Source organism: Pelodiscus sinensis, chromosome 1 (assembly GCF_052426305.1).
Source record: "Pelodiscus sinensis isolate ZL-2025 chromosome 1, ASM5242630v1, whole genome shotgun sequence".
Lineage (NCBI taxonomy): Eukaryota > Metazoa > Chordata > Testudines > Trionychidae > Pelodiscus > Pelodiscus sinensis.
This window is the reverse complement of record NC_143052.1, coordinates 59,463,599-59,535,687: the sequence shown is the minus strand read 5'-3', so window position 1 is coordinate 59,535,687 and position 72,089 is coordinate 59,463,599. Positions and strand designations below refer to the sequence as shown.

The 72,089-nt window shown below is 40.4% G+C and overlaps 1 long non-coding RNA gene across 1 annotated transcript; it reads left to right on the top strand.

Moving 5' to 3' along the window:
- Positions 1-27,345: 27,345 nt before the first annotated feature.
- Positions 27,346-65,322, top strand: LOC142826551 (uncharacterized). The gene is made up of 3 exons (XR_012900755.2): positions 27,346-27,496; positions 54,893-55,039; positions 65,060-65,322. It is a non-coding gene; the product is annotated as an uncharacterized LOC142826551 (long non-coding RNA).
- The last annotated feature ends 6,767 nt before the right edge of the window (positions 65,323-72,089 follow it).

The window sequence follows — 72,089 nt, the reverse complement described above, 5'->3', positions numbered from 1 at the left end:
TTACAGCTGGGTAAGAAATGATATTTTTTCCACATGTAAAATATTTTGATTGGCTTTGCCAGTCATAGACTGAAACACTTTCAGTTGTTTGATCAAAAAAATAGTGAAAACTGATTTTCTTTCATCAAAATAGCCAGTTAGACAAAAAATCTGTATGCATTCAAAACACTGAGGAGAGATTTTCAGTGCCTCATAGTGATAATGATATTTTTGGAAAGGGTTGGTATTCTTCCCTTAGTGCCCTCAACTCAGTTACATGCATCTGAATCTTCATGTCCAGGAATGTACCGCTTTTATGCATTTTCAATAGAAAATATAAATTACATTCATTTGAGTCTGATATTACTATATATGAAGAGTGATACATTCTACAGGTCCCTGGAGTCATCCAAGAATCAAAGACTTACACTGGCACCAGTGTCTGCTGTTTCAAAGATGGATCGGCAAAGGTGCAACATAAAGCTGCTTGAACTAACTCTCTCACTCTCTCTCTTTTGATTAAACAGGATCAAACTGGATTATCAATTTGGCCTAAACTATAAATGAACTAGCCACTTCAATCAATGACAAGGCAGACTTTTTTTTTTCTTTTTGATTTAACTGATCTTTTACTGATTAAAAATAACTCGTATCCATGAATTGGACAAGGTATCAAATAGCTTATCTTCTGTAAATTTTCAGTGTGGATAGTAAGAATTTTTCATTGTTCTCTTTTAACAATACATTTTAGTTGGAGTAGTTCATTGTGGTTCCAAATTACTGTGCTGATTAATTGGGGAAGCCTATTGGGAAGAATGACCCCAGGCAAACTTGAGCTCTGGTATATTTTATTCATAGCAGTTGTAAGAGAAAGAGGTGCATATTTCCCCTTTACTAAGGCTGGAAATCTTATTGTGCCTGACTTGTGGTCATGGGATGGCAAACATTTGACCACGGCTGCCCTGAGATTCATTAGCTTTCCAGCAAATTCAGATAATGTTACTGGAACAAAGCTTAATGGAAGAGAGTTGAAGTATCTGAGGAAAAATAATGAATTTGTTGTGAATATTCCTTTTGTTTAGACAGAGTTCAGCAGACAGAGCATTTCACTTTTTAAATGCATGACCTTGTTATTGCTCCTGTGGTGTCACATGCCACCCTGTGCCTGTTGAAAGATGCATAATGAAAAGGATCAGCTCTTCTATCCGTTCTACTGAATCTGTTACATATTTCCTTTATTTTCCACATTCAATTCACTCATGTACAGTACAGAGGCCATACAGCTCCTTTAAGGTGTTACTGGTCCCTAATGTTCCATAAGGAAGTACCTAAAGTAAGGTGGGTTAAAGCTTATTTTGGTATCTGAAAGCAGGAAAGTACCATAATTTAGCTAATATACCCCACACCCGAATATACCCTGCAGCCGAATATACCCAGTGGTTTTTTTCTATTTGAGTAAAAAAAAATCTTGTATACCCAGTGCATGAATATAACCCGTGGGGTATATAAGACTTTTCTGTGCCGGGGGTATATTTGCTGGAGGTATATTTATGGTGCGGGGCGGGGGGGAGGGATTAGTCACTCACCGCCCCAGGTTCCATCGCAGCCGCCAGCCTCCGGGTGGGGGAGCGCTCATCGCACAGGTTCCTCTGCAGCTGTAGAAAGGGGCGGGGGGGCAGGACCCACCAACCTCTGGGCGGGGGAGCACTTACTGCCTGGTTCCTGCACAGCTGCAGGAAGGGGCAGAGAGATGAGCACTCCCCTACCCCTTCCTGTGGCTGCGCAGGAACCGGGGAGTAAGTGCTCCCCCACCCGGAGGCTGGAGGCTGGTATCTTTGCAGTCACAGGGAGAGGCAACTTGCCTCCGGGTGAGTAAAAAAAACTCTGTATACCCTGCACCCGAGTATACCCTGCGGTGGGGGTGCAGGTTTTGTAAAAACGAATATAACCCGCGGGTTATATTCGCTAAATTAAGGTAGTTTAAAGCCGCTTTTGAAGATCAGTGTTTCTAAAAATGAGGCATCAAAGATACTGTAAATCAACACCTCACAACTTTGTCAAATCAGGGACCGCTTCTTAAGGTATAGCATCTGTCTAGAAGCATCTCTTCTTCCCTGTTGCCACTATATTGCATACATCAAAGCAGAATATTAGAACAGAATATCAAAAAGACAACATGAAAATAAACCCAGCTTAATGGATGGATGCAGCTGCATGGTTATCACTGACCCCTAGTTTTGTGCATCTGTTGTTTATTTCCTTTCTTTGTAGAAGCAGGATTTTATATATTTATTAACACCTGATTTTCTTCCATTATCTACAGATTCCACAGCTCTGATTTTTCCAAGCCAGTAGTTTGGTTCATGCCTCCCTTATTACTGCTATGTTTATAGTGTTGTCAACAAATCTGATTATGGTTGAAATTTTGTCTGTCATTGAGAGAGGGACTTGTTCCATAGACTTCAGCACCAGGACAGCAATCCAAGCTGGTGAATGCTTTCAGGGGACACCATCATAAATAAAAGAGAGTTCTGCTTGAAGACTGAATGCACAACTGGAAGTTTCTGGGATGATGACTGTACCCTATTCTATTTCAAAGGCTTAGAGGGGTAGCTGTGTTAGTCTGTAACTTAAAAAAAAAGAGTGGTCTTGTAGCATATTAGAGACTAACAAAAAATATAGATGGTGTCATGAGCTTTCGTGGGCACAGCCCTCTTCTTCAGATCATGAGTGAAACAAGAGGCACAGAGGGGCACAGAAACCCAAAAAATTTAAAGCAGAAAAAGAGGGGAGACGGGGAAGAGAAAAAAAACCTGTTGATTATAGCGACCGTAGTAAATGAGGCTAGTAGAGTGGGCTGTAAATGTCTGATACTTAGCTTTTGATTTCATCTGGGTGTTGAATATAATAGCACATCAAGGTAATGTCTTTGTTCAGTCCTGGGTAAACATGTTAAGTTTGCATATGAAGATCAGTTCCGCAGTCTCTCTCTCTAGTTGGTTCCTGAAATGACGTTGCAAGAAAACGGCTGCTTTTAAATCCATTCATGCAGTGTTTCTCAAACTGTGGATTGTGAACCCCCTGGGGGTTGCAGCTGGATCCATTTTTTTTATGCAAAAATTTGTCTCTTCCTGGCATCTCAGTTGCCAGGTGTCCGGTTTTCACCTGGACCCCTACCACATCTGATGGGAGCAGGGAAGTGAGAAGCACCGCAGAGTCTAGAGAAGGGAAGTAGGAGGGGGCAGTTGCCGGGCACCACGCTAGGGGGGTGCTGGGCTGGGTGGGAGTGGAGCTCACACTGCTCTGGCCCACGTGACCAGCAGAGACTGGCAGATGGCCACATGATGCCTCCCCTACAAGCTGTGAGCTGAGGCAGCCGGGCCAGGTGGCAGGAGCAGCCACTTTAAAAGTAAGATTGTTCCTCTGTGCCTTGCTCGGGGGGGGAAGGGAGAGATTTGATTGGAGTAGGGCTCCTGACGCAGGGAGGTGGGAGTGCTAGGGGGGCCTGGCTCTGAGGCAGGGGTGAGTGCATTGGGATGGGGACACTGGGAAGCATGGCTCAGGGGAAACAGTGGGTGCATTGGCAGTTAGTGCGCAGTCCCAAACTGGATAACGTGGTGCAACTTTTGCTTAACAACTGGGGGTTATATTCATGTGCGGGGTATACAACTTTGGTGCAGTGAAGGTGGGAGGTGACACAAATTCATTTAGCATTTTAGGGGGTTGCAGTATCACAAAGTTTGAGAACCCCTACATTGAGTGCCCGGGTAGTTAAAATGTTTCCCAACAGGTTTCTTCATGTTATCATTTCAAATATCTGATTTGTGTCCACTAATCCTTTGTCATAGAGACTGTCCAATTTGGTCAATATACATGGCAGAGAGGCACTGCTGGCACTTTAGAAGGTGCAGTTGTATGAGCCTCTGATATGGTGGTTTATGTGGTTAGGTCCTATGATGATGTCACTTGTATAGATGTGTGGACGGAGTTGACAATGGAGCTTTTTTCAGGGGTAGGTTCCTGGGTGAGTATGTTTGAGGTGTGATGTGTGGTTGCTGGATAGATTTGTCAGGTTAGGGGATTGTCTGTAGGTGAGGATTAGTCTGTCTCCTGAGGCTTGTAAGCGTGAGCGATTATTTTTCCAGGATAGGTTGCAGATTGTAAATGATGCGCAAGAGGGGGTTTAAGTTGGGGAATGTAGGTGATGACTAGTGGTGTTCTGTTATTTTGTTTGTTGGGCGTGTCTTGAAGCTGATGCCTGGGTACTCATCCGTTCCTGTCAATCTGACAGATTCTTCTGCTGGGCTAAGGGTGTGGTTGGATATGTTGACAAAGTTGAGAGTTGAGGGTGAGTTGAAGGTACTAGAGTTGAAATATCTTGAGGCATGTAGGAGTTTACATTAACATGTTTACCCAGGGACTGAACAAAGACATTCAACACTCATATGACATCAAAAGCTAAGTATCAGACACTTATAGTCCACTCTATTAGCCTCATTTAGCAAAGATACTATAATTGATCTATTTTTTTCTTTCTCCTCTCCCTCTCCCCTCTTTTCCTGTTTTAAATTTTTGCGGTTTCTGTACCTCTTGCTCAACTTGACATCTGAAGAAGTGGGTTGTCCCCATGAAATCTCATACTATCAATATATTTTGATAGTCTCTAAAGGCATGTGTACATTAGGAAATTATTTCAAAATAACTTAGGGTACGTCTAGACTACATGCCTCTGTCGCCAGAGGCATTTAGGTTAGGCTACCAGACATAGGAAAATGAAGTGGCGATTTAAATAATCGCCGCTTCATTTAAATTTACATGGCTGCCGCGCTGAGCCGACAAACAGCTGATCAGCTGTTTGTCGACTAAGCGCGATAGTCTGGACGCACGGGTGTCGACATCAAAGGTATTTGTTGACCACCCAGCTATGCCTCCTGGGATGAGGTATACCTGGGTGGTCGACAAATACCTTTGATGTTGACACCCGTGTGTCCAAACTATCGCGCTGAGCCGACAAACAGCTGATCAGCTGTTTGTCGGCTCAGCGCGGCAGCCATGTAAATTTAAATGAAGCGGTGATTATTTTAATTGCCGCTTCATTTCCTATGTCTGGTAGCCTAATCTACATGCCTCTGACGACAGAGGCATGTAGTCTAGACATACCCTTATTTCAAAATAGCATGTCCACAGTATAGGGAAGCCTTGAAATTAGTATGAAGTGGGCTCCTGTAATGTGGATGTGCTACCTCAACTTGGAGGCACTGGGGTGTAATTACTTTGAATGACTGTGGGAAGTAGTTATTTCAAAATAGCAGCAGTGGAGCATCCACATACCGCTATTTCAAAATAATCATAGGATCATGGGTTTGCGCCCCTGTTGGACTGATTCGAGCAGCGTCTTCCGTGGCTGTGCAATCCAATCCAGGAATGGCAGTCCTTTCCGCACTGTGAGCAGCAGTAGGCAGATGTCGCTCTGGTATCACGGGCATGGATCTTCCTGAGGGCTCTCTTGTCTTCCTCTTCCTTCACCAAGGTAGTTTCATACATAGCAAGAGCTTCCTTCACGCCCTGTTTCCAGGCATGCTCATCTAAGGTGAGCAAATGCCAGGTGTTCGCACTGATAGAGAGAGCACCGAGGTCACACTTGCATGTGTCCTTATAGCGCAATTTAGGTCACCCTTTCGGCCTCTTTCTAGACGCCAGTTCGCCAAAGAGAAGGTCCTTCGGTATTCGGCCATCCAACATACGTGAGACATGGCCAAGCCAGTGCATACGCCTCTGTTTGAGAAGGGAGAACTTGGAGACAGTGCCCACCCTCTCAAGCACTGTGCTATTGGGGATCTTGTCCTGCCATGAGATACCGAGTCTACGCCTAAGACAGCGCATATGGAATGTATTGAGCCACTGCTCTTGTTTTGAGCACAAAGTCCATGTTTCACTGGCATACAACAGTGTGCTCAAAACACAGGCTGTGTAGACCTGCACCTTGGTGTGTACAGTGAGCTTATTATTGGCCCATACTCTCTTCATCAGCCTGGAGAACGTTGTGGCGGCTTTTCCAATGCGCTTGTTAATTTCGCTATCAAATGACAAGTTGTCTGTGATCGTAGAGCCTAGGTACACAAACTCATGGATGACTTCCAGTTCATAATCTAACACACTGATAAATGGCTCATTACCCACACTTTGGCCCATCACCTGGGTCTTCTTTAAGCTGATTGTGAGGCCAAATTCCATACATGCGTCCGCAAAGCGAGTTATGAGTGACTGCAGTTCCTATTGAGTGTAAGCAGCAATAGCTGCATCGTCAGCAAAAAGGAACTCTCTTAGTCGCTTCGTAAGCACCCTGGTCTTTGCTCTAAGCCTCGACAGTTTGAAGAGGTTGCCATCCGTTCTCGTACGGAGAAAGATGCCCTCTGTAGCAGTTCTAAAGGCATATTTGAGCAAAACTGCAAAGAAGATGCCAAACAGTGTTGGAGCCAGCACGCATCCTTGCTTCACTCCGCTGAGAATCTCGAAAGGTTCGGATGTGGATCCATCGTATACGATGGTCCCCCTCATGCCATCATGGAAGACCATAACAATGCTGAGCAGAGTTGGAGGACAGCCGATCTTAGCCAGAATCGCGAACAGACCTTTTCTACTGACAAGGTCAAATGCTTTGGTCAGATCGATGAAAGCAATATACAAAGGTTTGTTCTGTTCCCCGCACTTTACTTGTAGTTGCCTAACAGAGAAAACCATGTCTATGGTGGACCGTTCAGCTCTGAACCCACACTGAGACTCAGGGTAGACTGTCTCTGCAAGAACATGGAGCCTCTTCAGGACAACACGTGCAAATAGCTTCCCCATGGTGCTGAGAAGGGAGATGCCGCGATAGTTGTTGCAATCGCTTTTGTCACCCTTGTTCTTGTAGACAGTAACAATGTTAGCATCCCTCATATCTTGTGGTACGCTGCCTTCTCTCCAACATTGGCAGAGTATTCCATACAGCTCTGAGCCTAGGGTACCATTAGCACATTTAAGGATTTCTGAGGGAATACCATCTTTCCCTGGGGCTTTTCCAGAAGAGAGTGCTTTTAGCACATCGCTAAGTTTTTCCATGGTGGGTTCAGCATCAAGTTCAGTCATGGTGGGCAGAGGTTCAAGGGCATTCAGGGCTCTCTCTGTAACTACAATCCCTCTGGTGTACAGCTGTGAATAGTATTCCACCCAACATTCCATCTGCTTGGTTCTGTCCTTCAAAACCTCTCCTGTGGCTGACGTAAGTGGGATTTTGTGATGGACCAATGACCTGCTCGATCCCATCGTACATTCCTCGCATGTTACCAGTGTCCGTGGCCTGCTGAATCTTGGAGCAGAGTTGGAGCAAGTAATCGTTGGCACACCGCCGAGCAACCTGCTGCACTTGACTCCGAGCAAACCGGAGCGCCTGCAGGCTCTCCTCACTGGGAGAGGACCTGTATGCAGCCAAGGGCTGTCTCTTCTTCTCAATCAGGGGTGTCAGCACTTCAGTGTGGGCTTCAAACCAATCAGCAGACTTGACTGTCTTCTTCCCAAAGATAGATATCGCAGTATCATAGATAGCGTCCCGTAGTTGTTCCCATCTCTTGCTGATATCAGTGTCATCCCGACAGGGCAAGGCCTCTTCAAGTGCTTGGACAAACTTGCATACTTTTGAAGGGTCACGAGTCTAACCAGTGTCAATGCGTGGCCTCCCTACTTTTCTGGAGTGAAAAAATCTTTGTGGATGGATGTACACCTTACTACACACGAGCAAGTGGTCAGTATCACAGTCTGCGCTGTGGTAGCTGCATGTCACCCTAACACTACCTAAACGGCTGCGTTTGGTGAGGACAAGGTCACGCTGGTGCCAATGTTTCGATCTTGGGTGTTGTCACGAAACTTTGTGCTGGGGTTTGATGTTGAAAAAGGTATTGGTTACACAGAGATCATGTTGGGAGCAGAGTTCAAGGAGGCGCTGTCTGTTTTCATTCATCTTCCCTGTTCCAAACTGTCCCAGATAGTATGGCCAGCTGTGATGGTCGCTGCCAACTCTGGCGTTGAAGTCGCCAAGGATGAATAGCAGCTCATGGGAAGATACCTCACTGATGGCAATACTAAGTTCATCATAGAACTTGTCCTTATCTTCCTGGGCAGAAGTTAAAGTAGGCGCATAAACGCTGAAGATGTTGGCCATGCCCACTGATGTTTGAAGCTAGATTTTTCAGCATTCTCTCAGTTTCCACATTTGGTGGTAAGACTGAGCCAACTAGGTTGTTTCTAATTGTGAAGCCAACACCGTGTTCCCTGGTCTCTTCTGGAGGCTTCCCATGCCAGAAAAAGGAAAAATCCTTCTCCCGGAGACATCCAGATGACGATAGCCTTGTTTCCTGCAGGGCTACAATGTCCATCCACAGTCTTCATTATTAATGACTGCTGTCTTCCGGGGGTTACTAATGCTCTGTAGGTCTTCTGTAAGGCCCGGAATCATGGTCCTTACATTCCATGTGCCCAGCCTGAAGGCTGGATTACTTTGTCGCTTGTGTGTTTTGCCTGGTGTAAGGTTAACGATCCACCTGTTGGTGATTCCCTAAGCCCCACACACCCAATGGAGCAAGTGGACCATGGCAAGGCAGCACCTATTTGGCTGGGGGCTGCCCAGCTTGAGGCGGGCGGTAGCTGCCTAATGAGATCCAAAGACTTCTCCCACCATTGGAAGCAACCCCTGGTGCCTCACTCTACGCCAGTCAAGTGCAGTGGCTTAATACAGGTAACTGCTGCTTCCCGTGTTGTGTCACTGCTCAGAAAGCGATGCCGGAGTGTCCTCTCCAGGGCGTAGGCCTGGGCAAGTAAGTTGAGAACCGCTTGATGCCCAGCAGCAGGATCCCCTCTCCATGCCACTGATGTAACCAAAGGGAAAGGTGAAAGCCAGTACAGCTTGGCACTAATGTCGTTGCAGGAGCTGCCAGAGTGAGGTTGAGTACAACCTCAAACTGCCTTAGGGGCTCCATCTCCAGATTTATCCTTGAAGTTTACTCCCAAAGCCTTTCCCATAACTAGTTTCAAAGGTTTGTCATAGTCGGGGGTGGTAGTGGGGTAAGCTCCCACTATCTATAAAATGCTCCCATGGCGTGCGTCTCCAATAGCCTCTGACAACCAAAGTCCAGCTCCTGGCCTTCACGTGTGGCTTAGTTTCCTAAGTCTGGCGAAACTGTTTGTACTGACAGCAGAAGGGGTGAAGGCGCCTTAAAACCAGTTGCTTCGGGCAGGTGGGGCTCGTCAGCCTGGGAAGGCCGCCCACCTAGGAGAAGGGAAACTCTGATTTAAAACCTCTGCTGCCTTGCGGCGATACCTAGTTATTTCAAAATAACTGTTTTGAAATAAACATTATTCCTTGTTATTATTATCATTATGAAATAATGAGCTTGGTAGTGTTGATGCTCTACTTGTTGTTTCAAAATAAGGAATTATTTTGAAATATGGGGAGTGTAGACCAAGGGTAAGGCTCTGCAGGACCACTCTCTATTCTATTTGTTCATGCTTTACCATCATTGATGGACCTTAGTCTCCCTGAGATCCCAGAAATGCTCTGATGACAATCCAAAGTCCCATCTTTGATAATCACTGGATTATTCCAGTAGCAAACCACTTTTTACCTCTCCTTTAGAATGAGACAGAATGTATGGTGGGAAACTATGACGGGGTGAGATTCTGAAAGTCACAATTCCCTCCACAGTCAGCACTTGGAGTGCCACCACTTCTAACTCAGGCTGGAAAGCCTGCCTTACCCATCACCTTTAATTACAACTGATGCAACAGTAATTTGTCTTCCTGTAGTTTATTTGCTTGCTGACCTACAAACACCACTATCAGTCCCAAGCAGAAGATGTCTTTTGGCGTTCATGAATCTTTGTGACCCCAAAGCTTGTGTGAGAGAACAAGAAGGGAAAACTTCACCACTCTCACCTGTCAGTAGACTGTCCATTTGGCATTCAGCCTGGAAACTTGCAAACTCAATTAAATGCACATATGGTCCATAGTCGGCAGAATCAGTCTTTACCAGTGAACATTCCTCTGCTGGCATTTCCAAACTTCACTTGTGCTAGATAGCTTTTCTGGAGAAATGAGAGTACCACTTCTCTAATAGCATTAGCTCAGCATATTGTCTCCTGTGCCCTGCAAGAATATGAGGAATGCTGCCAAGATGAACATCAGTGTGAACTCTATGGGGGTGATTTTGCTATTGAGGAGCTTTTGTTAAGAAAGACAGGTATGGAGACACCTAGTCTTAATGAGCAGTACTGGTAGAATTAATAAATCTTCTCAGTACTCCCTGAAGCAGCTGCTCTCTTTTTGAAATAACGAGCATATGGTTTCATCATATTTCATTGATTTGATCCCCTTCAGCGAAAGAAATATTTCAGTGGAATGCAAACAACTTACAGAAGTTTGGCACATTTCTCAAGCCCTTTTATTTTCCCTGCCTAAACAGAAAGCTGCCTAGCATGTAAAAGGCAGAGCCGCAGGCAGCATTCAGATTCCTTAATAGGGGTTGCAGCAGTGGGTGATAGTATCTCTGACAATAATGAGGACTCAAATGTTCCTTGAAGTTACAGTTCTGGGAATCCCCTTAAAAATTGTAGCTAGTGTGAACAAATTTGAGTGAAGATGTTTGCTCTACATTGAGGATGGATTGGGCACCTACTCTAGTTTGCTCTCATGTTATAGATCCTTATGAAGCAGAGCAAACCAGAATAAGTTTAAGCTAACCTATTTCAAAATTCACCCAAACAAAATGGCAGGAAGATATATATATATATTTTTGTTACTTTCAGTAACCAGGTCTAAACCTGCCATTCTGATCATTAGCAAATAACAAGACTATTTTATATTCCTAGGAGCCAAACCTCTTCCCCTTACTGAAATGAAAGTCATGAAGGTGGATTGTTTGTAGTATTTTAAGATTCACTGAAAATTGGTTTCTTGGCATTGTTTACAAGGTTTAATATTAAAATGGTGTTAATTCTAAATTAGGTACTTTCTAATTCAGATTGTAAGGCCTTCAGTAGTCTTGTGAGTAGTCTCAATGAAATCAAAGAGACCAGTTGTTGAAAAAAGATGCTATTTGACAGGAGAAAGAGTAAAGGGTCATCCTGTCCTTGATGTCTGAAATCCTATTGCTTGTTACTCTCTTCCCATTCATTAAAAATGATAACAAAACACTGAATGTTTTCTGGCTTTTCCAAAAGAAATTGATATTATTTAATACATTTATAAGCTGAAGTATTTGGGGCTATTATATCAAAGTATTATAATATTGTTGAAAGTTATTTTAGATCCCTTCCCTCTGATTCTGTTTCTTAGCTCCTTTTTAAAAATCTGCTTTTAAGAAGCCTTTTTGGGAGCCCTAAACATTTTCAAATAATGACAGCTGGAAAAAAATCCAGTTGTTTTGTGATTAAGTGCTGTGTAACTTTTTATTAATCATGAATGTGCATTATAGCATCTTCTCACCATTGTTATTTGGAAGGTTAACTCCCAAACCTAACAAGGCAGATTAGCTTTTTAAACCCGAGTTATGTAATAGAATCCATACAGCTTGGATAGCAGGATCAGGGCCTTCAATTACCAGTCAAGAGGGACATTTATGGATGCTTTTCTATCCACATATGTATTTCCTAATAAGTGAAATATGCACAGTTTAGCTGCTTTGCAGCAGAATGAGAAATGGTCTATGATTTGATAGATTGCAAATTCCTGCTGGTCCAGCAAAAAGGCCTTTAGTTTCACAGGTTGCAGTGCTCACGTTTTTTTCTGCTTGCTCTAGGACAAAGCAATTGCATCACAACAATCCAATTCTTGAAAAATAAATTAATCTTTTTTCCTCCAAATGTATCAGAAATATTACATTTTAAACAGCCCTAAACAGCAATATTTATTTCAGCCTTTCTGTGATTCCCCCAGAGGTTGCTGTAGCGTGGTGTTTTCTCTCCATTTCTGACATTCAAATAGCAGGCAGACAGATGAATGCAGCACTTTTGCCTTTGTGACACAAGCCATACATTATTAATTTTTGTTGTTGTGGCTTTAACGCTACGAGACAGAAGCCATCCCAAACTAAGAGCTTTCATTCCAATAGGAGAAGCAGCAATCTCTGAACTACCAAGTCAACTAATTAATGCTGCATAATTTAGCAAAGGATGGCAATTACTGATTTTTCCCCATCTCATTCCCCTCCTGCTAATGGCAATATTATCAAACTGTGTGTGTGTGACAGAGAGAGAATGAGAGAGAATAGACAGGTAGGTAGTTTATAATAAAAGGGAATTAATAAATAGATGAAGCAGAGAATGGTGAAATACTGCATAGAAAAAAGAGCTAACATTACTTGTTGTATTTGACACCAAGCAATGGGAAAACTCTTCCAAAATCTTATCTTTAATAATAATAATTAATGCGTTTAATAAAATAGTGAGAACTGTCCATCCTCAATTCAATTATTGATCAAATATTGCTTCATATTTGTTTGTCTTGCAGCCATGCTGCAAATAGCTAAAGAGACACCAAAGTGGAGGGTATTTTTCTCCTCTAACTTGTCAAATATTTATATAAGCAATCGATGAAGTCCACAGTAACAGGATCAGTCTCAGCAGTAAAAATATTTCCTTTAGGCATGTTCAATAGTTCCACAATATGGTGCAATTTTCCTCTATTCGAAGAAAAGTGCCAAAAGAGGATGTACACAGCATTAGACTATGAGAGATTATTAAAGCCCAACCTAGAAAACAATCTCCCTTTTTTACATAAATAGACTACCATCACGGCATTCCACCATAAAGGACTCACAAAAATTTGACAAAATAAGTTTGTTACACTGTGGAAGGGAATATATCTGGATTTTCAGTCTGTGTAATTTACTTCATGTGATCAGTCAGGGCTCAAACACTTTTGTTTACAAGATTCCAAATTCAAAACACTGTTTTAAAAACTTCAGCTACCCTTGACAGCATTGCATCTAGTTACATATTCTTTGCAAAGCTCAATAATTTAATAACAAGAAAATGAATAGATAAGGACATTAATCATATTCAGTGTTAATTGAGAAATACAGGATTTATGTGTTTATGAAGAAATGAACTGTTAATGCTGACCCATGGATTGTTGTGAGTCTTTAACTTGATTTGGTTAATAAATATTTTCTCTTCAGGTGTGCTGCTAAATAAGAATTAGGTAAAATATTTATCAACCGAGAGTATTTTGGCAAGTATTTATAATCGATATTTCAATAATTGTTGTTTTTTGGGACTCAGGTTGCATATGTAATTTAACAGAAAAGTATGTACAATTATTTATGTGAATTTCTTTCAGAGTTGATCAGTTTGTTAATAAGGTGTACATACAGCATTTTTATTTAGATGGATTTGTGGTTAGATTCTGAGATTAGTAATGAAATATTAATGTGAGAGGGGTTAAAGTTTAAGTTGGGATGGTGTGACTGAAATATCAAGAATGGGGAAAAAAAGGCCTCTTCCACTTAATCGAAACAAAGAACTCTATTGGCTGGGAGCTGAAGACGCTCAAGTTTTTTTTTCTTAGCTGCAATCAAGCAACTGAGAACATGCACTCGATTTCACACATACAGATGGCCTGATCCAGCATTCCTTTTACACCAGCTGGTCTGAATCTTGTAGCTCTGCCCCCTCCCTCCTGCCCCAGAATTGTCCATAATCAAGGAATTTAGTAAGCAGAGAAGAGCCAGGATGACAACCCGGTGTCACTCTACTAATAGCCCAGAGCACAGGTGGCATGCTGGGAAATGCTGCTGGTACAAGTGCAGCAATGTCTAGCCTACTGGAAGCTGGGGCAGTCCTTTGGGGCTATAGGCATGAGTTAGAGCAGCTCTGAGATGCAGGGGGGCTGAATTGGCCTCTTCTGGAGTACCTGCATGGGTGGTATGAAGTGCAATGCCTTCAAGGCATGATAAACTTCAGTCACTTGATGCAATAATAAATTTTAACTTGCAACTCCCTCCTCCCTGCCTTTTGTAATTTGAAATCATAATTGCCCCACAGCTCTCTCTAGCAAATCGGGTGATTTGATCAGAACATTCAGGAGAAAGAACACAGCAAGGGTGAATTGAAAATGCTAGACCAGTGTTTCTCAACCTTTTTTTTAATAAAGTACCCCTTTTAAAAAAATTATAAATACCCCCAGTACCTACAGTTTTCAGACACACATTTTTTTTCTACCATTGCAATGCCTTTGTTTAAACAACTTAATCGTAGCCAGGCAAGTGCCAAAATTCTTGGGTGTAAACAGTACAAAAGTAATAAAACGCTGTAAAACTTAAAACAAAAATTCAGTTTTCTCCAAATTTCAGGTGTGTTGACGTGCCCCCAGACTTCTCTCAAGAGTACTCGTATCATTGGTTGAGAAACACCGTGCTAGACTACAACTCTATGGAATTAACCTTACATGTTCAGAGGGGTGAGTGTGGGAGATACTAAACTTCTCCTAAAATACCAGGCATTTAGTTTGGTCTTGTGTTTTATACGACCTTATGCCATAAAAATAATATTCAGGGTTGGTCATCTTCATCTTAATTCCTATGACTCAGTTCACCTCTGAATCCTCTTACCTCCTTCCATGAGGAGAATGAAATTTCAAAGGAAGGGTCCTCCAGTCTGCAAAGAATTCAGGTCTGCCTTCCTCACTACAGGCTAGCAGGGTCCACCAGCCGCTCCTGGCCTCCTCATGTTTTCTTCTGGAAAGCAGTGCCTTGTGAGACCCAAACTTGTACTGGATAAGGGCTGCTAATTATGATGTTAACAAACACATGATTATTTTCTTTTTTAATACTTGCATATTCTTCAGCATTCAACGTACATCCTGGCCCAAGAAAATAGAACAAAGTTCTATGTAGCTCAAGGTTTGATGGCCTAAAATTTTTAATCCTTAAAGCATCCTCCTTCGCTTCCTCTTCTGCCAAAGCAATTGGGCCTCTGAACATGAAGATTTTTTTTTTTTTGAAAAAAATCACAAGCTTCCAATTTCTTAGAAACACGCAATGCTATAGAGAAAAATCAACTCAGAGACAGAATATTTTTTAAATGTGAGAGGGAGCTGTCTTGCTCGAAGCCTGCCAAAGGTTGTGACAGATTCAATCACAGGGGTTGCCTTGAGAGAGTCACCTAGAAAGTTGGTCATGCCACTGCGCCTGTCTGCCTGTTTGCTGGGGGGCCCCATCTCTCTGCCCCACTGTACCACAAACTCAAGTCTCCCATTGCCAAGACACAGAGCTAGGGAAAGAGTCCCCCACCAGAGCAACACATAAGCTGAACCAGCTCAGTTGGGAGAACTCAGCTATAAGGCTGTTGACGACACCCAGGAACACAGGCCCAAAGAGGACCAACATCCCAAATAAATCTATCTTACTCTGTGTAAAGAAAGCTCGTAAGGTCAATCCTCTTTATCAGTGAAAGAAAAAGATGCACAGTGGTTGCTCCCCACCCCACACCCTGTAACAATTATTTACACTGGACTTGATAAAAAACACATATTTATTAAATATAAAAAGTAGGATTTAAGTGATTGCAAAACTCAGAAATGTGCTTTTGTTGCATTATTGGATTTTAATATGAGAAGGCAGATCACTATTGAACCTACTTAATATGAGAAGGCAGATCACTATTGTGTGTTTGACGCAAATTCTGTGCAGAGAGGGCCATATGAGGTGTCAATTGAAAGCTTTTGCTATGCTGCTTTTGTCTATGCTGCTCATGTACTCGTATGATTTTTGTGTGTAAAGTTATGTGTATGGGATCTGTACTTATATGTTTAATGTTTTCTGTCTAGGAGACAGAGGCAGGGATAGACCATCTATTAGGAGGGCTGGTGGCCCAGTGAATAGTGAATGCTGCATGGACAATGGCTCTGAAGTGTTGCCAATTGATGCCAGAGGAGCACTCAATCTCTTTGCTTGAAAAGGACGTACCTGGGTAGCTTGTGGCTCCTTGCCTAAAAGGTACATGGTGATCGTCTGATCAGCCCCATTTTGGGAGCTACCATCACTCAGGAGAACAATGGATTTCCCTCTGCATGGGTAGGATTATAAAAGGATCTTGAAGGTACCTCGATCTTTGTCTTCACTCCTGCCCTCTGCTCCAGAAGCACCTTTGCTAAGGACGGAGAGCCCAAAAGGATTTGTTGACCCATCCTAACATAGGGATGTACTGCAGAGACTTTTCAGCTAGTAGTTTGTTACATGTCTTCTAAGCAGGGCTGGCTTACCAGTTCACCATGAGGTGAACTGAGGCGGCCGCCTCAGGTTCAGACTGTGGAGAGGGGGAGGGGACACCACTAGGACCCAGAGTCTAGAAAATTGTGTCCGCTGCTGGTGCATATGTATTCTCTCTGCTCTAGATGCACAGAGATGGTGGAGTGCTGTACTGGAGGAAAGAGGGCACAAGAGACAAAATAGACAGGCAGGAGAAAAGGTGGCATGGGGGTGTCATTTGAGCTCCTCACCTCAGGTGCTAAAATCTTATGGGCCAGTCCTGCTGCTAAGAGTTGCGTCAATAACTTGGTGACTGATGTATGTAATGTGCTTTAACAGCCCTATTCTCAACCTTTTCTTTCTTTTATTAATAATCCTTAAATTTTAGATTCTAAAGGTTTGGCACAGCGAACTCTTTTGGGTAAGATATGAAGTATATATTGACCTGGGACTGTGGCTGATCCTTTGAGATGGGAAGAACCTGTGTGGAGTTGGTGAGATTGGTTTTCATAACCTTTCCTTTGTGTAAGTTGTGGTGCTGGTTATGGCACAGGTAAACCTGGAGTGTCTAAGAGGATTTGCTGGTGCAACTTTTTGCTGGACAGATTGGCAGCTGAAGTGCTGTACGTGACTGGTTTGGTGCCCTATAGAGGAGGACCCCAGTCTTGAGCTGTAAGTAGCCCTGGTTCTAAGCAATTTGCCCTGATTTGGCCCTCTCAGAGGTGCCCCAGACCACTGGTTATATGATTAAAGTTAAGCTATGCTTAAATGATTTGCTTAAGAGAAGCTCAGAGGATTGAGCTGGTATCAATGTGAAACTGAAAGTATTTCAAAGGCACATAAACCATACCTTCCCTTTCAAATAACAGTAACAATAAAAAAGAAAAAGAATATATGCCTGTAGGTGGGTATTATTAAGCAAAACAACCACTTGAGCTCACTGATGTGTTTTTTTTTGTCTTTCACCACTTGCAATTGTATATTACAAATTGTTAGGGCTTTATATTGGAATACTATCCTAAGCCCATTGACTCTAAAAGTATTTTCTTAGTTTGTAAAATGTTAGGTACAATTTCAGGGCTATATCAATTATTTCTAAAAACTCTACAAAGTGGAATTGTGTAGAGGACAGAAATTCTCTTTCATAGAGGATGTTAATGTAAAAACATAAGAAAGGCCATACCGGGTCAGAACAAAGGTCCATCTAGCCTAGTATCCTGTCATTCAAAAGTGGCCAGTGCCAGGTTCCCCAGACAGAATGAACAAAGCAGGTACTTGTTGAGTGATCCATTCTCTGTTAATATTTCAAAATCTGTCTTTATTTCAATTTGGAATGAAAGCACCAAACTCAAATGTACATGAATTTCCCTCTCATTCTCTCCAAAAATCATCTTGGATTGAGCTAATGTTTTCTTTTGACTGTAGCATGCTGCTTTGTTGTGATTTCAATTTTTTACATTTCATATTAGGATTTTTTAAATACTAGACATGGAAAATTAAAATGTTTCAATCAAAAAGGCTGAAATTGACATTCCAGTTTTTCCTCCGAAACAAAAACAAATTATCAAAATGGATCTATTTTCAAGAAACATCTTGATTTTGATGGAACTGGATTTTGAAATGGAAGTTTTTCTGTCCAATTCTACTGTTACGTTTTATGTAACAGCAAACAGGAGCAGCAAATGGGAGTTTGATGAGTGAGTTTGCCAATGGAGGAGGAATAATTACCCAACCTTGAGGTAAGTTTGCGTCTATAGTGTGTGTATCTGTTTTTGGTGTGCTTATTGCTTGATCAAAATATACTGTGTGGTCTGTTTGGAGGACCAAAAGCTGACCCTATGTGTGCTGAGCCTAGAAGCCAAGGGTGAGATCTGAAAGATTCTTAATAAGTCTTTAAGCCCTAAGCCTTTTAGGACCCAACAACATTTAATGAGGGGGTGAGACGTCTCAGGAAGACCAGGGCTTTAAAAAGCCCATTCCTAAGTGACCAGATAACAGTCGCTAATAGAAGAGTTTTGTGAGGGAGTTGTGAAGGGGGAGAGGCACTAGATACACTTAACATTCTTTAAACTTAAAGCAAAAGAAACCAATAAAACAAGGAATGAGCTTCAGGAATAAAAGATAATGCAAGAAGAAGTCTATCAACAGAGTGCAGCCTATCTAGTTTATTGCACACAATGTGGCAAAGATAAAATGTCTCGACACCTTAGGTGACTGCTTCTTGGAGCAGCTACTCCTGGAACCCACAAGAGGAGAGGCAATTTTTATTTAGTCCTAAGAGGAGCATAGCTGGACTGCTTGGTAACAGTGGCCATAATACAATAAAATTTAACACCCTTGTGGCAGGTAAAACTCCATAGCAGCCCAACACTATAGTATTTAATTTCAGAAAGGGAAAGTACAAAAAATAGAGTTGAGTTAAACAGAAATTAAAAGGTAGAATGCAAAAAATGAAATCTCTGCAAGCTACATGGAAACTTTTGAAAAACACCTTAATAAAGGCTTATCTTAAATGTATATCTGAAATTAAAAAACATAGAAGGAGAATCAAAAATTGTCATTTTGGCTAAGAAAATAAGTAAAAGAAGCAGGTTGAGACAAAAAGGGATGGTTTAGAAAGTGGACACAAAATCTTAGTGCAGAAAATAGAGAGGAGCGTAAACTCTGACAAATGAAGTGTAAATATTTAATTAGGATGGCCAGAAAAGAATGTGAAGAACAGCTAGCCAAAAACTCAAAAAGTAATAGCAAAAAAATGTTTAAGTACATCAGAAGTAGGAAACCTGCTGAACAACCAGTGGTTGGTTGAGATGGAAGATAAGGCCATTGTGGAGAAACTAAATGAATTCTTTGCACTGGGATTCATGGCTGAGGATGTGAGAGAGATTCCCAAACCTGAGCCATTATTTTTCAGTGACAAATTTGAGTAAGTGTCCAGATTGAGGTGTCATTAGAGGAAGCTTTGAACAAACTGATGAATTAATAAGTCACAAGAACAAGCTGTTATTCACTCAAGAGTTCTGAAAGAACACAAATGTGAAATTGCAGAACTACTAACCTATCAATTAAATCAGCTTCTGTCCAAAACGTGATGCCAATTTTTAAAAAGGTTCCACAGATGATGCAGGCACAAACAGGCTGGTAAGGCTGGCTTTAGCACTGGACAAACTAGTTGGAACTATCATTGTCAGACATATAGATTAACTTAATTTGATGGGGAAGAGCCAACATAATTTCTATAAAGGGAAATCATGCCTCACTAGTCTACTAGAATTATTTGAGGGGGGGAAGGGTGAACAAGCATTGAACCAGGGGGATCCAGTGGATAAAGAGTATTTAGATATCCAGAAAATCTTTCACAAGTCTCGTAAGCAAAGTAAGATGCCATGGGATAAGGAAGAAAGTCTTCTTATGGACTGACAACTGATTAAAAGATAGAAAATAAATAATAGAGATAAATCAAGGGTGAGGAACCTTTTTCAGTTGGGTGCCATTGACACACAGAAAACTTAGTTGGAGGCAACACATGAGAAGAAAAAACGAACAAAAAAAACCTCATTGACCTATCTCTGGCCACTGACTGAGAAGCAAAAAAAACAAACAAACAAAGCCCCACTGGCTAAGCCCCACTCACACAAATCAGGGTTGTGGGGGTCCCTTCACACTTCAGCCCACGGGGAGTGCCAAGGCTCAGGGCTTCTCCTAGCTTTGGCGTGAGCCAGGACTTGTGCTCCAGCCCCATGAGAGACCGGAGTGCTGAAGCTCTGAAAGTTGAGGTGTGGGGCTGGAGCACGAGAACTGGCTCATGCCACTATGAGGGAAAACCCAAGCCTCACCACAGGCCAGATTAAGGTAAGTCAGGCATTGGATCCAGTCTGCAGGCTATAAGTTCTCCACCCCTGGTATAAATGGTCAGTTTTCAGAATAGAGAGAGGTAAATAATGGTGCCCCTCAGGGGTCTGTCCTGGGACCAGTTATTTTCAACATATTCATAAGTGATCTGGTAAAAGAGGTAAAGAGTGAGATGGCAAAATTTGCACATGAGACAAAATTACTCAAGACAGTTAGGTCTCAGGCAGACTGTGAAGAGCTAGAAAGGGATCTCTCAAAAGAAGGTGATTGGGCAACAGTTTAGTAGATAAAATTAAATGTTGATAAATGCAAAATAACGCACATTGGAAAATATAATCCCAACTATACATATAATATGATGGAGTCTAAATTAGCTATTATCACACGAGAGAGCTTTTAGAGTCATTGTGGATAGTTCTCTAGAAACATCCACTCAATGTGCAGCGGCAGTCAAAAAAGCAAAAAGAATGTTGGGAATCACTAAGGAAGAGATAGAGAATAAGACAGAAAATACCATATTGCCTTTATGTAGATCCATTGTATGCTCACATCTTGAATACTGTGTGCAGATGTGGTCGCTCCATCTCAATAAAGATATGTTGGAATTGGAAAAGGTTCCAAAAAGGGCAACAAAATGACTAGGGATATTGAATAGCTTCTGAATGAGGAGAGATTAATAAGACTGGGATTTTTCAGCTTGAAAAAGAGATGACTAAAGAGGATATGATTGAGGGCTATAAAATCATGACTGGTGTAGAGAAAGTAGACAAGTAAGTGCTATTTATTCCTTCTCATAGCACAAGAACTAGGGGTCACCAAATGAAATTCAAAGACAGCAGGTTTAAAACAAAAGAAAATATTTCTTCACACAATGCAGTCAACCTGTGGAAGTCTTTGCCGGAGGATGTTGTGAAGGCAAGACTATAAAGATTTAAAAAAAAGAATGTGATAAATTCATGGTGAATGGGTTCATCAATTGCTATTTGGTAGGATGGGCAAGAATGGTGTCCCTAGCCTCTGTTTGCCAGAAGATGAGAATGAGCACAGGGAATAAATATCTTGATTATCATTATTAATGATCTGGATTAAGAGATGGATTGCACTCTCCACAATTTTTCAGGTGACATTAAACTAGCAGGAGAGAAAGACGTGCTAGAGGGTGGGGATGTGGTCCAGAATGACCTTGACAAATTGGAGGATTGGGCCAAAAGAAATCTGATGAGATTCACCAAGGATAAGTGCAGAGTCCTGCACTTGGGACGGAAGAATCCCAAGCATTGTTACAAGCTGGGGATCAAATGGCTAAGCAGCAATTCTGCAGAAAAGGACCTGGGGATAACAGTGGATGAGAAACTGGCTATGAGTCAACATTGTCCCCTTGTATCCAACAAGGCAAATGGGATATTGGGATACATTAGTAGTAATATTGCCTGCAGACCTAGAGAAGTAATTATTCCCCTTTATTTGGCACTGGTGAGGAAACATCTGGAGTATTATGTCCAATTCTGGGTCCCCCCATTTCAGAAAGGATGTGGATGCATTGGAGAGAGTTCAGCAGAGGGCAACAAAAATTAGGGGACTGGAGCATATGATTTATGAGGCCGATGTAAGGGGTTTGGGCTTATTTAGCCTACAGAAGAAAAGAGTGAAGGAGGAGTTGATAGCAGTTTTTACTACCTGTAGGAGGTTCCAAAGACTATGGAAAGAGGCTGTCCTCAGTAGTGACAGATTTCAGAATGAGGAGCAATGCTTTCAAGCTGCAGTGAGGGAAATCTAGGTTGGATATTGTGAAATAGGTTTTTTTCCTTAGGAGGATGGTGAAGCACTGGAATGAGTTATCTAGGGTGGTTAGCTCTGGAATCTCCATCCTTAAATGTTTTTAAGTCCCAGTTTGACAAAGCCTTGGCTGGGATGATTTAGCTGGGATTGGTCCTGCCTGGGACAGGGTTGAACTTGATGGCCTCCTAAGATCGCTTCCAACCCTATGATGCTCTGATTCTGTGACTTGTCCTACAACTTGAACCTTACCAATGACTCACATACTCATGCACAAATGTTATTCCTTTAACATGAAAGGATCAGGGCCTGTCTTGGAAAAAATGGGGCCATGGGCAAAGATGTATTTCAGTACCCCTGATGCCAGCTGCCTCCGAAGGCTCTGCACCCAACCTCCCTGATCATTGCTGTCTCCCTGGGCTCCGCCATGGATGCGTCACCCCCAGACCCCACTGACTTCCCCCACCCCCATTGCCCAAGCTTCCTTCTGTAGCCTCACACTATAGACTTACCCCACTTTTGTCCCTTGACCACAACGCCCCTCCAACTATGGAGCCCACCCATAAGCCCAGCCCTGGAAGGGATCCACTTATATGGGCTGACACTGATGTTAGCTGGGCTCTGCACAGATGCAAGGTGGATTTCCTGCAGGCTCATTGCTTTAGATCTTGACCTCCATAGTACTATTTATTTGTGGGTATAATTAAGCACATGCATTAGTGGTTTGTATTTCTTGATATATTTTTCCCTCTGGCTGACCCAATACATGTAAATAATAAATGCAAAGTATAAACAGTTTTGGGGTGGTTTTCAACAGTGAAGAGTTATCTTTCCTGATAAAACTGGAAGAGCTCCAAGAGACAGAATTGTTTTAATGGGTCTTTTTCCTAAAATGTAGAATTTTTTTCAGCCCATCAAAGGGCATCTTATTGGTCCATGACTTCAGAAGATTCTATCAAGAGAAACAAATGCAGACACCTATAACTAAGCTTCTTTGAAGCTCACTGTGACGGCGGAAGTATTAGTACACTGGAGTAGAGCTTTCATAAACTTCACTCTTGAGTCAGAGGTTTTTTTCTACTTATATTGCAAGTGAATTTTGAATGCTGTTTTAGAAAATCTCAAATGTTATTCCTCCCACCCTTTCCCAGTTCCTTGGGTTCCAGGTTAAAGACACCTAACTTTAGTTCCTCATGGGCTCCATGCTCTACTCCTCTATAGGCTCTGGGTATAATGCCCATTCCCTGTGGACTCACAGCAAACATCCATTTCCTGTGGGCTCAGGGCTCTAAGGAGTCTTATCTGTGGAAGAGCTTTACACTGTAATATCCTTAACATATATTTATTAACAATCACCAGAACAGAATTCACATGCTAAACATAGAATACTCAATCACCTCTTAAGGTTTCTTCCAGCCCTGTTATTCTGCTCACCACTCCCAATAAGACAGATGAAATTTTCTTGAAGGCCAGTCTACAAGGTCACCTAGGAACTTCAGCTTCTTCGTGGTGTGCTTGGCAGGATGTAGAGATCTAATATTGGGGCTGTGTCTTGGCATTGGTTCCAAAGATCTTCCCTTTGGACTTCAGTTTATACAGTGAAATTTGAGACTTGCTTAACTATACCTTAGCTCAAATATTACTAAATATTTTTAACTAATCCTAGGATATTATAAAACAATTCTTTAACCAATTGTACCCCTCCACCATACTTGATTTACACCTAACAAAAGTTAATTTTGCAACTGAAACAAAGTACCAGAGACCATACAGATAAATAATATAGAAATGGGCACCATTAAGACAAAACAATAAAAGAAGTAGGGATTTCACAGCCACAACTGTTACGTGATTTTTTTGCTAGACCGAAAGCTATCAAACAAAAGTTTCTTTAATCATTTTTAAGATCTAGTGGATGGTATTACATCAAGATTGCCTCCTTAACAGCAGCCTGATATTACATTATTTGAAAATAACTTAGATGGAATGTGACAATGTGACTTTCTGCTTTTTAATGCTCTCCTAATATGACTGCAAAAATGTCCTACAATATGGCATGCAATTTACATGTTGCTTCACCATGCAAATTAATATATAATATGTTAATATTCATTTTACATCTTTGAATAGGCAGTAAAATGTTTCCAGGGAAGAAAGTATCCCTATTTCATGTTATGAATCTGAATAACAAAATTTCCCTGTAACAAGGCTAAGAATGTATTAAAGTAATAAATAATGTGTTATCTCACAAATATTCATGAACTAAATCTTGGAGGTATGAACACCATTTAATCTGTGATACCGCAGCAAATGGTAAAATCCTTCTACAGTTTAGGAGACAACAAATATTTTATCATAGATATGTGCATGTATTTATTTGTTTCAGGTTGCAGATCATTTTTATCTGAAATGTTAAAGGAGGGAATCCATTACCATCATATTAATAATAAGGTCTGTTCATTGGGATAGAGCATGATAGTTAGAAGAATTGTTAGTTCTCATAGATATTGCGCAAGGAAAATATATTGACTGTGCTTATAATAATGAGTAAAATCTGATAGACAGTCTAATTGTGCAGCTCAGCTTTCCCCTCCACATCAGAGTCTATTATGATTTGTTATAAATCTGTGTCCTCTACTCTTTTTTACAACCAGCTGCTAAACATTGACTAGGCTGTACACTGGAATTACAAGTTACCATCTTCCTGAAATGAAGCAATCTCCTGGGAATGCCAAAGTAACATCATAGTATGCTGTGATTTTTTAAAAGATCTGTTGAAAAAGTTAGTGAACAATAACAATCTGCCAATCTAGATGCTGCAATTAAGTAACTGGAAGACTTCAAGAGTAGCATGATATATTCTATCCATTAGTTTTGTAACAATTTTACTGTGATCTTGGGTTTTCTTACTGCTTTATGTGCATGACTATTCCCAGTCTCTCTTCCTATTAGTAGACGATTCGCCATTGCTCACTTCATGAAATTCAAGATGATGGGTTATTTCATCTAATTTACTCAAGTATAACTTACTTGGGGGAAAAAAAGTTGTTGTGGACTTTGATCATCTACCAGTGACAAATTACTTCAGAGCCCTTTTGGTACTATTAATAGCCACTGCTGTAATTTCAATTCCTCCCATGTGAAGGGAAAATTTTAAAGGAACTAGTGCAGTGTGTGAAGAAAGAAAGTATTTGGCACCATTCATGCATTTTTCATTATTTCACGCAATATTTATAAATAAAAGCAGTGAAACATAGAAAGTTGTGTTGAATTCCTTAAACTCCATCTGACTAACCTTTAGCTTTCTTATTGCTTACTGTAAACAATCTACATCTCTTCATCTCTTTTTTTTTTTCTGTAGGTTTTGAACATCTGATCTGGAGATTAAAATGTAATAATAACCTGCAGCACAAAGTCACCCTGAGCTTTGTTACAAAAAAATCTATGCTTTCCCTCCTGAGATAACTGAAAACTGATGTAAAATAGAGACTAAACCACAAATGACTGCATGAAAGTTGTTTCACAAAGCTCTAAGAGTTCTGGTCAAACCTTCCTCATTTTATCTTGATTTTTCCTCTTTTCGAAGTTCAGTTTTCACTTGAGGCTAGAGGGGAAACTATAAAAGAAGCCAGGGTGATTGATAGTAAAGCAGAAACCGTATAAGTACTGCTACTCTCTCTAGGAAACACTAGCTATTTATCTATACTATAAAAAATACTTCTCTATGTACACCTTGCTCTTTGTTAGTTTTAACTTCAGGCCAGTTCATATGGCTTATTGACAGTACAATTAAAATAAGGCTAATTACATTGGTGTGGAGGGCCAGATCCTGGCTGGGAATGTGTATGGGAATAAATTGAGAAAACAGTATAAATGTGGTCTTGCTTAAAACATTATCAAGTGGTTTTCTAAGGCAACTGCCATTACTATAGTACTACATAGCTCTCTGTGCGAAGTGTAGGGCACTGTTTCTCAACCTGTGGTATAAGTACCCTTTGGGGTAGTCAAGAGAAGTCTGGGGGGCATGTCAACACAACTGAAATCTGGAAAAATCTGAATTTTTGTATTAAGTTTTACAGCACATTATTATTTTTATACTTTTTTTACACCCAAAAATGTAATCGTCCACACAGCTACAATAAACTTGTTTAAACAAATGTGTTGCAATGGTAAAAAAAATGTGTGCCTGAAAACTGTAGGTACTGAGGGAACTTTAAATTTATTTATTTATTTATTTATTTATTTTATTTATATTTTTAAAGGGGGTATTTTATAAAAAATAAGGTTGAGAAACACTGGTGTAGGGGATACTGCAAATACTGTGATAGTATTGTTCAGTTATGAAAAGCAAAATTGGAAAGTTGTCAAGTAAAAATAACAAATATTAGCTGAGCATGAGAAAGCATTAATCTGGTTTCCTGGCACACTTAAAAGGTCTTGGAAAGTCATTTCCACAGGTGGTGTTTTCATGAGGATGTGTAACTAGCAGGAAAAGATAAAGTTTGTGATACAGACAGGGAGATTGGAGAGAGAGAGAAAGAAAGAGAGAGATTGCTGCATGAGCACACCTAGCTTTGCAGAATCCATCTGAGTAGCTCAGAAGTGGAATAGATCATGCCTATAGTGAGACAGCTATACATCATCCAGGCATATGATTGTATCCCAAACAGGGAAGCCGACAGCCTGCAGGGGCCCCTGGGCATAGTGGGCAGGAGGTGCCGACTCTGCATTCATGGAGGGGGAGAGGCTTTGGGTGTGTGGCATGCCATTCCCATCCCTCAGAGCTGCACTGAGCACATGGCGTGGCACCCCAGTGGTGATTTAAAGGGATGGGACTCCAGCCGCTGCTGCTGCCACAGTAACAGTAGTGGCGGCTGGTAGCCCTGGGCCCCTCTGAATTGTCAAACGCCAGGGCAACTGCCCTCTTTACCCTTCCCTTGTGTTGGTGGGTCTGATCCAAGAACAACTTGGTGGAATGGCATTTCTGCCAGCAGTCACAGCGACAAGTCAGTCGGCACAGCATTGTCATCTCAATAAAACACCCACTGTGTCTATTTCACAACAGTATATTTCTGTGAGGAAGATGCCACCATACACCATTTGTCATAATAAACCATCATACCCACAAGAGAGAGCTGGAACATGGGACATGCCAATTCACCTTACCCAGAAGCATGCATTCTTTATTGCAGTGCATTACTCAATATAAACATGGAATCACAGTGTCATTAGAAGGGAACATATCTCTTTTCTCCTCTGATTCTGAACATAGTTTAAATAGGGTTACTGTGCCTGTGACAGGATATACAAATTACCACATTGGTGAGGAAAGAGTTAACAAGTATCTATGGGCTCAGTCAGCCCCACCCTGCTACACCAACACTAGCTGTCAGCTTGAAGGGAAGGGTTAAAAGGCAAGATCCAATTCAGCTGGGAGCTAACTGGGAAGAAGAGCAGACAGTTGGCAATTGCACTACGTCAGAAGCCTGGCTGGGGTCAAGAACTGAATAGGGGCTACTGCCTACCAGACCATTCCTGAGGGAAGGTAGAGCTGCTGGTTTGGAGTTGCAATCAGTGACTTGTCTACAGGAAGGTCCTGCCTGAGGGGAGGAGGTAATACATGCCAAAGGTTTTTTTCTTTGCCTAACAGGGGATTCAGCAATGGTTTGTTGTAAGCCCACGTGTGGTTTGGTCCCAGGGCTTTTCCTGCTAGTTACACATCCTCATGAAAACACCACCTGTGGAAATGACTTTCCAAGACCTTTTAAGTGTGCCAGGAAACCAGCTTAATGCTTTCTCATGCTCAGCTAAGCCCACGGGTGATTTGGTCCCAGGGTTGTATGTCTAAGTGGGCATCAGACTAGTACTGACAATACAGTAGTCAGTGAGTGGAAGGTGAGAGAGGCTTTTTGTGTACTTCTCATTTACTAGACCTATATGAAGGTCATTCACAATTTGGCCCCTAATTAACAACCTCATTAACCAATTTTGCTACTTTTAGAAAAGGAGAAACATAAGCACCTTTCCTTCCGGCTCTTATAACACAGCCTTTTTGTTTTGCTGTACTCTCCACTGCAGTCATTCCTTCTTCCTAGGGCAATCTCATTAGAAAGATTATTGAATGGTGGCTGATGTAGAAATCTTTATCCAATATCTGGTCCCTGAGGAAAATTCTGTTTACTTCAATGAACACTAACTATCAGGGAGAAAAATCTCAGGCAGTCAGACTAGATACTGTGAATGGAGGCTGCAGTCCAAGAGTCTGCATGCTTCTCCATAAATACAGAATGGTCTATTTTTCACTGAATATGCTTCTTGTTCATGCAAAACTAGTGCTGCTTGTAGTAGCCTGCACTTGCTGAAGCCCATGTTCCATCTACATGCCTTTCTCTAACTCTGAAGTAGGAGATGGTGACTGAAGCTGAGTTGTCCCTCTAGTGGGGCCATTTAGATAAATTATCAAAAACTGGAATTTTGAACCTGGCAGAATATGGCAGGGCTAAGATAGTGCAAATAGGAAGAGGTGTGATTGGTGTGTGCTTTTTGCCTGGCAAAATGATGAGGGTCAAGAAGTAGTGAATATTAGGAGAGGCTTTGCTATAACTACATAGATAGCATCTCACTATATTTTATTTATGAAAAATGATACATGCTAAAAGTTTGTCTGATCTGTGCATTTGACAGCACTCCAGTTTCACCCTTTTGTTGTTTAGTTAATCTTCTGTCTCCTGCATTAGTGTAAGAGCATCCCTCTTATTCACTGATCTGGGAAGGATATCACATAATCTTCCCCAAGCACTGCCAGGGGATACACACCAATAGCAACAGGAGTGAAACTATGGAAGTAGGGCAAAGTCTTTCACATCAGCAAACTTTTTTAATTGAGTAGTTTCTCTTTTAACCCTTGATTTCAGTCACAAGATGCCTATAGAAAATGGAAGTCATTTCATTTTTCATCTGACCATTATTTCTTCTGATTAGTTGCATTCACAGAACAATCTGTAATAGCTGTTCAATTAACTATTGCATGGAATGAGATTTCTGTAACAACTTTGATCTACAAACATAACTGAAAGGCAGTAAACAAAATTAAAAATGTTTCAGAATATCAAGAACGTTGACTGGGTTCACTGAGGGTATATCTACACTACAGAGTTTTGTTGGAAAAACAGATGTTTTTCTGACAAAACGTGAGGAACTTCCACACTGCAATTGCATTCTTCTGCATGAAAATCAAAAGAACAGAGCTGTTTTTCCAGCATTGATAATCCTCATTCTACAAGGAAGAATTCTTTTTGTGAAAGAGCTCTTTCACAAAAAGGCATGTGTGGACGGAGAAGAGGGAGTTTTTCTGAAAAAAGCTCCTTCTGAAAAAAAGCCTGTAGTCTAGACGTAGCCTGAGATTCTTGTTAGTGTCTCATTTCATGTAGTGATTGAGGACAGTGGAGATATGACCAAACTGTTTCCTTCTGCATGGAGAGCTGGAAAAGACAAATATGTAGAAATGTGACAGTTACACTCTTGCCATATCTTCTGCAGTTCCCAGGAAGCCATGCTGTGGTCTAACAGAACTCTTGCCACAGCATGCTTACTGTTGGGAAGGCAGTATTGCCTGTAGTGTCAGACAAAATAAATCCTAGCTAAATGCATCTCTAGCTAAGTGCATCTCTGGGCCTCATAAAGTGGATCATGAAGTGGAGGGGAGTTCCTTTCTCCATTAATCTTAATGCGGCCAGAATTTTAACCTGTAACAAACTCCTTTCTGATATTTTTTGTCCTCAAACTTCCCAGAAAAAAATGCTGCTATGAGAAGAAATGTAAATGACTCTCTTTGGGGTTGGGCAGGAGGGGAGGCAGAAAACTGGACCTGTTAGAAGCTAGCTATCTTCCAAATTTTGGCAACTACTGCTCTATAGTAACTTCCTACAATCACAGAGGCTATTTTACATCTTGCAGTACTCCATGTATTGACAGTAAAGATATTATTATGGCCATAGAGTAAAATATTTTGGTAGAAGAGCTGAATATTTATTATATCATTCTGTACCAGCTTTAGCCTCTTCAGCACATCACAAATCACATATTGCCACTGGGAAACAAAACCTTGCTTATGTTAATTCTCACTTACCTTTCTCTCCCAGCAGAGTACTATAAGAATGCGAAGTGGGACCTTATTTATTGAAAAATAAAGTTAAATCTCTTATAAATGCCAAGAACAGATCAATTTTGGTTTGAAGTTACTGCAGCTATAACAAACCCACAAAACTTCTTGTCCCTAATGTGGTTCCAATGTCCCTTAAGTAATGTAATTAAAATATTAGTTTATGTTCCATGATGTAGGCAGACTAGCAAAGTTGGCACCTATTCAATAAGAGTGCAAATGTTGTTTGTTGCAGTGATGTCACGATCTTATTGGAATTGCAAAGAAGGAGAAGGGCAGGAGAGGTGAGCAAAGTGAGAGTTTTAAATAATCTCTTCATGCAGTATGCAAAATCCCCATAAAGCGTTGTACTTGTCGGGGCTGGCTGAATTACTTGGTGTGAACAAAATATTCGACACATCTTGGAAGCTTTCATTTACTAGCTCATTCATGGATAACTTTTTCATGTCTAAATGCAGTTTAATATCCAACTCCAAAATTTTGTTTGAATGTGAAATTATTCACAATCCTATTTATCCAACAGCTTTAGTGATAAAGAATCTATAAAGTAAGCCATCAAAAATATCACCTTAACAGAAATACTTGAGTACAAAAATAACCTCTTAAAATGCAGCTCTACTACACAAGCGACTCTAAAAAATAGCTTTGTGTGATTTCATGTTCCTTGGCTCTTAACAGGCAACTTAGTGGCTTGGGAAGTAGTACCAATGATACTTAATCTATAAAGTGAATATAGAGAATAGAGCTATATTTTCTTCTATCTAGGAAAACCCACAGAGGTGAGTGAAAACTTTAGTAGGTAAGTCACTAACTTTACATAGACTCTCCCCATCGCCAAGGAGTAGTGTTTGTCACTTCATGGGTGAGGTAAGTAGCTGAGTTCATTGGAGATCTTACATCTGCTAAGGTACTGCTTGCCTCTGTGCGTCCTTGAATAGTACATCTTCTGCAGATGCCATGGTTCCAGACTCTCCTGATTCCTGGCTTCGTTGGGATCCCTTTAGAACAGGCAGAGGTTTCACAGTTTGGAGGGAGAAACATCATAAACTACTGAAGACCCTAGAAGAGACCTGTACCTGCTGCTTCTGCATCCCTCCAAACACTGATCTGCAGGTGCAGCCTCACGTCAGCCTGCAGGGGTAGAATAAATATGTATTAAAACCCTACTCGGCAACTGGAGCTCCATGGGTTGAGTCCCATCTATTTGGCACCCAATGACTACACTGGGACTTTGTGTAGGCTCAAGAGCCTTCATTTGCACAGCTTTGATTGCAAGATCAGGGTCTTGTATGAAATTTCACTGATAATGAAGCCAGAAAATCCAGTTCACTCTTCATTAGCTGTGATGACTCTCCAGTGATAAGAGCTGTGACAATGAATTTTTGTCCTTAGATTAGGGAGAGAGAGCTTAGACCAAACACATGCAGTAGGAAGATGCCATTTTATCAATATACTTTTTTTTTTTGCTGTTACTCTAAACTAGAATAAATTAAGCTGTTGCTTTTATAGTGTGAGCAGTTTTTATAGCTGAGAATACAATGCTTATCATTTGGAAATGTCATAACAGATGTGGGTCTGTTTGTACCCATATAAATTATACATTATAGCTGGTATCTTTTAACACAGATTTTGAAGTAAAGCTGATAATAACTGTTAAAATGTGAGGGGAGAGGGAGTCCTGAAGTGCCCAATCACTGGGTGCATCTCTTCTTTCAGAAGTCTGACCTCATCTCCATATTTTGATAGCGATTTCATAAAGAATACCAAGTACCTCAAACCATTTAAATATAAATCAAAATATATCAATTAATTCTTCTGAAAAAACCCTAAATTTAGTAGAATTGTATGTATGAAGCTAATTCAATTAGCTATAATGGATAATGATTTTGCACACACTTTCTGATCTTTTGTATGAAGGAAACTGTCTAAAAACCAGTTGTACTTTGCTAGTAGGAGTCAGAACTTTTATTTTTTAATTTTGCTCATCTGTTCATCTAACTAGCTCGGGGTACATCTATACAACACCCTAAACTTGAAATAAGATATCCCATTTACTTATCCAAATTGCATATCTTATTTAATCTATTTTGAAATTTGAAATTTGGCACATCTACATAGTGCCAAATTTCAAATAACATGCTATTTCGAGACATCCCTTAACCCTTGTGGAACTAGGGTTACCAGGAAGCCAAAATAGCGCACCCGTTATTTTGAAAAATATTTCTAAATAATGGGTGGTTTGTGTAGATGCTGGGTAGCTATTTTGGGATACTTCAGGTATCCTGAAATAGCTGTGCAGTATAGACATACCCTCACAGAGCACCAGTAAGTGACCTATTTATATTGGGTAATATCTTTTATTGGACTACTATCTGTTGGTGAGAGAGAGAGAGAGAGAGAAGGTTTCAAAGTGGGAGTAGATTGGGAAATCTTACTTTTTATATTTACGTTTATTCAAACAGTGGTGCTTCTCCGATGTATGATGATAGTTTCAGAATTCTTCACTGAGCAAAGTGTACCCAGCTTTCTCCTAAAATGATAAAGTTCTGCTCTGATTAACCCTGTGAAAATTAGGTGATATAAAACAGAATTCTTGTTTTCTGGCCAGCCTTATATACCTTCTAACCTCTCAAGTCATCTCTTTTAGGTGCTTCCAATAGGGTCCCAAACACATGTGCACTGAGTCACTAAACACTTGAAAATCTTGGCCTTGGTTTCCAGAAAAGAGAGGATTTTGAACTGCCTGCATTACCAGAGATCAAATTTTTACATTTAGAACAGAGTGAGAGTTATGGGACGCAGCTATTCTTCTTTTACAGATAGCTTGCTTTGATGCACAACATTTAAAAAGTAACTGAAAGTTTTAGGAGGAAAAAAAGTAAGCTATTTCTCCTATATCTATGCTGTGTGCTTGATACAGTAATCAAATGAGGTCATCAATTCAGAATCTTTACACAATTTTTTCATACATATGAATATCAATTTTTCCCCTTTAATCGTAACTCAAGGAAGAATTATAGTGCCCCCTATTGTTTCAGTGAAACCACTGCTTGAATTGAAGCATAATATGCAAAAACATCCCCCTGGCTTTAAATGACATCCCCCCCCACCACCACCACCACCACTTGTGTATAATCTGTGTGGGACCATAAATTTCTGAAATACTTCTAATCTTTTAATACAAACTTTAGATATTTTTAAAAAGTCTTTAACTTTTCACAGTCAATAGTTATTAGATAACTGACTACCTGATTGCCCCTTTTGGAATAGACATTGGTTTGTGGTTGGAAAAAATAGGAATCAAGTTGATGTTCTTTTTGAAAATGTAACCCTCTATATCTTAAATATGGGGTTTGGAACGGGTCCCATATGAGGAGAGGTTAAAGCGACTGGGACTTTTCAGTTTAGAAAAGAGGAGACTGACGGCGGATATGATAGAGGTATATAAAATCATGAGTGGTGTGGAGAGGGCCGATAAAGAAAAGTTATTTATTAGTTCCCTAAATAGAAGAACTAGAGGACACCAAATGAAATTAATGGGTAGCAGGTTTAAAACGAATAAAAGAAAGTTCTTCACACAGCGTGTAGTCAAACTGTGGAACTCCTTGCCAGAGGAGGCTGTGAAGGCTAGGACTATAATAGAGTTTAAAGAGAAGCTAGATAATTTCATGGAGGTTTGGTCCATAAAAGGCTATTAGCCAGGGGATAAAATGGTGTGCTTGGCCTCTGTTTTTCAGAGGCTGGAGAGAGATGGCAGGAGACAAATCGCTTGATCATTGTCTTCGGTCCACCCTCTCCTGGGCACCTGGTGCTGGCCACTGTCGGTAGACAGGATACTGGGCTAGAAGGACCTTTGGTCTGACCCAGTACGGCTGTTTTTATGTTCTTATGTAAATATGGTTTCATTAAAATATTTTAAAACCTGTATACTACCTTCATTGTTGTGCCATCAGAACCACTTAGTGTACATCTACACAGCAACATTATTTCAATTTTTCCCCTAGCGATATTTCAAAATAACTTAGTCCTCGTCTACACAACAAGCAGATATTTCGACATACCTCCGGTGTCTAGAGGACACCAAATGAAATTAATGGGTAGCAGGTTTAAAACTAATAAAAGAAAGTTCTTCTTCACACAGCGTGTAGTCAACCTGTGGAACTCCTTGCCAAAGGAGGCTGTGAAGGCTAGGACTATAACAGAGTTTAAAGAGAAACTAGATAATTTCATGGAGGTTAGGTCCATAAAAGGCTATTAGCCAGGGAATAGAAATGGTGTCCCTGGCCTCTGTTTGTCAGAGGCTGGAGAAGGACGGCAGGAGACAAATCACTTGATCATTGTCTTCAGTCCACTCCCTCCGGGGCACCTGGTGCTGGCCATTGTTGGCAGACAGGCTACTGGGCTAGATGGACCTTTGTTCTGACCCATTATGGCCGTTCTTATGACATAATTTTAAATACTGTCAAGCTAGAGGGCTTCTTGCTCCAACTCCTGTACCCTCATTGTACCTTTTTGGAATATGTAAACTAATTATCTTTCTGATTAAGAAAAAGCAGAGTTATTTGTAGGGATGGAAGAATTGGACACCTTAAAATAATTTTGCCATATAATGTTTTAAATAATTTGATATTGATTTAAATTTCAGTTATCGGAAATTATGGAAATTCAGATAATTAATGACAGATATTGAGATTAAAAAAGTAAAATCTTTATAACTGTTAACATAGTTCAATATTAATAAATTAAAATGCTGCATGAGAAAATATAAGTGATCAGTTTACCTGATTATTATTGATTTTAAAATGTCATCAGTGCGAAGTGTAGGTGATGAAATTTTTTACTGACACTTACCAAAAAAATTTAATCTTTACAAGTGGGAATATGTTGCTTTTAAATGGTCCAGTATCTATATCACAAACAAGACAGCAAGTGCATATGTAACCACCCCCAAGCTGATTTGAACCTGGGATCTTTGTTGCTTAATATAGGAGGCTCTCCCCTTTAAGCTAAAAGCTAGTTAGTGCTCAGCCCTTGCTGTAGAGGTCTCTTATTCTTCTCTATTGCTGTGGTCTAGGTGCCACTGCATGGAACAATGATTCACACTAGGTGTGTGGGTTTCACACATACAGCACTAAATTATAGGAGGTGACATTCTAACAGTGATGTAAGTGGGCTGGTATCAGTAAGTTCTTTTTACCTGGTACAGTGTGCTGGTAAGACACCCAGCCAGCCATCCCCAGCCCCTCCACTGGCTGCCATGTCTCTGTGTACAGAGCTGGATCCTGGAGTTGGGAGTGGGAGTGCCACGGCAGCTCATTTCCCTGCTGCCTCTCCCAAAGGAAAAGGGACAGAACTGCCAGCTCTCCACTCCCAAACCTGGTACTCTATGGCAGGGCAGGGGAAGTTCTACTCCTTTCCCTGCTGGAAGAAGCAATGGGAAAGGGAGCAGAACAGCTAGGCCTGCTGCCCCAGTCTTGTACACGGGTGCAACAGCTCCATGGAGGAATAGGAGACAAGCATGGAAGTTCTGTTTCTTTTCCGACTTCACCTCCAGCTTCTGTACCACCTCCAACCCCTTTGCCCTCCAGGTAAAGTGGGCTGGGGAGAGTCAGGGAAATGAAGAGCATAGGAGACCTTGGCTAGGGGCAGGGTGGGGTCATGTAGGGAAAACAACTGAGCTACGTCTAGACTGGCATGATTTTCCACAAATGCTTTTAACAGAAAAGCATTTGCGGAAATAGCGTCTAGATTGGCACGGACGCTTTTCTGCTAAAGCACTTTTTGTGGAAAAGCGTCCATGCCAATCTAGAGGCGCTTTTGCGCAAAAAAGCCCCGATAGCCATTTTCGCAATCGGGGCTTTTTTGCGCAAAATAAATCTAAGCTGTCTATACTGGCCCTTTTGCGCACAAGCTTTTGCGCAAAAGGACTTTTGCCCGAACGAGAGCAGCATAGTATTTCCGCAAGAAGCACTGATTTCTTACATGAGATCGTCAGTGTTCTTGCGGAAATTCAAGTGTCCAGTGTAGACAGCTGGCAAGTTTTTCCACAAAAGCACTTGCTTTTGCGGAAAAACTTGCCAGGCTAGACACAGCTCTATTCTCCCCAGCTGGTATGCACTCCCCCTCCGATACCAGCAAAAACTTTTGTTTACTTGCACCGCTGTATCCCACTCCACTGAAATAAATGGCAAAACTCCTACTGACTTCTATGGAACCATGATTTCACCCAAGGAGCCTGTGATCTTATATCAGTATAAAGCAAGCATAACTGAAATAAAGCTGAATTTATGAGGTGACAATTAGATCAAAAAAGTATTTAGATTTCCCTGCTGCATGGAGGTAAAAGAAGGCAATATGTCTTTGGGAGCAGTGAAATATGAAGTCACACATGATTTCCATATGAACCGTTGATTTGTTATATTTAGGTGTACAAGGATTAGATTTTTATTGGTAAATGGTTTCTGTTTATATGATAAAAGCAATGAAAAAATATTTGTTTTTGGTAATCAAAATTTACTAATATCAAAATAGGAAAAAATGGTGCTTATGAACTTATTAGAGTTTGATTTAAGGATAACATTTTTATAGTTTGTGTTTTAATGCTTATAAAGTTGTAAATTTGTCTCAAGATTTGTTGTCACTTAAATTTCCCATAACTGTGAACATTTAAATTGATAATATTAATGCTTTGTCAGTTGCTTTTAAAAAAAAAACCTGCCAAGTGTAGCTGTAGCCAAGAAGTCCATATTGCATTTTGATTATAGATGCTGTGAGGTCTTACCGCTTGCATTACAGTAGCACCAGGAGGTCCCTGCTGAGATTAGGAATTCCTTGTGTTTGATATTGTACATATACATAGAGCATGTGAATGCAAATATCCACAAGTAGACATTGCGGTACATCTGGACTACAGGCTTTTTTCAACAGAGGCTTTGTCAACAGATACCGTCGACAAAGCTTCGGTCGACAAAGAGCGTCTACACTACATTCAGTTCTGTCGACAAAGCAAGCTGCTTTGTCGACATGGCAGTGTAGACGCAAGGACAGTTTACATGCAATAACACCTTCTGTCGACAGAACTCTGTTGACAGAAGGCGTTATGCCTCGTAAAATGAGGTTTACCAGCGTCGACAAAACTGCTGAGTTCTGTCGACGTTATGTCGACAGAACTCAGCGGTAGTGTAGATGTAGGTATAGTTTTGTCGACAAAAGTCCACTTTTGTCGACAAAACTCTGTAATCTAGACACACCCATACTGTCGACAAAGCCTCTGTCAAAAAAGAGCATCTAGACTACAGACAGTTCTGTCGAAAAAGCAAGCCACTTTTTTGAAAGAGAGTGTAGATGCTCTCCTTTGAAAAAGCACACTATGGATGCAATAGCGCCTTTTGTCGACAGAACTCTGTGGACAAAAGGCATTATTCCTTGTAGAATGAGGTTTGCTGCTGTCGACAGAACTGCTGCGTTCTGTCGACTTACTGTTGAAAGAATGCGGCAGTAGTGTAGACTCAGGTATTGTTTTATCAACAAAAGTCCACTTTTGTGGACAAAATGCTATAGTCTAGACACACCCTAGGATTCACAGGTTTACAGGACTCTACTCCCAAGAACCACTGTGGCCAACAGAGAGGAGTGTTACCCCATCATGCCCAGGAACCAGCCCTGGGAGCTCCTCCCACAGCACAGTTGCACTGCCCCCAACTCTGATGCTAGAGGACCTATATAACCCCTCCCAGGAGACGCCATGGCTGGAGGCAGGGCTGATGGCAGTGCAGTCATCTTGCTAGGAGGAGCTGCCGGCATGAGGTGCTGGCACCTGAGCATGACTGGGTAATACTCCTCTCTGTTGACTGCAGTGACTCTTGGGAGTAGAGCCCTGCAGATCTCTGGATCCCAATGTCTATCTGTGAATGTGTACATCTGCGGAAAGACATTTCTATTCATGCAGGGCCCTACACATAGTTCATGTCCTGAAGGTTGTAAAATCTAAATAGAGTACCAGTGAAATAGTATTGTTACTCTCTGTCTCTGTGCCTTAGCTCTTGCTTTTAAAGACCACACAACAGAAATAGACCTTGAAATGGAACTGCAATTTCCTGAGCACTAGTACAGCACCTCCCTCTGTGGCCAAATGAGATCCCATGAAGCTCCAACACAGCCAGAATGCATCTTGTAACCACGCAGGCTGCAGAATTAAATTTGCGTTCTTTCTCTCCTGCCAGTTTTGCCCATTTTGCAAGTGTCAAGTCTTTTATTAAACTACAGTTAACAGCAAATAACTGTGATTAGTTGTGGTACCTCAGTTAAATATTTATTCAGTCAGAGTAGCTATAAAAACATTTGCAAAATACTCTTAACAAAGATCAGTCACTGTTTTGTTAATGACACAACTGAAGGGTGGGAGTGGTCTCAATAAGATTGACTCATAGACTTTAAGATCAGAAGGGACAATTATGATCATCTAATCTGACCCCTTGCACAGTGCAGGCCACAGAATCTCACCCACCCCTCCTAGGATAATCCTCTCACCTATATCTCAGATATCGAAGCCTTCAAATACTTCAAAGACCCCAAGATGCAGAGATCTTCCAGCTGTGATCTATTCCCCATGCTACAGAGGAAGGCGAAAAACCTCCAGGGTCTCTGCCAATCTACCCTGGAGGAAAATTCCTTCCCGACCCCAAATATGGCGATCAGCTAAACCCTGAGCATGTGGGCAAGACTCACCAGCCAGACACCCAGAAAGTTCTCTATAGTAACTCCTATCATCCCTCCATTGACTCATTTCCCACTGATAATGAATGGTCAATTAGTTACCAAGATCATGTTATCTCATCAAACCATCCCCTTCATAAACCTATCTAGTTTAATCTTTAAACCAGATAGATCTTTTGCCCCCACTACTTCCCTTGGAAGGCCGTTCCAGAACTTCACTCCTCTAATGGTTAGAAACCTTCGTCTAATCTCAAGTCTAAAATTCCCACTAGCCAGCTTATATCCATTTGTTCTTGTGTCCACATTGGTATTAAGCTTAAATAATTCCTCTCCCTCCCTGGTATTTATCCCTCTAATATATTTAAAGAGTGCAATCATGTCCCCCCTCAGCCTTCTTTTGGTTAAGGTAAACAAGCCAAACTCTTTAAATCTCCTTTCATAAGACAGGTTTTCCATTCCTACTGATAACTGCTAGCTAAATAACTGGTCCAGTGATATAGAAGACCACACAGGAGGTTCACCTGTCACAACTGCACTTTCCTGGCCAATCTGCTCTAGGATCCAGGCTTCCCAGTTGTCACCACTAGTGGGAAGAGTTCAATAGAGGCCTTTGATCATCCAGGTCTTCCATCACATCTGTTTCCTGGAGAGATACATACAATCCTGGAGCACAATCCTGGTCCACAGTAGTACATAGTCAACACAGTATGGTCTCCTTACACCTAGGATCTTTCAGGAAATTGCCATCTCTCTCCCACTTTGCATAAGGTTTCGGAAAAGCTCTCCAGCCCAAGTGGAAGAGTAATTGCTTCCGCAGCATTCATTTCCCATGTCCCGGATCCCAATGGCTTGGTCTTAGCACTGGAGGGGAAATGGAGAGAGTGGCAGGGTGGGGTCAGGGAGGAATACTAGACTCTGACTCTGTGCTTTTAGGCTACATCTTCACTGCGAGGTTTTCCGGCAGAATATATGCTAATAAAGGACTCATTTGTATGAGTTGCGATCTCATTTTCATATTTTCTGCTGATCCATTTTTGCACTGGGGGCTCGTCTACACTGGCCCCTTTTCCGGAAGGGGCATGTAAATTTCACCAGTCGTCGTAGGGAAATCCGCGGGGGATTTAAATATCCCCCGCGGCATTTAAATAAAAATGTCCGCCGCTTTTTTCCGGCTTTTAAAAAAGCCGGAAAAGAGCGTCTACACTGGCCCCGATCCTCCGGAAAAAGTGCCCTTTTCCGGAGGGTCTTATTCCTACTTCAAAGTGTGGATGTTTCAAAGTAGGAATAAGACCCTCCGGAAAAGGGCACTTTTTCCGGAGGATCGGGGCCAGTATAGACGCTCTTTTCCGGCTTTTTTAAAAGCCGGAAAAAAGCGGCGGACATTTTTATTTAAATGCCGCGGGGGATATTTAAATCCCCCGCGGATTTCCCTACGACGACTGGTGAAATTTACATGCCCCTTCCGGAAAAGGGGCCAGTGTAGACGTAGCCTAGGGGTTTTTGTGCAAAAACAAGATCCTTTTTGCACAAACGTTTCCTTTTTGCACAAGATCCTTATGCCTCAAAAAAGGATGTATACTGATTTTGCGTAAAAAGGGGGTTTTGCACAAAAAGGAAACATCCACACTGCTTGTTTTTGCACAAAAACCCCTAGCTCAAAAACAGATCGGCAGAAAATATGAAAATGAGATAATGACTCATGCAAATGATTCCCTCATTAGCATATTTTCTGCAGGAAAAACTCGCAGCGAAGACAGCCTCAGGGAGAGCAAAATCTGGGTGCTACTGGAGGTTGAAGTAGCAGCATTCTTCCCTCGATACCTACCACCATCATTGCCCTAGAGGGGAAGCAGTCACTGAAAGGTACTATCGCTCTCTGTAAGAGAGATCTATGTGTAATCACAGCTACCTCTTATGTAGCATTTTCCATCTTTAGATTGCAAAGCACTTTCCAAAGCAAGTCCATGTCATCACCCCTTCCCCTTCCTCAGATATGGAAACTGAGCCACAGGCAGGGAAACAACTTGCTCAGGCTTACCCAGAATATGCATGACAGAGCTGGCAATTCAAGGAAAGTCTCATGGGACACACTGCTCTATGCACTATACTAGAGTTAGGAGTTTTATCTACTGCCACATAAAAATCTGAAGCATTGTCAATACGTCAATGGATTAAAAAAAAATCTGTTGCTGACATGTAATGCAGGTGGCTTTCAGCCTGCAGCTCATAGCTGTAGGATCCTCAAGGCATTATGGCTCCAAGCTGCTGTGAAGATGCTTCTGTCTTTTTGAAGATCCTGGGACATCTACACATTAGGGGCCAGTGCTTCAGGTAGTTCCTTGGTAGAGAAGCAAAGTAGATGTAGTGGTCTCTGCATTAGAACAAAGGGATATATTTAAACAGAAATACATTACATAAAACAGCAACATCAACCTGCTGTAAGCTTAGCCAGCACCGTCTGTCCTGCCCACCTGCTGTTCAGATCCCATATTCCCATATGGAGGATAAACTTTGATCTCTATAGCCACACCCACCTCCTTCTATGAAAACGACAGCTACTCCACACAAGAAGGACAAACCACCTTTTGCCCTACACAAAATTATCTTGAATGTCTGATAAATCAACATTAGATTACATCCCAAGAATTGCAGTTCCTGTTTGAATGCATAATAAGGCAGAAGACTCTCAGTGCTGGTGGGTTTTTATTTTTTATTCTATTCCATAGAATCATAGACTATTAGGACTGGAAGGGACCTCGAGAGGTCATTGAGTCCAGTCCCCTGCCCCATGGAAGGACCAAATACTGTCTAGACCATCCCTGATAGACTTTTATCTAACCAAATCTTAAATATCTCCAGAGATGGGGATTCCACAACCTCCCTGGGCAATTTATTCCAGTGTTTGACTACTCTGACAGTTAGGAATTTTTTCCTAATGTCCAACCTAAACCTCCCTTACTGCAGTTTAAGCCCATTGCTTCTTGTTCTATCCTCAGAGGCCAAGATGAACAAGTTTTTTCCTTTCTCCTTATGACACCCTTTTAGATACCTGAAAATGGCTATCATGTCCCCCCTCAGTCTTCTCTTTTCTAAACTAAACAAACCCAATTCTTTCAGCCTTCCCTCATAGGTCATGTTCTCTAGACCTTTAATCACTCTTTAATTATTTAGTTAATGTAACATGGATGCAAATATAATCATACAATCCTAGGCTGGAAAAGACCTCAGGAGGTGATCAAGTCCAACCCCCTGCCCAAAACTAAATCATCCCAGGCAGGACTCTGTCAAGCCGAGACTTTAAAACCTCTAGGGATGGAGATTCTACCCCCTTCTCTAGGTAACCCATTCCAGTGCTTCACCACCCTCCTAGTGAAATAGTTTTGATGTTTAAAAACAAGTAGTTGGGTTTAAGTTAACTAGAACTCTAAAGAATAAAAAGGGGTCAAGCATTCTCCCAGGATCAGGGCTGTAGAACCATAACTGCCAAAGACAATGGAACTTCAAAAAATGGTAAGCTTTCACCCTTTATTTCAACAAATTAGTATCTGTTGATCTCAATATCAATTATAAAGATGTAGTAGCATTTTAGTATAGCCTCTTGTGGAAGGAGAGAGAGCTCCAAGTTGTGGAGAGATGGAGAGTTGAAAAACTTCTACTTGTGTTGTCAAGCTCTGCATTTAGTTATTCTGCTGTAGATGAGCCCTTCTGAGTTCACAGGGGATGAGCTGGAGCCCACTAGTGAAGAAGTGTATTCTGTCATCAGTACTTACTATCCTTTTACACTGGCAGTGCTAGGAACAAGCAGTATTTCTGGTGAAGGGTGAGACTTATCTATAGCTGATAACTAATTTGGCACAGACTGGGCTTGACAGATGGAAAGGAGGAAGACTTCTTTCTTATTACTCAGGACATTTCTTAGATACTGAGAGAAAGGTTGATTCCTTAGTCTCCAGAATGTTTGATTCTGCTAGAAAATGTCCAAGAGAGGATTCATAGACCATTTCAACAGTTCTCCCTGGACTAAACTAGGGAGTTATTTTGAAAAAAACTCCCCTTATTTCGAAATAACAAGCAGAGTGTCCACACTGCCACACCCATTATTTCAAAATAATAACTCCTGCCTTCCATGATGAATAACACTTATTTCAAAATAGTTACTTTGAAATAGCAGTTGTATGGATGTTCCTCTGCCGCTATTTTGAAATAACTACTCCCCAGAGTCATTTAAAATAATTACTCCCCAGTGCTTCCAGGGGCTATAAGTCAAGGTAGCATGACCAAATTAAGGGAGCCTGCCTCAGACTAATTTTGAGGCTTTCCCATAGCGTGGACACTCTATTTTGAAATAGTTATTTTGGGAGCTATTATTTTAAAATAATTTCCAAGTGTAGGCATGCCCTTCTTGTGCTCCTAACACAAACCTTCAATGACAAGTCAAGTTGTACAGGAGTTGGACTCATATAGGCCAATAGTGGTAGAAACATATGCTCAGTTTAAAACACTGCAGACACCCTCTGTAGCAGAGACCAGCTGTTACCGCCACTCTGCAGACCAAAGTGCAGGGAGGTATAAGGATCTCATATAAAATATGTGACAACCATAGCAGCAGAAGATTTAATGAGATTTTATTTAATTGGGCTGTTAGGAATGAAAACCAAACTACATTTAACATTTACTATGAATAGTCTGAAATACACATTTTCCTCCTGCTCATTCTTCTGAATAAAACCCAACAGAGCTATTTAGCAGAATCTTCAGGTTAGGATCTTTTAATAGACCTGATTTGTACTGGAGTAGAACATGCTGGAGACTTTTCTTCTTCTTTTGCAGAAGAGAATTGTAAATAGCTACAGATATAGGTCCCAGTCTTAAATATTGAGTACTTTCCTAACTGAAGGAGAAAAAATGGTATAAGGCAGATTCATTAACTATCCTGTGAGATTTACATTTAGTTTTCTTGACACAGTTACATCAGCTCATGTAGTGACTGGGACAGGGACAATGAAACATGGGTAGGAGAGCTCACATTTGGGGAATATAGAGGTGGAAAAACTTGTAATTACTCCCCTCTGAAACCTTGCGCTGGCATTTAAGTCTCAACATTCTTGTGCTGTCATCAAATATCTGAAAAACCTATTGGCAGATGTCTCCCCTCTAGAGCTTAATTTGTGCCAGGACTTGCAGCGGCTCAGCTGTGATATCTCTTTTGTCAGTGATATGCAAAGTGTGTCATGACCTCACACATGGTGTGTATAAGATCACTCTGTCCGGAGAACTCCATCATTATTGCTTGAGACCCAACAATTTTTATAAATTAAGCACTGTTCATCTTTCACTATTGGTTAGTCCATCTAAAAGATAACAACCTCCTATCAGTCACTCTGCTGTTTCAAGTTGCTAGGTAGATCTTTGTTGACGGTCCCAGTGCTGCTGAGAGAGCATGTGGGAGTCAATATTTTCCCATGATTTAACTGTTGTTGTTCAGTTTGCGGTTCTAAAAATGTAACAAATGATCAGCAAAAATGTATTAAAAGACTGCTAAGATTGCAAAATGAAGCACTCAAAAATTAGGAAAAGCAAGAATTAAGGTTGAGGGTGGGAAACAGAACCTTAGATTATATCACTTTTGTAATGTCGCTCCTGTGCACTAAATAAGGCAGAGGTCCCATGGAAAAAATAGTATGTAATAATGCAATTAAAAATTACATCATAATGCATACAGTTAAGAAGCCAAGTAAAGTTGCCCAGGCAACCTTAATGCTGACATTTCCTAACCTTTCAGTGCTTCACTTTGCAACCTTAATGTTCTTTTTTAAAACGTAATAGCAACACATACAGTCACATCCTAATTGTGTCTCCGTAGTACTGAGCATTTGTATCCACATAAAATAAGAGATTCTCCTTTCCTCAATTTATTTTCTATTGTGGCTATTCTAATCCACCAAAGTCTTCTGTTGCCATTAAGAAAAAATAAAAACACCCCCTCCCTGTCCCAATACACACACACACACACACACACACACACACACACACACAACCTAGGTATAGCCCAAGTGTTTGTGCTTGGTCCTGACAACCAGTGTACTATTGTTTTGTCTGCCATGGCTATTTCATCTGTAAACACTATGGATGTGTCTAGACTACAGGGTTTTGTCGACAAAAGTGGACTTTTGTCGACAAAACTATACCTGCGTCTACACTACCACTGAGTTCTGTCGACAAAACGTCAACAAAGCTCAGCAGTTTTGTCGATGGTGGTAAACCTCATTCTACGAGGAATAATACTTTTTGCCGACAGAGTTCTGTCGACAGAAGGTGTTATTGCATCTACACTGTCCTTTTGTGTCTACATTCTCATTTCGACAAAGTGGCTTGCTTTGTTGACAGAACTGGATGTAGTCTAGATGCATTTTGTCAACGGAAGCTTTGTCGACAGTATCTGTCGACAAAGACTCTGTTGACAAAAGCCTGTAGTCTAGATGTACCCTATATTTTCTGATGTGTCTGTACCCACCACAGGGCAGGTCTGATCCTTTCTGGGACCAAAGCAGGATACAAACTATTATAATAACCGAAGACAGATGTAAATAGCCTCGGTAATTGTGGGAAGGAGTTTATTCCCCTGCTGTGTTGATGCTTAAGCAAAAGGGCACTCACCTAGAGGCTTTCTTTCTCAGGTGAAAAGAACAGCTATCTTTTCTCACCTAGAAAGGGGCCAGCAAACTGGCAGGCCTTCCTGAGTCTCTTAAGTCCTCCTCCTTTACATTAACAAACATCAGCTGTAGAGATGGCTGACTGGTTTATGGTTGCTATTTTTTATAAAAAGTTAGTCATTGTTTACTGGAAATGTAATGTTATGGACAATTTTCACTTTTGAAATATTCTTGGAAAAACAAGACAATTTCTGTGTAAGATTTTGAGAAAAGGTGATTTTATTCAGAAATTAATACATTCAGAGCAGGCCTTCACTGTGTGAAGCACATTGCTGCCATCTGGAGGATGAGCCTCAAGACTCATGGTCCCAGATAGTCTCCAGTAAAGTGACTCTTAGCTACTAGTGCAGATTTTTGTACCTAATTTTGATGACATTTTTGACAGGAAATGATTTATTCTGACTCTAATTTCTATCATGTCAAAGCATTACATTAGTTCAATTCAGTTTTGACTTTTTATTAGATTAGAATATTTAACATACTATGTAGCAGTAATATTTTATATATATAATATTTTATATTATTCTTATCTACTCATTTTAACTATCCAATCTTTAGGTACTTATAGGTTACCAATTCTGCTTACTTGTTTTTCCCTTTGATATTTTTTATACTCTTTGGGTACGTCTACACTAGCCCCCTAGTTCGAACTAGGGAGGCTAATGTAGGCATTCGAAGTTGCAAATCAAGCCTGGGATTTAAATATCCTGCGCTTGATTTGCATCTTCCCGGCCGGTCGCCATTTTTGAAATTTACAAGTCCATACTAACTTCCCGCGTCTACATACTGCAGGGACCCAGTAGTTCTAAATAAAGCCCTAAATCGAACTACCTGTTAAACCTCATTCCAGGTTTAACGCGGGCAGGTAGTCCGGACCTGAAAATTTCAAAAAATGGCGATCGGCCAGGAAGATGCAAATCAAGCACAGGATATTTAAATCCCGGGCTTGATTTGCATAAGAATTCTATAAGATCCTATTTTTCTTTCCATTTTATTGACAACATGTAATCTGGAAGTGGATCTCATTTAAATACATGTCTCTTAAGCAAATATCCAGAATAAAAGACCTCCTGAATTCACGGCATTTGATAAAGCTAGGGGCCACACTTCTAGCACTGGAAGAAACTGATGCTTTCATTGTCAAAGGACTACAGAGAATTCTAAAATCTTATTTTAATCCATTTAATATAAAAATGTATTATCTTTCATTATATCTTAGACACTAACACACTAGCATAAAATTTAAGACTATGGCTCATTTTTTCTTTAGCACTCAGAATATATTTACTTTGTTACATCCCAGAACAGCTCAATCTAAGTTTCCTGCTATGTAGAATAGTGTCAGCCAGTACTGACAGAGTAATATCCTTTCTGCATATTCTCTCGGGAGTCTCATATAACCAGTTCAGGTTCTTAAAGTGTCAGTTTAAAACTAGCTACCTCAAATCTGCTATATTCACCTACTTCTTATATCCCGTGCTGTCCATATTGCTGTTTATGGAAGAAAATAATTTGTCAACAGTTCTGTTTCCCTTTATATAAAAACTTAGAAACAAAACCAGCATCTCAGTTGCTTTCCAGCTTAAAATAAAATATGTGGCATTTATATAGTACTGGGCACTTTCAACGGGCTTTACAAAAGTTGACTGATTAACCCTCACTCAGTGAAACAGGATTAACTTGCTTTTCAGATGAGGAACCTGAGACTTGGGGAGGATCAATGACTTAGCCAAGGCTACACAGCAAGGCACTGACAGAACAGGGATTAGAATTCACAAGTCCTTTGTTTCAGTCTCATAGTCATTCTTCTACATCATGACTAATGATTGCTCCATTCTATTCTTTTTTTCAGCCTTTATTAATGGACACCTATTGGAAGCAAATCCTTACCTCCCTCTCATAGGGGCCGGGCCCAAGAGGAGCATGTTCAGTACCTTGGCTGCAGAGGGGAATAGGGGCCAATAAGTCCACTATTAATCACAACTCTGTGTGGGGCCAACTGAGACCTCCTTAATACTGTTGCTATTGTGGAGTCTCTGCTGCAGCTCTGTGGCCTCAATGAAACTTAATTTCTCTGCATCAGATACCACTGTCTTGGCGGCAGAGTGGGGGGAGGGGCATCAGTGCCCTTGTTGGTTGTAATTTCAGATAACAGATCCAGTCTCCTACCTACATATTCATGCCTTGCATTCTCCACTGTCAATTGCGTAACTCAATTCTTCAGCTGGGACTTACTCTTACTATACAGTGACATGGTCAAACAGTTTGTATTAAAAAGTCACAGATAAGTGGGGGGAGGGGTCAGTTACTTAATGGATCAACTGAAATGAAGGCACCGCAGTATTGCATGGCTGATACATTGTTTTCCGGGAGAGCATAGAATACCATCCATTTTACAAAAGGAAACAGTAATTCTCTAGGAGGGAGAAGACACTGATTCTGCATATTGAATCTCCATTCTTGTATACTCTCAAGGCTCCCATTGTGGCTCCACATCAGTTCTCTTCTAAGCATGTACAACTCCCAATGAAGTCAATAGTTGAAGTCCCTGGGAGTTAGTGAGATTACTCCAGGAATGGCTCAGACTGTGCAAAAAGACACTGGCGGTGGAGGCTACATGCAGTTCAGTAAACAAAGTTAATTTTTCCTTTACACTGAAGCACAGAGCTCAGCATTTCTTCTTTCATGTTAGCCTTCTTATTTAGTCAGTCTGCTCCTTCTTTCCACATCTTTTCTTCTGAGAGCCTGGTAAAATTATTTCAGTGGTGTTGCTTATAACCCCAGTCCATTGGACTGTAGGCATCCAAGGGCTCAGTTCTATGCAGTTCTGAGCACCCTAAATTAGGGGTAAGTAAAAGTGCTCAGCACCTTCCATGAAGTGCTCAACACATCACACAATTGGTATTAAGAGATACTCACCTTAGTCCTTAGAATTTGGCAGAAATTGTAATGGAGAACATAAAGTGATGAAATCTAAAATAGGAAAGCTATGCTGCAACGAGAAGTGTATAACATATATTTCTACAGATGATTACAGATTGAATATGCTGCAAACATTTTAGGAGTATACACACTAGTGTTGCTTCTACAAAAACAATCTGCTCTATAGTAATTAGGTCTGCTTTCTGTGCTGTCCCTACTTCTTATTTGGGCATAAAAGTAGAAGATTGGGTTAACAGGGTAGGGATTGTTCTCCATCTACTCACAAGTGATCCAAAAGATATCAGCTTGTACACTGGTCTATCTCCTGACAACCCATAATTATTCTAAAAGAAATCCAGCATATTTGACTCCACTGTTGGATTGTTATAAAGGATATTAATGACAATCTCCTAGAAAACAGCTTATTACTCAGCTAACGAAAACAAAATCCAGCTCAGGCAAGGATGACAATAATTTATTAATACTTGTGAAATGCAGAAACTGTAAACTGTTTGGGTTTTTAAGGACACATGGGTTTACTATTGATGTAGATCAGAACAGGCTACCATTAAATATACCACATTAAGCCTGACCTGCATACATTACCTAACATTTGTTTGTATTATTCATATGGTACTTTTACATGATCTTTCAGTGGTCTACTATGATTCTATGGCCAAGGGGGCCAAAGCAGTCCTTGGGTGAATAAACAATGGCTCTTGAGTAGAGAACAGAGAATATTTTACCTCTGTATTTGGGACCAATGTGACTGCTATTGAAATACTGTGTCCTGTTTTTGTGTCAGCAATTCAAGAAGGATGTTGATAAATTGAAGACACTTTTGAAAAAAGCAACAAGAATTATTATGGTTTAGAAAACATTTCTTATAGTGATAGACTCATAGAGTGCTAGATGTTTACCTTAACAAAGAGATAATTGGAGACGACTCCTTACACTTGTAAGTACCTGTAGGAGGAACAAATATTTAAAAATAAGCTCTTCAATCTATTAACAAAATTCAGTGGTTGAAAAGTTGAACTTAGACAAATTCAGACGGGAAATAACTCACATTTTTAATGGTGAGTTTATTCAATATTAAAACAACTTACTAAGGGGTATGTTAGATTCTCCATCGCTGACAATTTTTAAACGAAAATTAGATTTTTTTTCTACAACATATAGACATTATTGTGGAGGAAGTGCTATAGCTTGTGTGATTTGGGAAGTAAGACTATATGATCAAAAGGCTTTGGAATCTATGAATTATGGGTCATATCAGTTACACTGTTGTAAATCCAGAGTCACTCTAATAAATCCATGGAGAAACTCCTAATCTTCAGATTAAGACTGTGTGTCTATGGCAGTTTCCCATGCAATCTGCCATTTTCCTCTCATTTCTTTGTCCAGATTTACTACAATGTAGTTAAGCAGATCTTGGCTCTGTATAATCATTTGTTATAATCTAGTCATTTAGGCTATTGCAAGCATTGCCATAAATACCTTATTGGCATGTCATTGAAAATAGTTATTCTTAAATGGGTGTGCCTGTGCAAATTGAAACCCATTTTGAAATTTGGCATTCTATTGATTAGAAAGCCAGACTTCCTGAGCCCCTGAGATTTTGTATTTTTTATTCCATCTGTAGGTCCCACGTTTCATCTTTGCTCTGATACAATGTGACAGGAAAGTGAAAGAGCAAATCATCATTGTCTAACTGCTTCTTTATTCAAACCAACCAAAGTCAAAATATCTCTGTATGTTTTCACATTTCTATGAAGCCCAACAGTTTTGGTGCATCTGCACTGCACCCGTAGTTCAAAATAAGCTACGTAATTTGAGCTATGCAAATTGCGTAGCTTATTTCAAGTCAATTTTGAAATAACTTATTTATATACCGCACCAAATTTCAAAATAACCCGCTACTCCAAAATGTCCCTTACTCCTCATATTTCAGAATAATGGGTTTTCTGTTAACAAGCAGGATAGCTATTTTGGGATACCTCTGATATCTCGAAATAGCACTGCAGTATAGACATAGCCTTTCAGTTGTGAAAATGAGAGCAGAACTTGGCCCACCCATAATTTGTTGTTCACTTGTGAACAGCATTTTTAAGTAGTGAGTTGTTTCAGTTATCATATGGTCTGGCAGAGGAACTCCAAACTTATTCCATTACATAAAACTCTTGACAGATATCAGACACAGTAGAGGAAAGGGAAAACACATATGAATTTTACCTCACATAACAATTGTTATCTCTAGAGGGTAGATGTAATGTATTGAGGGAAATTCTTTAAATTCCACGTTGGCACTTGCCCTAAAGGGGTGCTTGATAGTGAGGTTCATATACATTATTTCAGAAAAGGCCACATTTTTTCCTTGCCAAATACCAATACTTGTATTCCAATACTTGTGAAAATGGAGAGAGATCTGTTTTAGTTCTCATGGCATAATTCTGAGGAGCTTATTTTCAAGGCCACAGAAAATTCACAGTTGCATCAAATCATTACTGACAATATTAAAATGACAATATTAATATGAAATGTTTGAGCAACTAAAATTACAAAGCACCTAAATCACTTGCCAACTGCCTCACATAACTCAGCACTCAATCACTCTCTCTTCTGGGAGCCCCAGAAATTACATTGGCCTGATTAAATCAATGGGGCAGATAAAAAAAAATCTTGACCTAATTACATCCAAAATATTTCCCATGTACATTAAAAAAATTTCTACAGGTGTCCATCAGCCCCCCACCCTCCAGCAATCTGTGACACAGTATCTCAGTGCTGAACAAGGACTTCATACTTCCCTTCAGGAAAATAACACCTCAGCTGCATCTAGACTGGCATGATTTTGCGGAAATACTTTTAACGGAAAAGTTTTTCCATTAAAAATATTTCCGCAAAAGAGTGTCTAGATTGGCAAGGATGCTTTTGCGCAAAAGCATCCATGCCAATCTAGACGCGCTTTTGCGCAAGAAAGCTCTGATGGCCATTTTAGCCATCGGGCTTTCTTGCGCAAAAAATTAAGGTCCCTGTCTACACTGGCCCTCTTGTGCAAGTATTGTTGCGCAAGAGGGCTTATCCCTGAGTGGGAGCGTGAAAGTATTTGCGCAAGAAGCACTGATTTTGTACATTACAAAGTCAGTGCTCTTGCGCAAATTCAAGCGGACAGTGTAGAGAGCTAGCAAGTTTTTGAGCAAAAGAGACCGCTTTTGAGCAAAATCTTGCCAGTCTAGATGCACCCCTCATGCACTTGCCGTTATATAGACACCCTACACAAGTTCTGAATGAAGGTTTTGCATTATAATGAAGCTGTACAGAACATGGGGTGTGTATTCTGATCCTGTATATGTTGGAATATACAGACACCCATGAAACATAAAAGTCAGTGAATATGAAGAGATGATTAATGTGTGTAACAGAAATAGACTTTTTCTGTGAAGGGCTTGTAAGGTAAATTTTGCCATTTAGCAACTTAGTTACCTAATGAAGTGGGTTGGTTGGCATAGTGGGCATAAATTCATAAAAAGATCATCTGTAAGCATGTAATTTTGAAAAGCATACTCCAGATCTGATGTGGTGCAACCCAGCTGTGTAACTAGAGCTGCAGCCATCTGTGACCTATTATTTCAAGTCAATTTATAAATCTGTTTCAGGTAACAATTTCAATTAATTTCTTTTATTGTTTTTTTCCTCTAAAAACACTATGAAGTACAGATCTTCAGGGCTGCTGGAGGAAGCAAGCAAAGTTCTCTCCTCCTCTACTTGAGGCGGGAGCAGAAAGAGCCTGACAGTTTTGCTTTCTCCTCTTTTCTTCCTTCTTGTGAGCAACAGGGATATCTCTTTCTTTCCCCTCTCCTCCTGCTCCCTGCAGTACTTGTCCAGGCTAAGGGGAAAGAAGACCCTCTCAGATGTGGGAAAAAGGGCTTAAGAATCCAGGTGCAAAGGGGACACTGGGGGTATGATGATAGATCCACCCCCTCTGTGTGCACTGTGTTTTTAGAGTACTTTAGAGCACATTACAGCAGTGTTATTTCAGAATAACTGATATATCTACACTACAAGCCTTTATTTCAAAATAATGTCAAGCTGGAGGACTTTTTACTCTGACACATGGTAACCCTCATTTCAAGAGGTGTAAGGGAAGTAGAAGGAAGAATGTTCTTCCTTCAATTTCCTGCTGTGTAGACAGTGCCAAAAGCCAAATTAAACTATTTCAACTTAAGCTACACAATTGATGTATTGGCATTGTGTACCTCAATTCGACGTTAGCTCTGCTGTGTAGTCATATCCTGGGAGGGGACAGAATGGACTGAGGGCTGAAGGAGACAGAATGAATAGGAAGCTGAGGCTATGGACAAATGTGGGGATGATGATAGATCCACCCCCTCTGTGTGCACTGTGTTTTTAGAGTACTTTAGAGCACATTACAAGTAGGAAGAAATAGAGAAATAATAGGAAACTGGAAGGAAGAGAAGTCAGGAGGGATAAAGAAGGAAGGAAATGATAATATAGGGCATATGTAAAATGAAGAGTTTGTAACAAGAGAGGGAACAAGGAGCTAAAGACGAGGGATGAAAAGAAAAACAGTGCGGGAAGAACACATGTGCTACGCTTCAGAGTTCAGGCTCTCATAGTGCAGCACTGACAGATTGAAGGGTATGGTGCCTTCTGTATGTTATTTGCTAACCCGAAGATGTATTATTGCCCTCTACAATACTGTGTCAATTGTCTCTTTGCAACCTACACAGATTATGTCCACTGCTTCATCCCTATCTGCTCTTTGCATTCTCCTCAAAATAAGACACAGATTTATATTCTTATTCTTCTCAGTTGGACACATCAATCTCTGTTGTCAAGTTGCCTGTCAGAGATAAAAACCTGCATATCTCAGAACTAGTTTAAACTAATGTTGATAAATGTGAAGTGTTTGTGGCCATCTGGCAACAACTTATGGTCACTGTTCTAACTTGAAATTTCATCCAATGGCAGTTCTTTTCTGACTTCCCAAAATATTTGCAGCCTGGACTCGATTATGGATTTAGTCACTCTCCACATAATTCCTGTAAGTGAATTTTGTTACCACATTTGTCCACAAAACTTGTTTGCTTCAGCTTCTGTTCAGATCTTCCCCTGGCTTGCAAAAATCCAGTTTTTCTGGAAATGTGTCTATCATCTTTTCTCTGCCATAGAGCTCAGCTAAATGAGTTCACAGTGTGTTTCACATTCCTCTGCAGGGCCTTCTCTGTCACAGGCGAACAGCCTACTATTATTATCAGCTAATGAATCTACTCCTTTAGCTTAAATGGTGGTGACTTGTGCTCCAGAACTGAAGGGGATCAACCCTGATGGATGGATGTCTTGTTAAAAATCTGGGCTATAACCCTTCTAGGCTTCATGGATACATACTGAGGTTGCTAAATGGTGCTAATACCTGTACTGCTATGTTTGCACTGCTACTGTTGCTTAGCTACTTTAAAGAGAACATAGTTAGACAAACCCCCATGCTACAATCATACACTCGCTCACAGTGGACACATACCCTTAGGTGCTTAATGGGAATAAGGACTTTTTTTATTTTTAATTTAATCCCAGCAATGAGCGAGCCCCTTTTAAATATCTGATGTTTAGTTTTGAGGAGGAGATTTTAAAAGGCACCAAATCATTTAGGAATTGAAAGTCAGAACACTCTGGAACAGCATTTTCTATTATTAGTTGAGAAACTTGAAAAGAGTATCAGTAGGTCACTGAACTGTACAGCTCTTTTTTAGGCCATATAGATATTTACAAGGTATAAATATAGAGAGATTAGCTGTCTGGGAGATTTTAGTTTGATTTATAGCTCCCTTTCCTGCTCAATATTGTACTTTTCATTTTCTTTCTGGATGTAATTACAATTACAAAATCTAATCAGAATGTTGATTTAATAGTGCAATATTGTTAAAATGATGCCAGCAGAATCTATGAGAAGAGATTGCTATAGCAAATCCCACACTGTCATTCAATCTAAAGCCAAAAGAAGCCAAAAATCCAAATATTGTCTTGAATCATATTGAATAAGAAAAAAAGCCAATGTTTTATTCAAAAAATATAAAGTATTTGTCAAAGTACTCAAGAAATATAACTTAGGGGGGCAGATCCTCACCTGCTGTAAATTGTTGTAGCTTTGTTGTCATTGTGTAACTACTTCCATCAATTGAGGATCTGCCCTGTGAGCTTTTAAGCTTGGCAAATAATGAAGAAAAGTTTAATTCTTACCTTATTAACCATCACACTATTTGATGGATTTTCTAGGCTTCTAGTTTCATATCCTTACTGTTGTTGCAAATCAGGGAAGTATATTGGTTAAGCTACTTATCAATCCATAAATTTGCAACTTCCTGTGACTGCAGTTCCTTACAGTCCCAGGGAAAAGCAGAAATGTTCATATTCTCAGGGTGGCTTCTGAATATTTCGTTCTTGCCTCTAGATAACACCCAATATCTCTTTCTTTAGAGCCTTCACACAGTGTGAAATCAGCAGTTTAAAAAGACATTCTCAGCACTGGTAGTACAGTGGAACGAGGACACATAATCAATCTTCAGACCCCAGTGGACCTCGCTAATGGGTTTTTTGTGCTCATCCAAAAGATTAGAGCATTTGGTAAGTCTCGCTCTGTGATAATAACTACACATGTTGCCCATATTTCCATTTTCAATTCTTTGTATAAAATATACAATATTTATTTTTTACTCAGCCATGTTCATTTTCCAGTAAAATCTCAGGTGGTTAGAATCAGTTTAAGGACATGCACAGCATGGTATCATTAGAAAAAACACTGGCATAAGGCTTATTTTAATATGTCTCAAAAGTTCATCTAAAAAGGAAGGAGGGGGTATCAGTTCAACCAGTATAGTTTTGATTAGACATAAGTGATACACATGGGATATTATATAACAAAGCTAAGAAAGCTGATTCTATCTTCCCAACCTAGTGTTGGCTTGATCACTGATAAGTGGTGTGGGGTATTTACTCTGAAATTTTTAAATTCTTTCTGGCACCCTAATCACTCCTGAATTGGGTTTCTGAGCATTGTTCTGCTCTTTCACATGCCACACTGTGCTGTCCCACTGTTTTTCATTGCTTCCAGCCATTTTCTTGAGATCCCACAATGTCCTTAATCTCTTCCAGTCACTTTATTAGTCTGCCTTACTAGCCTTTCTCATAGTGAGCTCTTGACAGCTCTCATCAATTCTGGATACTTCAATTAATTGTGCCAGCATCTCTCCTATCTTCTGGCTGCATCAGTTAGCACCTTCTGTTAGTGTTTTAGATCCTCCAGCAAAGTGACAGTTGTGATGTTAACAGCTCAGTGACATAAATGCAATGAGAGTGTTCAGATCATCGGGGGAAAATCTTTGTTTAAAACAAGAGTTAAGGTTGAAAATAGATTTTACTGATAACATTTTTTTTGCAATCCCTTTGGACTTCTTCACATAGAAATGGGTTAAAATCAATGGCAATTAAAACAGCAAACTTATATATAAGTATATAATTGTCTCTTTCAATGAGCTAGATGGGGGGCTTATGCTGAGATCTCACTTTTAAATTGCCAGTCCTCTTCCTCCATCCCCATTTTGGGAATGAGGGCCATTCAGTCATCATGCTGCAGATAAACCTACCAGTAGCATGTACGTGTGTATGTGTGTGTCAGGACTCACTGATAGAGGATGAGATCTTAAAAGCCAGATAGAGGATTGGACACCCAATTCTCCTTAATTTCTAATGGCAATTGGGTGTCCAAATTTCAACTGTAAATGTATTCTCAGGTCCTGTCTTGATTGAGATTTGTCTGAATTAAGAATGAATGAAAACTAAGGACCAGTCTCATGAGTACCTCTGTGGGAACAATCCCAAATATGTATGTGTAGCTCCACAGAAATCAGTGAGGCTCCAGGTAGATACAGAGGTCTGCCACATGTTGCAATTTGCAGAATTGGGGCCTAAATAAAGATTTGTCAATTTGGCCCAATATGAGGTGAACACATGCTACCTAACTTTAACTGAAAATAAATATTGTATTTTAAGAAGTGTAAAATTGATCTTGCTTTTATTCAAATATTTTAGAATCTAGTGTTGGCTACCTAAACACTCAGACTGCTCAACTATTTTTAAAAGCAAGGTCCATAATAATAGAACATATTAACATCAAAATAATGAATTATAAAGGTGGAGATCTGCAAATTTAGTCAAAGAAGTTAAGTACATGGTTTCAAACTCCAAACTGTTATGCACTCTTGTATCACATAGGGCCATATTCTGCCAGTCAATATAGATATACTATCGCAAACCACCTTACTTTGCGTACTTCAATTTTTGCAAGCATAAGCTGAGGTTATCTATGCTGGTTAAAAAATACAGTCATGATTTGCAAGTAATTAAATCTATTTGTGTTATAATTCCACCCTTAGAGAAACCTACATAATCCTCACTGACTTGAATAGGAATTGATATGTAAGAATTTGGCTGAAAAGAACATAGTCTTTGTGAGCTAGAGGTCTGTAGGGGAATGTCTACACAGCAGGGCTAAAGCTGAAATAAGCTACTCAACCTGAGCTTTGTTGACTGCGTAGTTTAAGTTGAAATAGTTTATTTCAGCTTTTGGCACTCTCTACAAATAGGAAGTTTAAGTTAGAGCACTCTTCCTCCAAATTCCCTTACTCATCATAAAATGAGGGTTAGAGGAGTCATAGTAAGAAGTCCTCCAGCTCAACATTATTTTGAAGCAATGGCTTGCTGTGTAGACGTGGACTATATTATTCCAAAATAACACTGCTGTGTAGACATAGTCTAGATGAATCAAGGCTCAATGCGAGATATTTGATCAGTTTATTTTGAAAACTCTAGCTCACAAAGATTATGTTCTTTTGAGCCAAATCCTTGCATATCAATTCCTACTCAAGTCAGTGCGGGTTATGCAGGTTTCTCTACGAGTAGAATTAGGACACTAATAGATTTAATTGCTTGCAAATCGTGACTGTATTTTTTAACCAGTATAGATAAAACAAGTAGTAAACATTTAAGATCTAGATATAGATCTCTAATTAGAACAGAGAACAAGTATTTCTTTTGTTGTAGTGTTCGTTGAAAAATGTAAAATTTCTCTAGAGAAATTGGGATTTAGTAAATGATCTTATTGAATTCTTAGCATGCAGTTTAATGTATTGACAATGAAGGAATAGTCCAATTATTACGTGATTAATCACAGACTCTTGTGGGTCTGACTGATTACACTGACAATTTATGGAGTAGAATAATATTTGGTTCAAATGCTTTCACTTAACAAGCAATGGTCACCTGGGAATGAGGACTACGTTAAAAAAATTGTGGGCAGTAACACAGTCATAATTATTCAGTTAGTTCACATTGTCATTTAGGAATATGCTGTGACTAGGCAATCATATTTATAATGGCAGCATTTGTATTGCTTTGTTACACTGCTTAAAATTAATGAATATTTTATTGTCAACACACAAAAATAAAAATATTCCATGTTTCAGGGGCAGACAAACCTTCAGTGTTTCAACAAGAGACAAGTAATATTGGCTCCCATGCAAATTTAATTATATGATCCAATACATGAGGAAGTGAGTGGCATTTCAGAGCTTAGCAAGCAGATTAACAAATTAAAAATGCTAATTTTAATACAGCTAATGAACACACAAAGTAGCATATTATAATATATGGAAAATATGATAAAACACTCGGAAAAAGGCAGCTCTTTCTATAAAGGAGAAAATCGTCAGGTTCTTTAATTCATGGCATAGATCCCAGTTTATTGAGAGATCTCTAATAATCATCCCTATCTTTACCTGTGATCTGTACATCTTGCCATCATTTGTTAAACTACCTTACTCAGCCCCACTTGTACAGGACTCTCTGGTACAACCACATCCATGGTCTGGGAGTTCTGGCCCCTGCAGGTGGACAGTAGCAAGGGGCTGGGAGCAGCGGCTGCAAAGCTCCAGTTCCTGACGCTGAGTTCGGGGGCCAGCAGCAGTAGCCGCAGATCTCAGACTCTGCTGGCAGCCATGGAGTTCCAGCCTGGGGACCCACAACCTGACAGGCAACAGCGGGGCTGGGCTGGTGCTTTAGCTGGGGGCAGCAGGGCAGTACACGTCATGTTGGGAAAGATCTGCCCTGGTCCAGCAAATCCCTTTGTTCCAGACTGGTCAGGTTCCGAGGGTGCCAGAAGAGGGAGGTTCAACCTGTATTTGATTTCCAGTGCTCAATTGTTGAAATAGCTCTGAAACTGTCAGTGTGATTCCACATTGCGTGAGCAAGGGTAATTTCAGATAAGCAATAACTATATGGTGGGAAATCCCTAGCTATATTAATTAGATAAAATTGTATGAATTTGATTCCCTCTTTCTTTTCAACTCTGAACCAGACCTCCCAGCCTCATCAAGATCACTAATTTATACAAGAGTCAGCAAGTTGCAAACAGGGTTGTGCAAAATCTTTATAAAGAATCCATCCAATTTCAGGTGAAAAACAAAACCTCCACGTGAAAGGTCAATAACTGATCATGGAACAGACCCTATGGGGTCATGTGGTGTTGGATGGAGATTGGCAAAACTATCCCAGTGAGATTGCAATAGGAAGAGACTTCCAAAAAGCGCATGTAAGGATAAATGCAGTCATACTTTATGCATCTCACAATCACACTTGATTTATCTTTATCTTTTTAAATGAATGTTCACCTGCTATGTTATGAGGCAACACATTTGGTAATAAAGTCTGCCTGGAGATACCTCTGCATGAGCAACTATATATGTCTACACTACCCCCCTAGTTTGAACTAGGGGTGGTAATGTAGTCATATGGAGTTGCAAATGAAGCCCGGGATTTGAATTTCCTGGGCTTCATTTGCATAAAGCCGGCCAGCGCCATTTTTAAATGCCGGCTAGGTCGGACCCAGTGTCGCGCGGCTATACGCGGCACGGACTAGCTAGTTCGGATAAGGCTTCCTATCCGGAACGAGGCTTCCTAATCCGAACTAGATGTACACCTCATTCCACGCCTCATTCCGGATAGGAAGCCTAATCTGAACTAGCTAGTCCGTGCCGCGTGTAGCCGCGCGGCACAGGGTCCGACCTAGCCGGCATTTAAAAATGGCGCCGGCCAGCTTTATGCAAATGAAGCCCGGGAAATTCAAATCCCGGGCTTCATTTGCAACTCCATATGACTACATTACCCCCCCTAGTTCGAACTAGGGGGGTAGTGTAGACATACCCTATGTGTCCATGCACATGTTTGTGCCATAATCTTTACAAGTGATTAATCAGCCCCGCCCAGTCAGTCAGCTCCCTCCAGGGAGTCCTGAGCCTCTGACTGGGTAGGGCTGATTAATCATCTGTGAAGCAGATTAGAGGGAATACTGGCCATAATCCCCCTGTAAAGTTCCAGTGTCTCTCTCTTTCCCTGTCCATTTCACCACTGTTATCCAGGAACAGGATTTCCAGGAGAGAGGGATGGGTGTGTGCATTCATGATTAATTTCTCTCTTTCCATGGAAATACCATATACTAGCTGACATTATAGTCAGTTTCCAGTCTAATTGCTTCCCAGTCCTGTAAGCATATTTCAAAAAACTCCTGGTGTAGCAGAAACTCCAGCTGGGTCTCAAAATTAAATGGCAATGTGAATGTGCTTGGACCGCCTGCCTAGCTGTTTAAACCCCTCCATTCAGCAGCATGTAGAGGGACAATCATTCACTGAAGCATCTGTGAAGCACAAATTGTGGAATCTCCATAGGATGGAAAGAGACCTCTCTTTTTCCATTCTGTTGCCTTGAAAGCTACAATGGTCTCCGAATGTTGGCCATCCTTTGAAGCAGACATTGCAAACTGGTCACACTGCCACCCCTCCACCCCTTGAGATACTATGGAAAAAATAAACTAAAACAAAATATGTGTATCTATTTGTTAGAAGTCTCTGCTCCTTTCCAGGGGGCTGAAAAAGTTGTCAGAACCAAGGATAGACAATAGCTGCATTGTTGGAATGACAAGGAGTATCCAAAGCAAAGCTTTGTTATGTGAGGGGATTTCTCAGCTTCTTCCAAAGGAAAACATGCTACTCTTGGCAGGATCTTTGACTCCTGACAGGGAAACCATTCTGCTGGGAGATCGGGAACAGCATCCCAAAGACAGTAGAGGCAGACAGAGAAAGGACCCTGGAGGACCTGCAGTGCTCATGGGAATGTACAGGGGGAACCAGGAGCAATTTGAGCTCCTTAGGACACAGAAACATTGGGTTCTCCAGCTGGGAAAGGCTCGGATACACCCATTCCCGGAGCAGGAGGCATTCTACAGAGAATGAGAGCATGCCCTAATGGAGCAGTTCATAGAACTGAGGAACAAATGAGCCCCCCTGGAGAGGGGCCTGCTGCCATGGCCACAGCACCTCTTCAGGAACTAGCACATATCCTTCTCCTCCACTGATGAGATAGAGGAGCCTGCAGAACTCGCAGGATAACACCCTCCTCTGGCATCTGAAACCCCTCGCAGGATCCCGCCTAAGTGTTGCAAAAAAAGACCAATGGGTCTGCAGAAGTACCTGAAGCCCTCCAAATGAAACCATCAAGCTCTGTGCAGGAGATTTTCCCAGCTGTCCGCACAACAATTTTCCACTGTAATTCTTCCTCCCATCCCCATCCCCATCCCCATCCCCATCCCCATCCCCAATCAGGAAAGAGGAGGGGAAAGGAAAGGAGAAGGGGAAAAATCTTTACATTTGGCCCTTGGTCACAGATTCAATCCCTTTGTTTTTTGTTGGTATGCATTGCCTTTCTAAAAACTTCAGTTACATATTCACTGTAGGGCTACATCTACACTGGCCCCTTTTCTGGAAGGGGCATGCTAATTTTTCAGATCGTAATAGGGAAATCCACGGGGGATTTAAATATTCCCCGCGGCATTTAAATAAAAATGTCCGCCGCTTTTTTCTGGCTTTTAGAAAAGCCGGAAAAGAGCGTCTACACTGGCCCCGATCCTCCGGAAAAAAGCCCTTTTCCGGAGGATCTCTTATTCCTACTTTCAAAGGGAATAAGAGATCCTTCCTTTCAAAGTAGGAATAAGAGATCCTCCGGAAAAGGGCTTTTTTCCGGAGGATCGGGGCCAGTGTAGACGCTCTTTTCCGGCTTTTCTAAAAGCCGGAAAAAAGTGGCGGACATTTTTATTTAAATGCCGCGGGGGATATTTAAATCCCCCGCGGATTTCCCTATTACGATCTGAAAAATTAGCATGCCCCTTCCGGAAAAGGGGCCAATGTAGACAAGCCCTAGTAGTTTTAATATATATTAACATCTCCTTGACTAGTGTGGAGGACCTTCTTTCTTATGTGTGGGAAATGTAAGATATTTTCAGGTTCAGGACTGGGACTCCCAATTCACAGCACATTAATTGGAACATTCACTGTCTGGTGCCATCACACTTCAAACATTTGACTGTCTGCCCCACATGCACTTGTGCTCCTATCCCCAAAACCAAATAATATCTTAAGTCCCAGTGATACTCAGGAGGGATGGGTAAAGTGCATTATTATGTGCTTCAAAAGAGTGGTAGTTTTAAAAGCATCAGAATTCACAACACAGAAAAATGGGTTAGTAAACTTCTTTATGGCTTAATACATATATACAACATGGGACACAAAGTAACAATACAAACATCTGCCACTACCCAGTAATTAAAAGGCCTCTCTTCTCTTCTCCCTTCAAATCTTGACAAGTTTCATCCCTGAGATGTATGTTATTTAGTACATTTAGTGCTGCCAACAACAAATGGGGGAGGGGGAGCGCAAAATGAGTGAATCCCAAACCAAGTTTGTTGAACTAGATTAAGTGCTTCTGCTAATGGAGATTTGTAAACATGTATGAACATTAAGATGTTGTCTACACTACAGACCTATGTAACTATCTCACCCTGAGATATGTTGTTATATTTACCTAATCCACTTCAGCAGCTGTGGCCAACCCGCAGCTCGCAAGCTGCATGAGGCTCTTCCCCCCTGAAAGTGCAGCTTTTGAAGCTGCCCCTATACCCCTGAAAATGGCCCCTGCCTCTTGGCTCCCTGTGCCACCCGGCGTGGCCATTCAAAATGGTGTCTTCAAGATGGCGTCGGCCGGCAGGAGCCCGATGTGCTCTTTGTGCTATATGCACGACTATTTTGGCTCTTTGCCTGTAACAGGTTGGCCACTCCTGCACTACAGAGACAATGCTGTGTCGGTGGGAGAGTTTCTGTTGCCACCATAATCCATCTTCAGCCATCATCAGAAGAAAATTGTGTTCATTCTGATCCTTTTAGATTGATCTGTTTCCTTTGATATCCCATACAATAGTAATGTTGCCACATGCATAGATGCTAGTAGTAGGTGGGTTTATTCTGACTGGAAGTCCCAGAAATTATCAGTGTAACTCCTCATGTGCCTGCAGAATCCTTCCTCATGAAGGATTCTATGGGATTATTTTCTTTTGCCTCTCCTGCTAATCAGTTATGAGACTAATGAAGAGAAATATGAGAGATTGTGGCCTAAATTGCCAGTGTAGTTGTAATTAACTTGTATGTGGATGAGTTGCATGAATAGGTAATTGCTATGAGGCTCCACTTAGATAAAACTGAGGTCTTGCTTCCCAAATGGGAAAAGGAGCTGAACGATATTGCAGAAATTGCATATGCTCCCTCCATTGAAAGTGAGCATGTCTGCATTTTTTGTTCAGATTGTATATGGGGGCTGGGAAGTTCGGTTGATCCTGACTGCTCTATTCTTCCGAGGTTGTCAGGTGATTGGACCTTTTTATTTTGGATATGGACCTAACCCCAGTTATTCATGCCCTTGTCAAGTTCAGATTACTGCCATGCACTCTACTCTGAGCTATACCCAAATACCATTTTAACAATGCTGCTACTGCAGAATGCGGATGTTTGTTTATTAAATAATCTTTAATGTAGGGAAAATTCTACCCCTGCATTCCATGCTCTGCCCTGGCTTCCAGTTTGTTTCTGGTGATGTTTCTGGTACTGGAGAAGAGCCCCATTTCTGGGATTTGCTTTTGCTGCAAGGCATATTTGTTTTCCCAGGCCTTTCTTGCTGTGGAGGGTTGAATAGACTGAAGGGGTAGTGGATCCACTGTTTTAATTAGATGATTTTGGAGATGTTAATGCCTGGAAAAGGAGGACATTTTTGTTTATGGAGAAATCTTTGTATTATGTTTTTGCTTTAAAAGGTGTTTAAAGTTTTACTAAGAATTTGATATACTGCACAAAATATCAGGAATATGTATTTAATTTAACAGGAGATTTAGCACCTACCATTTATCAGATTAATCATTTCAGAATAGGCATCTCAGCCTTCACAAGGAAATTTTAGAACACTCTCAGCATGGGTTTTCAGTGCTATGATTCTGTGTAGCAGTGTTTCGCAATTGGTGCTCTGCGGAACCCTAGGGCTCCTCATAGTGAAAGCAAGGGTTCCATGAGAATTCAGCACTCCCCCATCTCCTCTAAAAGAGACAGAGCCTTTTCACAGTGGGACTCGGCAGATTTTTTTTTTTGCTCCTCGACAAATTTTACCCTGGCAACCCAAGGGATTCCTTGAAATTCTTTCAAGCTGAAAAGGATTCTGTGGCCAAATAAAATTGGGAAACACTGCTGTGTAGGAACCTTTTGTATAAGTGGATAACTGGATTTGGATACAATTAAAAAAAGTGAGGTGATAGATTTGAGGCTTAATTTACTCTAAACCCCTAATTTTTGTATACAATTCTGTACCTGCATGACTATTCCCATAATCAATTGAGGTAGAAAATTATAATTGAGCATCTATCTGCCTACCATATCCAGCTGGACACCTACTTGATACAACTTATACCTGCAACTATTTGAGGAAAAATTGTGCCAGTGAAATTGGAAAGCAGTTTTACAAAATCAGAGCCTGTACTCTAATGAAATCTTCTTTTGAAATCTTATCTCTCTTCTCTAGAACATCACTGATTAAGCCCCCAGCAGAATGTTTCAAATCATTTTTGTCTTCACTTCGGGAGAGGCAGTAAGGGAGATAATGTGCTAAGATTGAGCCTCAAAGATCATTGCCTCAAAATGGCTCCTTTCTTCAGCTGAGAGAAAAAGATGAGATGGGGTATGGCTAGTACCTCTATCAGAGCATTTTAAAGTGCTTTCTTAGAACATCAGAAGGGCTGTGAGTAGAGAGAAGAGGGTCATCAATTCAGTCCCCAAATAGCATTGTTTGATCCATTTTTTTCTTGAGTATCTGATATACACAAACTAACTCAAACACTTTTAATTAAGCTCTCCATGGATGGATGTGCAAGTGAATTTTCTTAAACTTTCAAAATACTAGTCAGAAATAAGGGTAAATGTCAGCAAGGGTAAATGTGTAAGCGACTGCAGACCCAAGATAGCAGTCAATTCTGTATAGGCAATTAGTGTAGGATTATAAACCTGTTTACTTTGGTTTCATGAAAAAATGCCTGATAAATGCTACTTTTACAATGTGTGAGTTACTGAACACCTTCTTAAAGAATACAAACACTAGAGGATAGAAATGAAATAGTAATATGCTTTTTGTATGACCTTTAATGCTAGTAATTTGATTCTTCATCCCCAGAGAGGAAGAACATTTTACATAGCAAGGAGGCTACATCACTCTAGAGCACTCAAATCACCAACTTTCACACCTCCGCCACTAAGCGATTGCACATCAGGAGCAGGAGTCTGAGTCACAGTACAACACACAGAGTGGTAAGCAGACTCTGGTCAGTCAGCCTATGCATGACAATACGGAACTTTTTGCACACTCATAGTTTATGCCTCTTTGAAAATCTGCATATTCTATTTAAAACCAATTCTGCTGATATATTTCCTGGATTACTTCCCGGATTATTTTCTTGTTTCAATTACTAAGAACATTTGGATAAAGACAGGCTCTTTGTTTATGAATGTATTGATTCCTGCTGTTTATGCCATGGTGATGACATGGTTTGTGAAAGCAAAATCCTCTCCACAGAAGTTAATTATTGTATTTCAAATTGAGGATTATGAGTCAGATTCAGAGTGTGTGCTGAAGGCAGTGAAAGCCTAAGATACTCCATTCAAGTGATGGAGGAATGTAATAGAATTCCAGAGAAAACAAAATTTGCAGCACAGGTACTGCACTGTGGCACAACAGTTAATAAGAAGGATGCACTGAAACCTGCTGTCTAAATAGCATATGGATGTGTATACAACAGCAATCCCATTCTAATGCCATGGGCTAATGGCTGATCCAAGGAGTTATTTTTTATTTCCACTTATAAAGATTCCAGCTGTCTGGGTGCTGTTCATCCCCCAGCAACACCGTAAGAATGATACAACACTGAGTGACACCCGCATTTCTCCCTAAACATCCACATTATCTGCCCCCAAAAAACAAAATTCTGTATCAGAAGAAATAAAACAAATTTTTACAGGTTTTGACCCTAGAAAGGGAGAAGTGACAGAGACTCTGAAATTTACTACAAATGTTGCAATTACTATTGATAGTATATAGAAAGTGTTCAGATAGTATGGTGATAAGTGGTAGTATAAAGCACTAAGATCTCTAAAACAACCTCTGGCCTTTTTTAAACTCTATCTGTTCAACCCTCACAATTTAAGTTCTCCTCCAGCAAACACCTTCTAACCAATCTCCTCTCCACCAACCAAAAGCCTGGAGAAAAGAAAAGTAAGTCACCCTTGCAGTGCACTCGGAAGGTGACTAAATGCAAGCTTTGATAGACCAAAGAAATGAATTCATGTTGAGTCCCTTACCCAGAATAACCCTTTTCAATTCAGACCAGAGCTCATCAGCTGACTGCAGCTTCTGTGACATCACACAAGGAGAAGCAATTTCCCAGCTAAATAAAACACAAACCTTTGCAAAAGGTTTGTATAGAACACAACCTTAGATTTCATCTGGAAATTGAAAGCCAATGAATCTTAAAGATCACAATTACAAAGTGTACCCAGCGAGAAAAACCATCCAGGCTTTCCCAGACTTTCAGCCATGGAGTCCTGACAGGGGCCTGAAAAATTGGCAGAACCCTTAAAATATCATAATTTTTAATTCAATAGGTACCCAAAAAGACACAATTTTGGAATTCTATTTTTATTTCTTGTATATTTCAATTATATCAGAAAATTGGTAACAAAGTAATGTGGTCTTACAACTGTCATTCATATTTTCCCATGGAGTCCAGAGTTCCACAGAGTACAGTCTGCATGCCATGCATGCCATCCTGCGCTAAGTAGACTTTGGGTGGTTTTAAAGTGTATAGCAGTCCAACACTGGTGACAAAGGCATGGACAAAGGAGTATGATGTCTATATCCAGAAGAAAAGACACAATTTCCTTGCCAACCATCCAGATAAATGTTAAAAGCATTTCAACAAGGTGCTGCTATCTTGATATCCAGGAGAAACTACAGAAATGACCAGCAGTCCTCTCAAATTAAAGATGAAGATACAATCTCTGCTACTTCTTTTTACTTTCCTCGTACTGTCAATAGGACTTCAGTTATCTTAGGAGCTAACACCCACCTGAGCCTCAGTTTCCTTTAGATGCTGAGGATTATGCTGTGACTGGTAAAAGTGCTAAACGCTTTCCTTCATTGCATTTCCCATTCCATTCCTACACACACAGTGATGTTTCCTGTGGATACACTTCATGCGTGTCCTCAGAACTGACCTGAGGTATGGAGACATAATTCTTCCCAGACGTTCCAAAGGAATTCATAGCTCTGCGCAGTCTCTAACACAAGCCAGTGCTTTCAAGTCAAGATTTGGCCCTACATATCCAATGTGTGACTGGTGTCTACAAATGGCAGGAAGTACTGAAACATTACCAAAACAAAGTGGATCCCATTTTGTATCTCATTAATGTATTTCTGTTTAATGTGCAGTGCTATGCTGCTTTCTTTTGAAAATAACCTTACAGTTTTATTGATTACTGCGCAGTAGCTTATTAGACAGTGTCAAATATACTTGCTGTTTGTTGCCGTAAAAATGAATGCTTTGTAACTCCTTACATTCACTTAAAGAAGACAAGCCTGAGATTTTGAAAAGGGTCTCAACCTGACCCTTACAAGTGGAGGCAATATTCTATCTGTATTGTAAAACTATTAAATTCAATTGCAGGTTCAAATGTGGGCACATAGACATAAGTTACCTGATTAGATGAAGTCATGTAGTTGGATGTCTAAACACACGTTTTTGCACCTGCATTTAATTGCATGCACCATTATTTGTGGGGGCAACACTATCTACAAAACCAGAAGTCACTTGTGTAAGTTGGGACCTATGTTACATATTTTTTTATACTTCACCGTAACTTTCATTTGTGCCAGCTTAAGGGTATTGGCAGTGATCAGGTATGGCACATTGAACTGAATCCCCTCTTTAACTGAATCCATACACTCCTCAGTTCCTGATACTCAGTTGTGTAATTTTTATCAAACTTGCTTCTGTTCCATTTACACACCTCCTCTATTAGGCATGTTTTGGCATCGTATAATGATTTATTTGCTTGTTTAACACATAAGCAGCAGGTATAAATAAAGGAAAATAGTGTTCGAGATTCAGGCAAGGGACAGACTTGACAGATAATATACCCAGCTTCTAAGAACTGCTACACCACAACTAATAATAAGCATTTCTCCAACATCTATCTCCTGAGCAATCAGGTAAATAAAATACTAGATTAGTACAACATTTTGGATTGCCAAAGCACATGTACTGTTCTTCTAGGAACTGCCATCTTTGAATTTAGACCTGCATAGAATGAGCAGCAGGAACAGATGGAGCACTTGAGTGATAAATTCTTGCTTTCATGAGAATATCCCAAGAAATAGCATATTTGTATTTTACTCGATTTTTTTCAGTATAAACAGAATTTTTTCTAAAGAGTATGATTTATGAGTCATCAGTAGGCTTCTGATTCTTATGCCAGTATTATTCAACCTGCGACAGACTTCTTACAGAACAACTTTTTTTCCATTCATGCTGTGATGCGAAATGTTTTAACAGCTATCACTTTGTAATAATGAAATGGAACATTGGAGACACTTCATAATGTCACTCTGCAAGCTTGTCTAATAAATCCTCTTATCTGATTCAGGAACAGTCAATTAGACAGGAGTGGCAGATGTTAGTGTCAAACTGATTATAACACTCATTTTTCTCTTAAGAAATTGATTTTTATAAATAGATTAATAAAATCATTCTAAGAAAAGAAAACATTTCCCCTCTACATTTCATAGAGCTGATACTGAGGCAAAGAGATAAAATGGGGCCAGTGATGGTGTTGATTAGTGCATATTTAATGTATATTGCTAGGCATGCTCTGTCTTCCTGTGGGCATCTTTTCCAAGGGATGGCCCATGCCTGTACTTCTCACAGGATGAATCCCATGAATCATTCCCATTTTTAGGCTGGGTCTTCAGATTTCAGCAACCCTATTCACCAACTGTGTTGTCAGCTGCCCAACAGTGTTTGACATCTGCCAGAAATTTCTTCCAGGAGTCTGTGACTGATATGAAAGTACAGTGACCAAGAATAATTTGTTCAAAAAAAGGCATTTATTTATCTATAGGAACTCAACAGTAAGGGAAAAGGTTAAATAACAAAATGCCTGTGTATATGTTTGTGTACCTAAATCTGTGCCTTTCTTTGCAAATTTAGGTAGGATCTTCATAGTCTCAGTCATTCTTCCCCACCCCCAACCACTAGACTGAGCATAACAGACTGCATCCTGAAGTCTCTACCTATCAGTCTGACTCCTCAGTCTGTGTCTCCCTACTGAGGTCACAGGCAGTTTTTTATCTATTTTAGAGTTCCTTTTTGGGGGGAGCTGGGATACCTGAATCTGGTCAATCAGGCTTATGCATCTCACCAAGTGGGTTGGAAGGAGACTTCCAATTGTGGATTCATTGTATTGTCCATTTTAGGTTTAAATCAATCTTAATTAGGTTTGCCACAGATTCTTAAGAATAAAGTGATACTCACACACATACTTCATATTCATGCTGGAAACAGGTTGCAAGTGCAGTATAGATTACGTTTGATTTTGCTGGTGGCTGGAGTGCTGCACAGGTGTCAGCTTCCCGGAGATTCGACCGTGATGTTCCTTGGGAGATTCCTTCGGATCTGCAGGAGGCTTTACTTCCTCTGGGCCGGTCCCAGGTTTCTGCTCTGATGTTACATCTTGTCCAAGAAGGAGAGGGAGAGAGAGAGATTTCTGTCTGCTTCTCAGTTAATTTATCTGGTTGCAAGGTTTTTGTCTACCGTAAAAGGTCACGGATCCTAAACTGTCTTTTTGTTGGGTATTTCTCATTCACACCTCACACACATTCCACAGGTTACATACATATTTATAAGCAATATGGTTTCTAAGCAAAATGGGGCCTCATAGCTTTGAGTACAAGAAGTTGCATTGTACTACAGATAGCATACCAAAAGCATGATAAAAAGCTTCAAAATTATAACTAAGAAAGCCACAGTCAGGGAAGATGGGAAAAGCAGAGGAGTGTGTTTGGTCAGCTAGACACCAGTGAAGAGGAGGGAGGAGGGTCATGTCTGACTGGTTACACTTGGTGCAGTTCTTTACATGGAGCATTTAACATAAGGAGCTGAGCTTTAAGGGTGAGCAGAATAAAAACAAGGAGATCAGACAGGAAGGAAGATTAAACATACAAAGCAGTAGCAGGAAGGAAGACAGAATACACATTTTAAAGGGGGTGCTGGGAAACTGGAGAAATTAAAAATGAAAGACGCTTAAAAAATTCAATCTGTTTAGATTATCAAAAAGATTGAGGTGACTTGATTACAATGTATAACTCTTTTTACTAGCAGAAAATATGGGAATTAAATCACTCTTCAGTCCAAAAGAAAAAGACATGACATAAAAACCAATGGCTGGAAGTTAAAGCAAATTTCTATGAAAAAAAAGGCAACAGTTTAACTGGAGCCTATTTCTCATTTTAAAATCTAAGAAAATGCATGGGTCAAATTCATCCTTGCTGTTACTGCCCTCGGTGTGGTTGGGAATAGGGGAGCATCCTTATTTGGAGATGATAATTTATTAAGCCATAGGTCTAAAATGTAGTTTATTCATAATTTTATTTATTATTGAATTGGGTTTCCTTGTTTAGAAAGTGTGTCCACATTCTTTTAAAATTAGCTAACTACTTTGTCATTTAACTCCTTTAGTAAATCATAATTCACAATGTTTAAACCTGTACTACAATAGGTATTATTTCTAAATGGTTAGTTACACTTTCTCTTTTAAACTGAACAACATGTTTGGTTTACAACAATACTGTGCATATTTAATCAGCAGTGGAACAAATACATTATTTGCCTAAAAGTATTTTCATAAAACACTTCTGCCATTTTAAAACTTCTTATGCACAATGGCTGATGTAAATGTATGATAAGGTGTTTCATATTCACTACGTATTTTCTATTCTTTCCTAACAATTTCAATATGCATCAGTGGCTTGCTCTTATGTTCCTACTTTTGAAAATGAGGTCTTTATGATCTAAATGATGCATAATTAAGAGACGGCTTATGTATACTATTCTGAAAGTTCTAATTATTTTGAAGCACATTGGGATAATTTTACCAGATGTTTCAAAGTATAGATTATGGTAAAATATAATTCAGCTATGAAAAGTGGTGAGGTAAAAAAGTGCTTTTTTGCTCTTGTGTGTATTGGGTCTAATCTGTAGACCTCAGTGAGAAAACTATACTTTGTATTGATAGTTGTGAAATTCTTTACTAAAATCCAGTTATAAAATTAGTCTGCTTCAACTGTGCTTACTCATTGGCAGCAACATGGTTATATAGATGTCACCAAGGCATAATCTGAGCAAAATAGGATTGCACAGGTGTTACTGGGATATAAATTAGACCTGCAATTACCAGAGATAATTCATGAGAAGGAATGAAACAAACTATTTTTCTGAACAAGGAGTACTTTTAGGGAGCTTTTTTGGAATATTTGGCTTTTGAAATTCAGTTGTGACAGGTCACTTAATATTTTTTCCTGTATTTGAACCTGCTCCTTAACTATACTTGTATGAAGAGCTGGTCAAATAGCTAGAAAATATATCAGCAAATATACTTGGCAAACTTGAACTTGCAACTTGAGCCAGCCCATATTGAGATCCTGAATCTGTCTGATCTTGTTATTTGTTTTGTTCCAATATTTGGGGACATTTTATTCATGCAAGTCAGGCATTCATGCACAAACACATCTCTGTACAGTTCTTGGTATTCTCTTCAGAAGTGTTGGCACATCCTACACAAACACATATAGATTGGCTTTATATGTTTAGGAGAGATGACGTTAGGGCAGATAGAATGTTTATAAAGTCACTGGCTGCCTCTACCCAAATGGAAAAGTACTGTATGAACAGAGAAGTAAGGAGGACAGAGGGATATAGGAGGCTGGACTTGTATAAAACACTTACACATACTCCAGTCCCACAATATGGAGCAGAATCTCACCTTCTCCAGTTATCACGGAGATGTGGCAGCCAGCAAGTAAGAGCAACAGTCAGGGAAGAAGGGTGAACCATAAGAATAATAGTCATTACTACAGCAAGAAAAGGACCTAACTC